Source organism: Pongo pygmaeus, chromosome X (assembly GCF_028885625.2).
Source record: "Pongo pygmaeus isolate AG05252 chromosome X, NHGRI_mPonPyg2-v2.0_pri, whole genome shotgun sequence".
In the NCBI taxonomy this organism is placed as follows: Eukaryota; Metazoa; Chordata; class Mammalia; order Primates; family Hominidae; genus Pongo; species Pongo pygmaeus.
In genome coordinates, this window is record NC_072396.2 from 24,237,556 (window position 1) to 24,309,491 (window position 71,936).

The 71,936-nt window shown below is 44.7% G+C and overlaps 1 protein-coding gene and 1 long non-coding RNA gene across 4 annotated transcripts in view; both read right to left on the minus strand.

The window, feature by feature from the left end:
- Positions 1 to 15,520: 15,520 nt before the first annotated feature.
- On the minus strand, positions 15,521 to 54,882 carry ACOT9 (acyl-CoA thioesterase 9). 3 transcript variants are annotated; one of them, XM_054472060.2, is made up of 16 exons: positions 54,683 to 54,882; positions 47,907 to 48,004; positions 46,329 to 46,355; positions 45,163 to 45,208; positions 42,792 to 42,962; positions 42,503 to 42,540; positions 34,642 to 34,725; positions 33,849 to 33,952; positions 25,069 to 25,142; positions 19,716 to 19,783; positions 18,463 to 18,574; positions 17,616 to 17,706; positions 17,357 to 17,442; positions 16,841 to 16,928; positions 16,542 to 16,692; positions 15,521 to 15,826 (listed from the first exon to the last, which is right to left on the minus strand). In XM_054472060.2, exons 1-16 carry the CDS (start codon positions 54,700 to 54,702, stop codon positions 15,738 to 15,740), a joined length of 1,347 nt encoding a protein of 448 aa, XP_054328035.1. In that variant the 5' UTR covers positions 54,703 to 54,882; the 3' UTR covers positions 15,521 to 15,737. The 3 variants fall into 3 exon arrangements, with proteins under 3 accessions (XP_054328035.1, XP_063516251.1, XP_054328037.1); XM_063660181.1 differs by having other exon boundaries at positions 15,521 to 16,467; positions 54,683 to 54,852; XM_054472062.2 differs by lacking the exon at positions 46,329 to 46,355 and having other exon boundaries at positions 54,683 to 54,866.
- A 7,276-nt stretch (positions 54,883 to 62,158) lies between these two features.
- The window catches only part of LOC134739002 (uncharacterized), a 20,865-nt gene continuing 11,087 nt past the window's right edge, over positions 62,159 to 71,936 (minus strand). The window contains exons 2-4 of the long non-coding RNA XR_010125361.1: positions 69,824 to 70,015; positions 65,323 to 67,416; positions 62,159 to 62,304 (exon numbers count right to left, since the gene is read on the minus strand). This is a non-coding gene — a long non-coding RNA (uncharacterized LOC134739002). The remainder of the gene's footprint in view (positions 62,305 to 65,322; positions 67,417 to 69,823; positions 70,016 to 71,936) is intronic.

Below are 71,936 nucleotides of genomic sequence, written 5' to 3' on the forward strand. Positions count from 1 at the left end.
TGCACACCTTTTGTCAGTGCCTTTTATAAACTATCCCTTCAAAGAGCTGACTTCTGAAAGTCCGTAAGTCCAAGCTTACATCTTAAAGATGGTCTCATGTGGCCATTTACAAGACTGGAAAAAGAGTTGAGAAAGGATAGTCCCCTGCCCTACTGGAGAGGATGGACCCTGGGCCTAACCAGGATGCAGCTACTAGAGACCTATTCCCAGAAGATGCTGACCTACCATAATCTGGAGCAGTGCTTCTCAATGGGGAGGGATGGAGATTTTGCCCCCAGGGGACATGGCAATATCTGGGATGTTTTTATTGTCAAAACTGAAAATACAGCCGGGCGCGGTGGCTCACGACTGTAATCCCAGCACTTTGGGAGGCCGAGGCGGGTGGATCACGAGGTCAGGAGATCGAGACCATCCTAGCTAACACTGTGAAACCCCGTCTCTACTAAAAAAAATACAAAAAAAATTAGCCAGGCGTGGTGGCAGGCGCCTGTAGTCCCAGCTACTCGGGAGTCTGAGGCAGGAGAAAGGCGTGAACCCAGGAGGCGGAGCTTGCTCCGCCTCAAAAAAAAAAAAAAAACAAAAACCTGAAACTACTACTGGCATCTGGTGGGTAGAGGCCAAGGGTGCTGCTAAACATCCTACAATGCACAGGACCGTCCCACAACAAAGAATTATCTGCTTCAAGATGTTAACTGTGGCAATGTTGAGAAAACCCACTCTAGAGACTAAGGAAAGGAGGACACCAGTATCATTTAGTAGCTGCCTGTACAGCAGGAGGTCAGAACAATGCCACAACAGTAGGAGCTTACCCAAAATAATAGATCAAGAGATGACCTGCCCACAAACATTTTAAAAATAGTAAATAAGGCCGGACATGGTAGCTCACGCCTGTAATCCCAGCACTTTGGGAGGCTGAGGCGGGCAGATCACCTGAGGTCAGGAGTTTGTGACCAGCCTGGCCAACATGGGGAAACCCCGTCTCTACTAAAAACACAAAAATTAGCCAGGCATGGTGGTGGATGCCTGTAATCCCAGCTACCGAGGAGGCTGAGGCAAGAGAATCGCTTGAACCTGGGAGGCGGAGGTTGCAGTGAGCCGAGATCACGCCACTGCACTCCAGCCTTGGCGACAGAGCGAGACTCTGTCTCAAAAAAAAATTAGTAAATAAATAGGAGGCCAGGAGCAGTGGCTCACGCCTATAATCCCAGCACTTTGGGAGGCCAAAGTGGGCAGATCACCTGAGGTCGGGAGTTCGAGACCAGCCTGACCAACATGGAGAAATCCTGTCTCTACTAAAAATACAAAAATTAGCCGGGTGTGGTGGCAGACACCTGTAATCCCAGCTACTCAGGAGGCTGAGGCAGGAGAATCCATTGAACCTGGGACGCGGAGGTTGCGGTGAGCCAAGATCATGCCATTGCACTCCAGCCTGGGTAAAAAGAGCAAAACTCCATCTCAAAAAAAAAAATAAATAAATAAATAGGTGACCAACTGGCCACAGTGGTGCACACCTGTAATCCCAGCACTATGGGAGGCCTAGACGGGTGGATCACCTCAGATCAGGAGTTCAAGACCAGCCTGACTAACATGGTGAAACCCCGTCTCTAGTAAGTACAAAAAATTAGCTTGGCTTGGTGGCAGGCACCTGTAATCCCAGCTACTTGGGAGGCTGAGGCAGGAGAATCGCTTGAACCTGGGAGGCGGAGGTTGCAGTGAGCCGATATCGCGCCATTGCACTCCAGCCTGGGCGACAGAATGAGACTCCATCTCAAAAAAACAGAAGTGACCTGAAGTTTCTATGAAACACACCAGGCAATATCTTTCCAGTGCACTAATATATGAATGACATCTATTATTCCCTGCTTCTCCCTATAATTTCTAGTCTTCTGTTGAATATTTCACAGTTAAGCCTGGCCAGTGTTCTGAGGTTTCCAGTGATCATGGTGGACAGCTCTTTCAGGGATTTCTTAGTCCCTAGAATCTCACACAAGAGATCATTCCTCACGCCCTACCCCCCACATCCCCATTGTCTCTTCTCTGTCCAAGAGCTCATCTAACCCTACATCCTAAACTTCCCATCTGTCACTAGGTTTCCAGGTTGTATATTTTGTTCTCAAACACATTAACTACTATTTTATTATTTAATGATATTTTGGTATCCTAACCCCCCTATGAACTATGTGACAACACTATGTCACTGAGAAATCTTTGAATACAAGGTTATTAATATATAAGATGTAACAACATGTGTGTTTCAGATAAATAATTTCATAGACTGGGTGTAGTGGTTCATACCTGTAATCCTAGCACTTTGGGATGCCGAGGCGGGCGAATCACTTGAGGTCAGGAGCTCGAGACCAGCCTGGCCAACATGGTGAAACCCCGTCTCTACTAAAAATATAAAAATTAGCCGGACGTGCTCGCTTAAACCCAGGAGGCGGAGGTTGCAGTGAGCCAAGATCATGTCACTGCACTCCAACCTTGGTGACAGAACAAGACTCTCTCTCAAAAAAAAAAAAGTTTCATAAAGATGTCTGCAGCGGAGGAGAATATATATACTCATATCTATGTATTTGTGTGTCTATATATATTCATACATATATGTAGGGTCAAAAAACTTTTACAGCTGGGTGCAGTGGCTCATGCCTATAATCCCAGCACTTTGGGAGGCCGAGGCAGGAAGGTCACTTGAGCCCAGGAATTTGAGACCTGCCTGGACGATATGGTGAGACCTCATCTCTACAAAAAGTACAAAAATTAGCCAGGCGTGGTGTCTTGTACTTGTAGTCCCAGCTGTTCCTGAGCCTAAGGCAGGAGGATCATTTAAGCCCAAAAGGTCAAGCCCGCAGTGAGCTGTGATCACACCACTGCACTCCAGCCTGGGCGAGAGAGCAAGACCCTGTCTCAAAAAAAACAAAGAAAAAAAGAAAAGAAAAAACTTTTTCCTCTGTTCTCACATGACAACAATCAATACAGAAGACTTCTGTGACCAAATGTGTAGGGATTTTCCCCAGCAACAGGCAAGCAATCAATTCTGCAGTGGACACCAGCCAGGAATCTTCTGATCCAATTCAATTCTGATGCTGTCCACCTGGATATAGCATCAGATACCACAGGTTGAGGGCTCAGACCCACAAGACTGCCCCCAGTTCAGACACGAGCTCCCAAGTACAGGCCTCTGGAACTTCTGACCGACTGACTTCAAGTTGGGGTTTCCATGACTCCCTCTTTAGGCTCAATTCATTTGTTAGAGCAGCTTGCAAAACTCCGGGAAATGCCCACTTACACTCACTAGTTTCTTATGAAGGATATTTTGAAGGATACGAATAAACACCCAGATGAAGAGGCACGTATGGCGAGGTCTGGAAGGGTCCTGAGCACGGGAGCTTCTGTTCCCGTGGAGTTGGGGGTGCACCATCATCCCAACACATGGGTGAATTCTTGTTCACCTTCCTGCAAGCCTTCACCAGCTCAGCTGTCCAGAAGCTCTGCATACCTGGTCCTCTTGGGCCTTTTATGGAGACTTCATTGGATAGGCATGACTGAAGCATGGACAACCGTGTCAAAATGTGATTGGATCGCTTCTCAGCCTTTTGGCTAAGATCAAGTGCAAAACGTGATTGGACAAAAAGGGCATGATCTAATGCTAATAGACGGAGTGGGGAATCCTAGCAAGGCCTGTCTGTTCAGATTCCTGTTGGCCTCTCTGCACGGCACTCCTTCCTCCTGGGTAGGGGGCAGAACCCTTTCTAAAATGAGGATCTTATGACCTACAATCAGACAAGGTAGGTCAGAGAATTTCTTTATGACCGGCTCCAAATACAAAGGTGGGGGCAGATTATATTTTCAGTTTCTATGACCTGCCTTGGAGAGACAAAGGAGCAGGTGAAAAAGGAGGGTATGTGAAGGTCAGAGGGAGAGGCTGTTTTCTGAGCCCTGCTTCTGAGGCCTACGGCACCCGCACATTAAAACCAAAGACGGTCTTTTCCTTTGATCGCTCTGAAGCACTTCCAAAGCTGCTTCAGGAACCAAGGACTAAAGGACGAATACTTTAACAAAAGATATGCTTATTATTTAATCACTTAGGAAATAATAAGGGCTATGGGAGTTATGAGCCAGGAACCATGGACAAAAAGCTATATATATATAATGATACCACATATATATATAATGATATCACATATATATACATATATACATATATAAATATACACATATATACATATATATACATATATACATATATACATATATATACACATATACATATATACATATATATACACACACAGATGCTTCTATAAACTCATCGTATTTTTTACCTAGCTTTTAAAAAGAAAAGAAAATGTTTATCATAGTTACTATGTATTTAGTTTCATATAGCAAAGTAATTTTTACCAATCCTATTACTAAATAACAATTTTAGCATAATATTGTACATTTATGTAAAATGCTAAAAATATATTTTATTTATTTATTTTGAGACGGGCTGGAGTGCAGCAGCACAATCTCGGCTCACTGCAGCCTCTGCTTCCCAGGTTCAAGCAATTCTGCCTCAGCCTCCCAAGTAGCTGGGATTACAGGCAAGCACTACCACGTCTGGCTAATTTTTGTATTTTTAGTAGAGACAGGGTTTCACCATGTTGGCCAGGCTGACCTCAAGTGAATGGCCTGCCTCAGCCTCCCAAAGTGCTGGGATTACAGGCATGAGCCACCGTGCCCAGCCCAAAAATATATTTTAAAAGAGCCTCCTTCCTGAGTCCTAAGCTTACAATTTTTTTAAATTAACAAATTCAAAAGCCAACTCGAACACCCAAATTCACCTAAATCGTATATTTGTTCACACAAAAAACATTTATTACCTAAATATGTACAAGGGACTTTGCTAGACAATAGGAATAAAAAGATCTGATACAATTCCTTCCCTCAAGAAGCCCACAGTCTCATAAGTGAAATAAGCATGTAAGAAAAGGAATTATGGCCAGGCACAGAGGCTCACGCCTGTAATCCCAATACTTTGGGAGGCCAAAGCGAGTGGATCACTTGAGCCCAGGAGTTCAAGATCAGCCTGGGCAACATAGTGAAACTCTGTCTCCACAAAAAACTTAAAAATTAGCCAGATGTGGTGTGCATGTCTGTAGTCCCAGATACTCGGGAGGCTGAGGCAGGAGGATCACTGGAGCCCTGGGGTAGTTGAGGCTGCAGTGAGCCATGATCACACCACTGCACTCCAGCCTGGGTGACAGAGTAAGACTCTGTCTCAAATAAATAAATAAATAAATAAATAAATAAATAAATAAAAATTTAAAAAAGGAATTGCAATACAGTGGGAATAAATGCTAAAAACGCCAGCTCCTGTGGAGGTTCCATGGTGAGCACAAACAACCACAAGAAAAATCAGGGATGGAATGAGGGAAGGTTTCACAGGGAAGAAGAGTTGTACACCCATTTCCCATTTCTCCACTGAAGGCCATATCACCTGCAAGTAGCCCTTACAGAAGAAGACAGTACTTATCACCCAATGTCAAAAGAACCAAGCACTGACTGGTTTTCCTCTTTGATGATTATCTACTGGGAAATGGCACATACTTTAGAGTTGATTGGCTAGGGTTAGGGGTCAAATGTGGGGCCAAGGCCAGATGGAAATTTTAAGAATTGAATCAAGGCTGGGGGCAGTGGGTCATGTCTGTAATCCCAGCACTTTGGGAGGCCGAGGCAGAAGGATCACTGGAGCCCAGGAGTTTGAGACCGGCCTGGGCAACAGAGTGAGACCCCAACTCTATAAAAAAAATTGTTAAAAATAGCCAGGCCTGGTGGTGTGCGCCTGTGGTCCCAGCTATTTGGGAGGCTGAGGTGGGAGGATCACTTGAGCCCAGGAGGTCCAGGCTGCAGTGAGCCGTGATCGAGCCACTGCACTCCAGCCTGGGTGACAGAGCAAGACGCTGTCTCAAATAAAAAAAAAAAAAGAATGGAATCTGTAGTCTTGATTTCATTAACTTCAAGCTCTGGCTATTTGTACAGTTCACTCTGGACATCAGAAACAGGATTTCCAAGTTGTGTTAAAGGGAATACACTGCACTGTAACACAAAGGCCACAAGATGGCACCCAGCCCACAGAAATCAAACAGCCACTTGCGAAGCCAGGGCGGGTGGGGGGGGGTGGGGGCGGGGGGCGCGGCGGGGGTGTGGGGTAACGCGGGGGAGTGTTACCCTAAACTAAAAGAGCAACAATTAACTGTCAAACTAATGTTTTTACAAATTGATTAAAAAACAGGAAAATAACTTAGAAATTCAGAACAATTTAAAACTAAGCACAACTTAAATAGGTATGTGAACTTTACTAAGTATACTCCTTCCATCCATGATGGAAGGTCAAACTTTTTAACCATAATCCATGTAGAAGTAGATTTTACATTGTGACCTAGTACTCACGTAGATGTGTGTACCATGCACATACATAACGTGTCACACAACACTTAACATTACTATGCATGATGCATTCTGATGTTTTTTTCTTTTTTTAAATATTCAAGCCCACTCATTTTTATGTCCCACTAATTTCAAGCCCATAGTTAGAAAAATATATTTTTATATATATTTATATATTTTATATATATTTATATATATTTTTATATTTTATATATTTTTTATATATATAGACTGTCTAAAAATATATTATATATTTATATATATTTTATATATATACACTGTCTAAAAATATATATTATATTTAATATAATATACTATATATTATATTTAATATAATATACTGTATATTATATTTAATATAATATACTGTATATTATATTTAATATAATATACTGTATATATTTAATATAATATACTGTATATTATATTTAATATAATATACTGTATATTATATTTAATATAATATACTGTATATTATATTTAATATAATATACTGTATATTATATTTATATATAATATGCTGTATATTATATTTAATATAATATGCTGTATATTATATTTAATATAATATATTGTATATTATATTTAATATAATATATTGTATATTATATTTAATATAATATATTATATTTTATATATTATATTTAATATAATATATAGTATATTTAATATACTATATATTATATTTAATATAATATATATTATATTATATTAAATATTATATATTTATATATATTATATATATATATATTTTAAGACAAAGTCTCGCTCATGTTGCCCAGGCTGGAGTGCAGTGGCACAATCTCGGCTCACTGCAACCTCCACCTCCCAGGTTCAGGCAATTCTCCTGCCTCAGCCTCCTGAGTAGCTGGGACTACAGGCGCCCGCCACCACGCCTGGCTAATTTTTGTGTTTTTAGTAGAGACAGGGTTTCACCATGTTGGTCAGGCTAGTCTCGAACTCCTAACCTCGTGATTCACCCGCCTCGGCCTCCCAAAGTGCTGGGATTACAGGCGTGAGCCACCGTGCCCTGCCGATATATATATATATATATAATTTTTTTTGAGACAGAGTCTCGCTCCGTCGCCCAGGCTGGAGTGCAGTGGCGCGACCTGGGCTCACTGCAGCCTTTGCCTCCCGGGTTCAAGTGATTATCCTGCCTCAGCCTCCCAAGTAGCTGGGAATACATGTGCGTGCCACCATGCCTGGCTAGTTTTTTCATTTTTTTGTGGAGATGGTGCTTTGCCATGTTGGCCAGGAGGTCTTGAACTCCTGGGCTCCAGAGAGCCGCTCGCCTCAGCCTCCCAAAGTGTTAGGATTACAGGCATGAGCCACCACGTCTGGCCCTAATCCCTTCTTTTAACTCCTCTTTTCTGTTTCCTATTTTACAGTAAATTTATTACTTGGTGCCAACAGAAGGGAAAGAAAACACAAGTCAGCTGGGCGCAGTAGCTCACACCTGTAATCTCAGCACTTTGGGAGGTGAGGCAGAGGAGGTCGGATTACCTGAGGTCAGGAGTTTGAGACCAGCCTAGCCAACGTGGTGAAACCCCAGTCTCTACTAAAAATACAAAAATGAGTTGGGCGTGGTGGCAGGTGCCTGTACTCCCAGCTACCTGGGAGGCTGAGGTAGAAGAATTGTTTGAACCCAGGAGACAGAGGTTGCAGTGAGCTGAGATCATGCCACTGCACTCCAGCCTGGGCGACAGAGTAAGACTCCATCTCAAAAGAAAAAAAATAATAATAACACAAGTCAATTTAGAGAGTCAATCACAATTGTAGCAAAAGTTTTATTCTAAGAGGAAATAAACCAAATGCCTAGAATATTTCAGCCATAATTCATTCTTATGGTTGAGACTTGACTGCATTCTCATCCATATATAGATGGCATTAGTTAACCCTTTACTATAACAGCTGAGAAAATATGTCAGAAATGTGGCAAAGGACAAAAATTCTAGACCTAGTCTCGCCTCTCCCACTTATATAGTTACAAGTTAGGCTTTAGGAAGTTACCTTCCCTCTCTAAGTCTGTTTCCTCATCTGTGAAATGTGGGTAATAATAGTATTGATCTCAAAGAATTACTGTAAGGATTAAATGGGAGTATACATTTTAATGTCACTAGTACAGTGCCTGACACATATGTGTTAGCCACATATAAAAATTATATGATTACTTTTTTTTTTTTTTTTTTTTTTGAGACAGGGTCTCCCTCTGTTGCCCAGGCTGGAGTTCAGTGGCACGATCTTGGCTCACTACAGCCTCTGCCTCTGGGCCCAAACAATTCTCCCACCTCAGCCTCCCAAGTAGCTGAGACTACAGGCACACACCGACAGGCCCAGCTAATTTTTCTATTTTTTGTAGAGACAGGGTTTCACCATGTTGCCCAGGCTGGTTTCAAACTCCTGGACTCAAGCAATCCACCAATCTCGGCCTCTCCAAGTACTGAGACTATAGGTGTTTCACCATGCTGGCCAGGCTGGTCTCGAACTCCTGACCTAAAGTTATCCACCTGCCTTGGCCTCCCACAGTGCTGGAATTACAGGCGTGAGCCACTGCGCCCAGCACTTATTATTTTTTTAGAGACAGGGTCTCACTCTGTTGTCTCACTCTGGAGTGCAGTGGCACTATCACAGCTCATTGCAGCCTCGAACTCCTGGGCTCAAACAATCATCCCGCCTCAGCCTTCCAAGCAGCTGGGACTACAGGCACGTGCCACCACGACCGGCTAATTTTTTTATTTTCTGTAGAGATAGGGTCTCACTATGTTGCCAGGCTGGTTTTGAACTCCTGGCCTCAAGCAATCCTCCTGCCTCAGCCTCCCTAAATGCTGGGATTTCAGGTATGAGCTACTGTGCCTGGCTGAAACTTTCTTTCTAATAGGGACCTCTTAATCATCCAATCAGTGGCCTTTTCCCAGTATTCATCCTTACCACCTTCAGTGACACCACTGATCCCTCCAAGAAAATGGCTTTGAGAGGAAGGAGGGTGCTGTGGTTAAGACCTGGGAATCTGGCTGCTCTTAGAGCCCTCAAGCCACCATTTAAGAAATCCAAGGCAGGGTGGGCACGGTGGCTCATGCCTGTAATCCCAGCACTTTGGGAGGCCGAGGCAGGCAGATCATGAGGTCAGGAGTTCTAGACCAGCCTGGCCAACATGGTGAAACCCTGTTTCTACTAAAAATACAAAAATTAGCTGGGCATGGTGGCACACGCCTGTAATCCCAGCTACTCAGGAGACCGAGGCAGGAGAATCGCTTTAACCTGGGAGGCGGAGGTTTCAGCGAGCTGAGATCTTGCCATTGCACTCCAACCTGGGTGACAGAGCGAGATTCTACCTCAAAAAAAAAAAAAAATCCAAGGCCAGGCACAGTGGCTCACGCCTGTAATCCCAGCACTTTGGGAGGCCGAGACAGGCAGATCACTTGAGGTCAGGAGTTCGAGACCAGCCTGGCCAACATGGTGAAACCCCATCTCTACTAAAAAAATTAAAATTAGCTGGGCGCGGTGGTGGGTGCCTGTAATCCCAGCTACTCAGGAGGCTGAGGCAGGAGAATCGCTTGAACCCGGGAGCCGGAGGTTGCAGTGAGCCAAGATAGTGCCAATGCACTCCTGCCTGGGTGACAAAGCAAGACTCTGTCTCAAAAAAAAAAAAGAAATCCAACCAGGCTGGCAGCCAGCCACCTCAGCCACCCCAGCTGAGGCACCAGATGTCCCAGCTCCAGATGAACTCCCAGATGAACAGAGCTGACTGAGTGACCTTAGCCAATGCCACATGGAACAGAAGAACCTCCCAGGTGAGCCCAGCCATCCCACAGAATCAAGTATGTCTTTAGAAAGATAAACTGCACAAACTAATTGAAAAGAAAAAGAAAAATGTTGAAACCCCAGGGGAGTTGGGTGCAACTTCAGTTCTCCAGGAGTCAAGTGCTTGGCTCTATTCAAAAAGGTGCAAGCAAGCAGATTGGATCAGAGCAAACACAGGTATCAGATGGAACATGTTAACAGAAGATTTGGGTTACCACAGAATCACATGGACATGCCCAACACAGTGCAAAGCATACTAGAATGAAGTAAACTCTCCTAAAAAAACCAGTGAAAAAGACACCATCCTCAAAGACTACACATTGAAGAAGTATGGAGGCAAAAACTAAGAACTTGGTAATAAATGCCTGAAGTAAAACTGGGATCTCAGCACAGACTATTTAATATAAAACAATGTCCAACTTACATGAGGAAGATGTATGCTAGAACTTAGCAGTGCTGGTGCTGGGTAAAAATTCTCCTTTAACTTTTTTTTCAGACGCAGTCTCGCTCTGTCGCCCAGGCTGGAGTGCAATGGCGCCATGTCGGCTCACTGCAATCTCTGCCTCCCAGGTTCAAGTGATTTTCCTGCCTCAGCCACCCGAGTAGCTGGGATTACAGGCACCTGCCATCATGCCCAGCTAATTTTTGTATTTTTAGTAAAGACGGGGTTTCACCATGTTGGTCAGGCTGGTCTTGAACTCCTGACCTCAGGTGATCTGTCCGCCTCGGCCTCCCAAAGTGCTGGGATTACAGGCGTAAGCCACCGCGCCAGGTCAAAAATTCTCCTTTATTCTTTGAGAGGGACATAACACTAATAATCCAGAACCTAGTGTATATCCTTTAGTTTGCTTCACCTCATCTTCTTAAAAGTCCTGTATTAAAAACAAAAACCTCTAGCTTTTATATCTGTATTGGTAGAGGACAGATTTGGGGTGAAGATTCTGGTATCCAAAATTAGGTGAACAATTTAACAAAAAGACAACAAAGACAATAAGCAATTTAATTTCAATCTCAGTAGAATTCAAAGAAAGGCAATTAACAAATGTCAGTTTTCTTTTTTTTGGGGGGGTAGGGGGGGCAGGGTTTCACTTGTTGCCCAGGCTGGAGTGCAGTGGCGTGATCTTGGCTTACTACAGCCTCAAACTCCTGGACTCAAGCGATGCTCCCAGTTCAGCCTCCTGAGTAGCTGGGACTACAGGTGTGCACCATCACGCTGAGAGGAGTTAGCTAGCTTTCCTTAGGTAGACAGCAAGGGAAGGGTCCCCAAAGAGCCCCCAACCCACGGGTCAGTGCCTCATCCCCACATAACAGAAAAAGCAGCCTGGGGATAAAAATCAAGCTGCAGGCACCGATAAGGGAACTAGCCAGGATGGTGGTGTGCCTGGAGACAAGCCCGCGGCTGCACAGATCGGAGAACCTCCAGCCCACTTAGATAAAAACTTGCACAAACCTCCGGCTCACTCAGATAAGGGAACAAGACCTGACATAGAAATGTCTTTGTCTTTTGTATAGTCAGCAGGTTCCCAGGAAAAAGTTTCTTCTCCTTTCGTGGGCATGAACAGTGTGGGCTCCGACGACTCCGGTGGGCACTTTCCTTTCCTCTTTCGACTGTGAGCTCGGCCTCTAAGAATTACTTCAGCACAATTGGTCCCCGGGACAAGCTTTCACTTCAGCTCCTGATAGGTCCCGGGCCAAGCTGAGTAGCCCCAATGAATCATCAATTCAGCTCCTGATTGGTCCCGGGCCAAGCTGAATCTCGCTTTCTCCAAGACAGCTCACAGACTAAGCAAATTCCTTCCCCTTGCCCAGACCGCAAAGACCCCCGACCCCAACCTCATAGTGGGCAACCCATTCAGGACCCCACTCTCCGCTGCGGAGAGCTTTTTTTTTTTTTTGAGACGGAGTTTTGCTCTTGCTGCCCAGGCTGGAGTGCAACGGCGCGATCCTCAGCTCACCGCAACGTCTGCCTCCCGGCTTCAAGGGATTCTCCTGCCTCAGCCTCCCGAGTAGCTGGGACTACAGGCATGTGCCACCACGCCCAGTTAATTTTGTATTTTTAGTAAAGACAGGGTTTCTCCATGTTGGTCAGGCTGGTCTTGAACTCCGGACCTCAGGTGATCCACCAGCCTCGGCCTCCCAAAGTGCTGGGATTACAGGTATGAGCCACCGAACCCAGCCAAGAGCTTTCTTCTTTTGCTTATTAAACTTTTGCTCCAACCTCACCGTTGTGTTCGTGCTCTGTGAGACGAAGAACTCCGGATACTATCTCAGACAACCAAAGACTGCTACATTTTGGCGCACTGGCGAGACTACAACACCTTGCTAATTTTTGTATTTTTGTAGAAACAGGTTTTCACCCTGTTGCCCAGGCTGGTCTTGAACTCCTGACCTCAAGCAATCTGCCTTGGCCTCCCAAAGTGCTGGGATTACAGGTGTGAGCCACCACATCCAGCAAAAGGTCATTTTTCACCTATCAAAATGGCAAAGATATTTTAAAAAGAAAAGATAAAAATTGGCAAAGTTCAGGGAAATTGCTGATGTGTGATTGTGTGAAACTGTTCTGAAGGGTTACATGAAATACATATTCAAAGCCTTCAACGTGTGCCTACTATTTGACCTAAATATCTCATTTAATATTTTTCCAAAGAAAATAATTTAAGGGTCAAATGTTTTAGAGTATTTAGGATATTTACTGCAACATTGTTTATAATAGCAAAAAAGAAATACTAGAAAAAGCTTCAGTGTACAGCAACAAATGGTTAAATATATAATGTATAATCTATACAATAGCATGCAGTAGGTCTCTTAACTCCACTTAACACATTCACAAAACTCCCCAGGGTGCATCCCTCCCCATTAGCCACCTCCCATCATGTCATAGGTAGATATGCAAAATGCTATATTGAAGGGCCAGGTAAATCTCAGTCAGGATGGCATTACAGCATGGAGAGACAAGTTATTATAGTACAGCACATGCTTGATTCCATGAGTCAAACTGCATGCTTCCAAGAGATAGTTGTGTTTGCTCCTGTGACTATTTCATGCCAGAGGTGCTTGTTGACACTGTGATTTCAATAAACATTACATAAACTAATACAAAAAAATTGCTTGAGACAGGGTCTTGCTGTCACCCAGACTGGAGTGCAGTGGCATGATCATAGCTCACTGCAGATTCAAACTCCTGAACTCAAGCAATCCATTCACCTCAGCCTCCTAACTGGGACTACAGGTGCACACCACCATGCTCGGATAATTTTTTAACTTTTTGTAGAGAAAGGGTCTCGCTATGTTTCCCAGGCTTGTCTCAAGCGATCCTCCCATCTGTCTCCCAAAGTGCTGGGATTACAGGCGTGAGCCACCACTGTGACTGGCCTAAAAATTTTTTGTTAAAAATGCTTTCCACCGGCCGGGTGCAGTGGCTCATGCCTATAACCCCAGCACTTTGGGAGGCCAAGGTAGGTGGATCACCTGAGGTCAGGAATTTGAGACCAGCTGGCCAACATGGTGAAACCTCCTTTCTACTAAAAATACAAAAACTAGCCGGGCATGGGGGCTGACACCTGTAATCCTAGCTACTCAGGAGGCTGAGGCAGGAGAATTGCTTGAACCCGGGAGGTAGAGGTTGCAGTGAGCCGAGATTGTGCCACTGCACTCCAGCTGGAGCGACAGAGTAAAACTCTGTCTCCAAAAAAAAAAAAAAAAAAAAAAAGCTTTCCACCGAATTCTGAGGCAGAGCCAAGTTTGTGAACACTAATGTAGAACCCACAATAAATATTGCTTCCTTCTTGGGAGGACTTTTTTCAGAGATTATTTTTTCTTCTAAGTTACCTTCCTGTCAAAAAAGGAACAGTCTTGGCTACAGATTTTTTTTTTTTTTTTTTTTTTTTGAGATGGAGTCTCATTCTGTCACCCAGGCTGGAGTGCAGGGGCATGATCACAGCTCACTGCAACCTCTGCCTCCCGGTTTCAAGCAATTCTCTGCCTCAGCCTCCCAAGTAGCTGGGATTACAGGCGCCCGCCACCACACCCGGCTAATTTTTGTATTTTTAGTAGAAACGGGGTTTCACCATCTTGGCCAGGCTGGTCTTGAACTCCTGACCTCATGATCCATCCGCCTCAGCCTCCCAAAGTGCTGGGATTACAGGCGTGAGCCACCGCGCCCGGCCTTGGCTGCAGATTAACGGGAATACCTCCCTTGGGCTTCCTAGGTGACACTATGATATTCGGTATGACCTCCCTTGCTCTATTCCTTGAAAGCAGTACAGGTACTGGTCAAGAGTGCCCTGGACCCACATTGCCTGGTTTTGAATCCCAGCACCTCCACATGTTACGCGTCGGACCTCCAGGAAGTTACTTAAACTCTCTGTGCTTCAGTTTCCTGAGTGGCCTAACCCTAAGGGGGGTTACAGAACCTGCCTCATAGTGTTGATTGGAAGAAATAAAGGAACTCAGACCTGCCAAGGGCTGAGGATGGTGCCTATCTAGCACATGGCAATGCTCCATAAGCATAAGCAGCTATTATTATTGTGGTTCCTATTTTTTAAATCAGATATATCCTGCGTAGCCACTAGCAGAATGTGCTAAATAGCTGTCTGGTGAATGAAAGAATGCCCAAATGGTCCTGTGTTTCCTTATCTAGATCATCTCTAAACACCTCCTCATGGTATGGTTTCAGACCTAAATCTTCCCACAAATCTTTAAGGATGCGGTAACTTTTGTTAAATCCCTTCGCCCCAACTTTTCATCTACCCTCTGACAACAAAAGCTGGGAAATAGAGGGAAGCAAAGGAATCATGTACAGCTGATGGGATTTAGACAGCACAGAGGAACTGGTTAGGTTTAAAGAACGTCATCCAAATACCCTGGCAGGAAACCTTGTATACTGACAGTTGCAATATGTGTAAGAAAAGAATGCATCCAATGGTATCCTCAATTAATTAATTAATTAATTTTTGAGACAGAGTCTTGCTCTGTTGCCCAGGCTGGAGTGCAATGGTGCGATCTCAGCTCACTGCAACCTCCACCTCCTGGGTTCAAGCAATTCTGCCTCAGCCTCCCAAGTAGCTGGGACTACAGGCACATGCCACCACAGCTAATTTTTTGTATTTTTTAGTAGAGACGGGGTTTCACCATGTTGGCCAGGATGGTCTTGATCTCCCGACCTCGTGATCCGCCCGCCTCAGCCTCCTGAAGTGCTGGGATTATAGGCATGAGCCACCACACCCGGCCTCTCAATTTTTTTGTTTTTTCAGAAGATGGGAGACAACATGGTAGGTTCAAATTAAAATTGTTTTGAAAGTATTTATTGTTTAATAATTCTTTCTCCCCTCAGCCCCATCTGGCCACTCTCTCGTTCTGCTTTTCTGATCATCCTAAAGATTGAATACATCCTCCTCCTGTATGGAGGACACGAAGCAACACTAAAATCAATACACTCGATCAGGTCTTCATCAGATACCACGTCACTGTGGGTGGAGTGCTAGTTTTCAACAAATGTGGTGTTCCTAGGGCTCTACAAGGTAGTCCTTTCTCAAGGTCGCTGGGCCACTCATGGAGTTGAAATGCCGCTGCCCATCTAAGTACAACATGGACTCTGAAACACAAGAAAGAGAACCCTGGAGAAACTTGTAACACCTTAGAAAACCATCATATCATCATATAAACACAAGACTACTTGGGAACACTGGGACAGAACAAGATACACTGTTGGGCCGGGGTGTGCCACATTCCCAAAGGAGCAGGCCATGACTCCTGCCTCTTCCTTTGGCTGGATCAGTTTTTATTTCATTTTTTTTTGAGATGGAGTCTCGCTCTGTTGCCTAGGCTGGAGTGCAGTGGCGCAATCTCAGCTCACTGCAAGCTCCGCCTCCCAGGTTCACGCCATTCTACTGCCTCAGCCTCCCGAGTAGCTGGGACTACAGGTGCCCGCCATCGCGCCCGGCTAATTTTTTTTTTTTTTTTTTTTTTTGTATTTCTAGTAGAGACGGGGTTTCACCGTGTTAGCCAGGATGGTCTCGATCTCCTGAACTCGTGATCTGCCCGTCTCGGCCTCCCAAAGTGCTGGGATTACAGGCATGAGCCACTGCGCCCGGCCTGGCTGGATCAGTTTTTGACTACCAGTGGCTGCTTGCCTGCCTGGGGGCCACAGGCATCTTTGGCCTTCAGGGCTGCCAAATCTCAAAAGCAGAATCTCCTAAAGACATGCTCTTGTGCTGACAGGCATCAATACACTTCCTACAATTCAAAAGGAGAAAAATGTCCTTAGAAGTTCTTCCCTTTGTTAGGGACAAGCAATAATCACTACTTACCTCCATATGTTTTCGGGAAAACCAATGGCACTTCTTTTTCCGACATGAACGTGAAATGAAAGACATTGGTGGTTGTATGCTCCTTCTCCTGCAGGGAAGCCACTTCACTGTGTACTCTGACTTGAATGTAATTATTCTGAGTAAAGCATACCTAACAGATTATAGACACTATAATCAGTCAACTGCATTAGGAAGGGGAAAAAGGCCGTCATAAGAGAAAACAGTGGCTTTTGGATATAGAAACTTCTAGGCTCAAATGAAAAAAAAAAGTTGTATGTCATCTCTCATCACACACCTACCTGCGAAGAAAGAAAGAGCAATGAGCCAACCTCAACAGGTTTCTGAAACATGATGTCATCCACTGCTACCACAAACGGTCGAGAACCACTATTGGGGGAAAGGACAGAATTTGGGGTATATTGCAAAATTCAGATGATCTCAATTTTTTCCCCTAACAACTAGCTGAAGCAAAATAAAAATGAACGAAGAATAAAGTTAGAGAAGGGGGAAAAGATCCTACCAGTGAGGAATGGTAAGAGATGCCATCGTGAGCAGATTAGGGCAAAAATAACTATATCTTTTCCTTTCTACATATCCTCACTGTATTTTCTCAGTAGTTTTTTTAATGTACGAACTTACAAAGTCAGAGAAACAACCTTCTAAAATGAAGATCAAACTCAGCTGGTATCAGTGTGGTATTCATTTAAAAACATAACATATTCCCACACACACCCAGACTGGTCCAAAATGTTTCATTTCAGTGGGGTGATATAAATTGCTTCTCAGAAGTTAAGACTGCCTTACATGTAACTCACCCGAAGCTACAAGCAGTAGCCCACGCAAGTTCATATGCTTTCCTCATAAGGAAACCACCAAAGATCCGATTGAAAATGTTCCGCTCCTACAGGACATAAATAAATATAAATGAATACAAAACTTATGGCCACCTTTGTATACAGAACAGAGGAATTAACAATGCCACAGGACAAAGGCCAGTTTAAAGGTGTGTTAAATCTTGGACAAATATCATGAATGGAAGCTATCCTATTCAGATTTCTCAGTAAATTATAATACCTGAGGGTGGCAAATTTCCAAACTCTTCAGTTTTGAATTCTCCATCCACACTGCATTAGGGGGCAAAACTCGACTCCGAAAACTTATAGTCCTGTACAAATGAATATTTATTAAACCCTGTTAATGCCATGGTCTCTTGTTGAAAAGTAAAAACATTTGCAAGTCACTCCCAATACACTCACAACTGTGGCTCTGGAGAAGGCCAAGGTTTAGGCCAGGCGCGGTGGCTCACGCCTGTAATCCCAACACTTTGGGAGGCCGAGGCAGGAGGATCACATGAGGTCAGAAGCTTGAGACCAGCCTGGCCAACATGGTGAAACCCCGTCTCTACTAAAAATACAAAATAATTAGCAGGCGTGGTGGCAGGAGTCTGTAATCCCAGCTATTTGGGAGGCTGAGACGGGAGGATGGCCAGGAGGCAGAGGTTGTAGTGAGCCAAGATCACGCCACTGCATTCCAGCCCGGGCAACAGGGTAAGACTCCATCTCAAAAAAAAAAAAAAAAGGTTGGGTGTGGTGGCTCACGCCTGTAATCCCAGCACTTTGAGAGGTGGAGGCAGGCAGATCACCTGAGGTCAGGAGTTCAAGACCAGCCTGACCAACATGGAGAAACCCCGTCTCTACTAAAAACACAAAATTAACCAGGCGTGGAGGTCCATGCCTGTAATCCCAGCTACTCGGAGGCTGAGGCAGGAGAATCGCTTGAACCTGGGAGGCAGAGGTAGCGGTGAGCCGAGATCGTGCCATTGCACTCCAGCCTCGGTAACAAGAGTGAAACTGTGTCTCAAAAAAAAAAAAAAAAGCCAAGGTTCAAATGTTTTCCCAACGTGGAATCTCACCATCCTTACTTTGGATCCAGTGTGCTGAGAAACATCTCATGTATGGTGGTCCTCTCCTCAGCGCTGGGGGCCATTTTCAGTAACGATGTGGAGCTGAAGGCAATTCTTCTCCCCTTGTTCACTGGAACAAGAGAGAATAAGGAGCAATGATCAGGAGGGTTGCACTACAGCACAGGGTATTCTGACCTGGGATACCTTTCAAAATCTCACTAAAAATTATACACATATCCAAGAGAAAACTGCAGAGGTCACATAAAACTCTCAGTGAGTCTTTGGTTCCACATGGAAATTATATTGGTTCAGTGTGAGATCACTTGATATCATCCTGATCCAGAGCCCTGACCTGCAGTTATCCCATCAAGATGCATTTCTCACTTCATTAAAACGGAGAAAACAGGCCAGGTGCTGTGGCTCATGCCTGTAATCCCAACACTTTGGGAGGCTGAGGCAGGAGGATTGCTTGAGTCCAGGAGTTCAACACCAGCCTGGGCAACATAGTGAGACCCCTGTCTCTACAAAAAAAATTTTAATTAGCCAGGCATGGTGGCACGTGCCTATAGTCCTAGCTACTCGGGAGGCTGAGGTGGGTGGATAGCTTGGGCCCAGGAGATCGAGGCTACAGTATTGTTCATTGTAGCCTCAAACTCCAGGACTCAAGCCCAACACCAGCCCGGGCAACAGAGCAAGAACTGTCTAAAAAAAAAAAAAAAAACTGAGATAACAAATTACTTCACTTAATAAATACTGTCTGATCAATAAAATCATTCAAAGTATGGACTCCAAAGAAAAAAGAATAGCATATTTTTAATTTCAATAAATTATTGGTATGAATAAGACATTTGGGCCAGGCACAGTGGCTCACGCCTGTAATCCCAGCACTTTGGGAGGCCAAGGCAGGCGGATCACGAGGTCAGGAGATCAAGACCATCCTGGCCAAAATGGTGAAACCCCGTCTCTACTAAAAGTACAAAAATTAGCTGGGTGTGGTGGCGCGCACCTGTAGTCCCAGCTACTCGGGAGGCTGGGGCAGGAGAATCGCTTGAACCCAGGAGGCAGAGGTTGCAGTGAGCCGAGATGGCACTACTGCGCTCCAGCCTGGCAAGAGAGAGAGAGACTCCATTTCAAAACAAACAAACAAAAAAAACAAAAAACAAAAAAAAGACATTTGACTGGTATGAAGAGCCCATATAAAATCTTAATCTCTTCTGCAGTGTAATTAATGTGCTTTTCAAATTTATTTTATTATAAACAAATTAATGTACATTCCCCTTGTCTAAAGAGCTCCTCTTCCTCTGGGCTTTCAGGGATGAGTGGATTTACAAATGCCGGCCTAAAAAGAAGAAAAAAAAGAATATAATTTAAGATATGCCATTATCTAATAAAACTTGAAGATGAACAATCACCTACTACTTTTAAAGAATCGGCTTTTCATTTTGGGTAGTGCTTACTGCTTGCCTTACACGTGAACGCTGGAACAATTAGGGAAGCCTTACAGTTGCAGCCTTAATTGCACACTAGAAACTTAACATTATAAAAAGGATACTGGCATTTGCTAAATGTTTAACCTGATTCTAATCACGAGGAAACAGTCAAATATAGGTTGTAGAACACTCTACAAGAAAACTGGCTTTAGGCCGGGCATGGTGGCTCACGCCTGTAATCCCAGCACTTTGAAAGGCCAAGCTGGGCGGGGATCACCTGAGGTTGGGAGTTCGAGACCAGCCTGACCAACAAGGAGAAACCTCGTTTCTACTAAAAATACAAAATTAGCCGGGCGTGGTGGCACATGCCTGTAATCCCAGCTACTCGGGAGGCTGAGGCAGGAGAATTGCTTGAACCCAGGAGGCGGAGGTTGCGGTGAGCCGAGATTGTGCCAGTGCACTCCAGCCTGGGCAGCAAGAGCGAAACTCTGTCTCCAAAAAAGAAAAAGAAAACTGGCTTGAACTCTTTAAAAATATCAATTTTTGAAGGACAGCAAATGGCAGAGAGACTATTCTAAAGAAACAGGATAACAAAATGCAATATACAATCCTTGATGGATTGGGTCCTGAATCAGGAAGATAGCTATAAAGGACATTTTAGGGACAACTGGTGAAATCTGAATACGGATCACATATTAAATAACTGTATCACTGTTGAATTTCTCAGATATAATAAAGGCATTGAGGTTATGTAGAAATACCTGGTTCTTAGGAAATACATGCTGAACTCCTGAATGGGTGAAGCAGTCTCAAACTTACTTTCCAATGATTCATGGGAAAAAATATGTAAATGTGTGTATTTATAGAGAGAGCGTAAGAGAATTACGCAAATGTAATACAATTCACGTGAAAGGCATATGTTTGTTGCATTATTCTTTCTACTTTTCTGTAAGCATCAAATTTTTTGAAATAAAAAATAAGGGAAAAGGGATAATATTTCACTGTGGTAGAATCAAAAGATTTGATGAAACAACAATGGAAACAAAAGAATTGAAACAGGCCGGGGCAGTGGTTCACGCTCGTAATCCCAGCACTTCGAGAGGCCAAGGCAGGTGGATCACCTAAGGTCAGGAGTTCGAGACCAGCCTGGTCAACGTGGTGAAACCCCGTCTCTACTAAAAATACAAAAATTAGCCGGGCGTGGTGGTAGGTGCCTGTAATCCCAGCTACTCGGGAGGCTGAGGCAGGAGAATCACTTGAACCCAGGAGACAGAGGTTGCAGTGAGCCGAGATCGCACCACTGCACTCCAGCCTGGGTGACAAGAGCCAACCTCTGTCTTGAAAACAAAAAACAAAAGAATTGAAACAACAGCTTGGAAAAGTGACATGCATCAGCTGGGAGTGAAACTTGCAGCAATGGCCTCAGTGCTTGAATAGAAGCCCCAGGCCAGTCACTGGCCACAGCAGGTCAGCTGGGGCTGGCAGGAAGGGCCAGAGTAGATGGGTGTTATTCTTCCCTCAGATCACTAAGGGACCAACATATTTTTCTATCTTAATTTGGCTTTCCAAGTCAGCTTTCCACGCAGCAGCAAAGATTTTTCACTGCAGACTTCTAAATCAAGTTTCTAATACAAATGAGATTTTCCACAGGCCACTGGACTCTGCTCTGTGCAAAGAGCAATCCCTCCCACCCCAGCTCTACCCCCACAATTAGTTTTTCTCAGTTTGGGTGTAACTGTTGTTAGAAACCAAGAATTCAATTTCAGAGAAAAAAGATGACGTAAAGTAAGTTGAAGTCTATATGGTTAAATCTGACTTGAAAATGACCACATAAACTCATGAGGCTCTTTTTTTGAGGTAGGGTCTTGCTCTGTCACCCAGGCTGGCATGCAGTGGTGTGACCTGGGCTCACTGCAACCTCCGCTTCCCGGGTTAAAGCAATCCTCCCACCTCAGCCTCCCACATCGTCTGGGACTACAGACACATGCTACCATACCTGGCTAATTTTTTTGTACTTTTAGTAGAGATGGGGATTCGCCATGTTGGCCAGGCTGGTCTCAAACTCCTGGGCTCAAGTGATCCGCCCACCTCGGCCTCCCAAAGTGCTGGGATTACAGGCGTGAGCCACCACACCCAGCTCTCATGAGGTTTTTTGTTTGTTTAAAATATATCCTAGCTCTGTCCACTGAAAAGGCCTGGTAACAATAACAAACTAGTAACAATGTACAGTTCTAGTGCCCAGATTTTGATGTCTAAATACCAGTTCCCGCTAAAAGGAACCCCAGGACTACTTGGAGAAATGGCTGACTCCAGGCCTGGGGCAGGAAATACGTAAGATGAGCCCAAGATATCTTGTGTCAGAGAGCAAGAAGGTATCAAACTGACAGGTGGAAAGGAGCCAGCTTAGAGGAACTACCACTGCCCAAAGAAGGCACACTCGGAGCATCAAGAGAAAACAATGGCTGCAATTTATTGAAATACATGTAATATATTGCAACCATGAATTCATAATGATGCTTCTCTGGAAGGACAGTGGCTCACACCTGTAATCCTAGCACTTTGTGAGCCGAGGTGAGAGGATCACTTGAGCCCAGGATTTTGAGATCAGTTTGGCCAACATGGCAAAACCCCATCTCTACAAAAAATTTAAAAATTAGCTGGGCAGCTACTCAGGAGGCTGAGGCCGGAGAATCACTTGAACCAGGAGGTGGAGGTTGCAGTGAGCTGAGATGGTGCCACTGCACTCCAGCCGGGGCAGCAAGAGTGAAACTCCATCTCAAAAAGAAAGAAAGAAAAAATATTAGCTGGGCATGGTGGTATGTGCCTGTGGTCCCAGCTACTCAGGAGGCTGAGGTGGAAGGATTGCTTGAGCACAGGAGGCCCAGGCTGCAGTGAGCCATGCTCATGACACATTACACTGCACTCCAGCCTGGACAGAAGAGCAAAACTTCATCTAAAAAAAAAAACCAGAAAACAAAAAACAAAAAACGGGCTGGGCGAAATGGCTCACGCCTGTTATCTCAGCATTTTGGAATGCCTAGGTGGGCAGATCACTTGAGGTCAGGAGTTCGAGGCCAGCCTGGCCAACATGGTGAAACCCCGTCTCTACTATAAATACAAAACAAATTAGCCAAGCATAATGGGGCATGCCTGTAGTCCCAGCTACTTGGGAGGCAGAGGCAGGAGAGTCTCTTCAACCCAGGAGACAGAGGCTGCAGTGAGCCGACATTGCGCCACCGCACTCCAGTGTGGGTGACCGAGTGAGACTCCATCTCAAAAACACACACACACAGAAAAAACAAAAAAAGAAATGTAAAAACATGATACTTTTCTAAAAAGCCAAAAAACTGGGAAAAGCATGTCATCACTAGCTAGTGAACCAACTCCTTATTCTGAAAACATGTAAATAAAAGACAAGAATGAAGCATTGATCCTAACTCCATTTCAAACCCAATTGCCCTAGTTGTTAAGGGAAAGCTCTTCTTTACAGAATTCCAGCTAATAAATGTAGAAGGAATGACAAAATTTGAGAATTACTCTAAACTGCCTAATGATACTAATTAAAGCAATGATCAGCAGTGGACATTGAAAGCACTGGAAAAAGACTGATTGGAAACTCAGCTATTTGCAGGATGACAAAGTACACCCCTGTAGATTGTTGCTGATCAGAAGAGGAAAAACTGAACTTCACAAAGGAGAGATTAGGCTGTAACTGCTTGAACCCACACAGTAATCTTGGCATCACTGTGAGTGGGACAACCTGTACCTCCTGATATGATGCAATATGAAATACGAGATATACAACATCACCTATGTAGTACTCTCACCAAATATGCTCAACCTAAATCTAATACAAGGCTTTAGATCTAACTTCAGTTTAGAGAAATTACTAGGGATAGAGAAACAAGATCAAAAAACAAACAAACAAACCACCGTGAGAAAGCAATAGAACAAATCCAGAAAGTGGGACACTATTTAGAACGAATGATCCAGCCTCTCAACGAGTGAATAAGAAACAATAGGGGGAAGACACAACTGTCCTGGATTAAAACAGATTTAAGAGCTTGCACAACTCAGCTGGGCATGGTGGCTCACGCCTGTAATCTCAACACTTTGGGAGGCTGAGGTGGGTGGATCACTTGAGGTCAGGAGTTCGAGACCAGCCTGGGCAACATAGTGAACCCCCCCCCTTCTCTACTAAAAATACAAAAATTAGCCAGGCATGGTGGCACATGCCTGTAATCCCAGTTACTCAGGAGGCTGAGGCAGGAGAATCGCTCAAACCCAGGAGGCGGAGGTTGCAGTGAACCAAGATCCCGCCATTGCACTCCAGCCTGGGCAACAAGAGCAAAAGTCCATCTTAAAAAAAAAAAAAAAAAAAAAAAGGATAATATTCTCTTAAGTAACTACATTACTATTGTCATGCCTAACAAAAAGAACTCCTTCATATATTCTAATATTAGTTCATATCCAGTTTTCTCCAAATATATTTTGAATGATTTGTTCAAATCAGGATCCAAATCTGGTCCATATATTACATTTGATTTTTATGTCTGTAAGTCTGTTTTTTTTTTTTTTGATAACAGCTTTATTAAGGTATAATTCGCATACCACACAATTCACCCATTGAAAGTGTACAATTTAATGGCTTTTAGTGTATTCACAGAATTGTGCAACATCTCTTTTTGTTGTTGTTTTGAGATGGAGTCTCGCTCTGTCGCCCAGGCTGGAGTGCAATGGCGCAATCTCGGCACATTGCAACTTCCACCTCCCAGATTCAAGTGATTCTGGTGCCTCAGCCTCCCCAGTAGCTGGGACCGTAGGCGCGTGCCACCACGCCCAGCTAATTTTTGTGTTTTTAGTAGAGATGGGGTTTCACCATGTTGGCCAGGCTGGTCTCAAACTCCTGACCTTAAGTGATTCGCCAGCCTTGGCCTCCCAAAGTGCTGGGATTACAGGCGTGACCCACCTCTCCCGGCCTGAGAATATTCTCATTTTTTAAAAGATGCCTGAAGTATTTAAGAGTGAAATGTCATGTCTGGGATTTGCCTTAAAATAAAAATGGCCAAAATATTGCAATTAAAACTGTTAAGCCCAAGTGATAGGTATATGGACATTCACTATAGTTTTCTCTCCAGTCTTATGTATCTTTGAAATTCTTCAAAATAAAGAATTATGAAAAAATAGGAATTACCCTTTATTTTCAGAATCACGAGCCACCATTACAAATGTTGCATCCAAAACAGGACAAAATTCATCACCATGTAACTGAAGAACAAAGGAAAGAAAATGTACATATGAGAAATGGATTTATTGGGAAGACCTACCACGATTCTAACAGACAGTATGTATGCTGGCCAGGCGCAGTCGCTCACGCCTATAATCCCAGCACTTTGAGAGAAGCCAAGGTGGGTGGATCACTTGAGGCCAGGAGTTTGAGACCAGCCTGGCCAATATGGCAAAACCCCGTCTCTACTAAATAATACAAAAATTAGCAGGGTGTGGTGGTGCATGCCTCTAATCTCAGCTACTCAGGAGACTGAGGCATGAGAATTGCTTGAACCCAGGAGGCCAAGGTTGCAGTGAGCCGAGATTGCAGGCCTCTGTCTCAAAAAAAAAAAAAAAAAAGAAAGAAAAGAAAAAAGAGAGAGAGAGAGAAAGCCTGAAACTGGAAAAAGAAGAGAAGCACGCTCATTAACCACTGTCTGCTAAGGGCCTACCCTGAGCCAGGCACAGCACTAGGCTCTGGGAATGGCAGGATGACAAAGGAGCCTGTGGCCTAGCAGAGGAGAAAAATACCTCAAAGTCCAATCGGGGGCTGGGCATGGTACCTCACGCCTATGATCCCAGCATTTTGAGAGGCCTAGATGGGAGGATCGCCTAAGACCAGGAGAGCGAGATCAGCCTAGGCAACATAGCGAGACCTGGTCTCTAACTACAAATAAAAATTTAAAAATTAGCCAGGCATGGTGGTGCATGCCTGTAGTACCAGCTATTTGGGAAGCTGAGGCAGGAGGATCCCTTGAGCCCAGGAGTTCAAGGATGCACTGAGCTATGATCACACCCCTGCACTGTAGCCTGGGTGACAGAAAACATCCCATCTCCAAAACAAAACAAACAAAACGCAAATAGTATATTGCATGAGATGGGCTGCTGGCATGGAGTTTGAAACTGTGCAAGACTGGGACCCAAAGGCAAGGGTCACAGAGGGGATCATCAGTGTTTAATTTGCCTGCTTTCCTCAGAACCTGAGCTTCTTGCAAGGCGTGCCTGTCCTCCTGATGGCATACCTACCCAGGTGGACCTCCCATCATGCTCACAAACACTAGTATGTTTCAGGGAACTGTAGTGTGCCAACCACTAGTACACGTTTATGCCTTTGTAGCTGGGCACAGGAGCTCCCAAGAAGAGGTAAAATCAAAGATGACTATGTGGGTTAAGTTAAATGCAGGTTGAGCATCTCTAATCCAAAAATAAAAAATACTCCAAAATCCAAAACTTTTCAAGCACTGACATGACACTCAAAGGAAATGCTCATTGGAGCATTTCAAGATTTTGAACTCTGGGATTAGGAATGCTCGACCAGTAAATATAAATATTCTGAAATCAGAAACACTTCTGGTCCCAGGCATTTCAGGTAAGGAATACTCAACCTGTATTTACAATGCACAGGCCTCTGAGGTTTTAAGATGTTTCTTCCCCCACCCCCCAGGAAGAGGGTCTCACTCTGTCACCCAGGTTGGAGTACAGTGGCACGATCATGTCTCACTGCAATCTCGACCTCATGGGCTCAAGCAATCCTCCCACCTCAGCCTCCCGAGTAGCTGACACCAGAGGCATGTACCACCACACCCAGCTAATTTTTGTAGAGATGGGGTTTTCCATGTTACCCAGGCTGGTCTTGACCTCCTGAGCTCAAGGAATCTGCCAGCCTCAGCCTCCCAAAATGCTGGGATTACAGGCATGAGCCACCATGCCTGGGCCTTAAGATGTTTCTTTATCCCCTAGAAGTCTGTACTTCCAGGAAAGTCATACCATAAAGTAATGACAGAAGCTATTTATAACCTGAGAGTATACTGGGTTCCCTCCTCAACAAATGATACAAGCCTCATCACTACTGCCCTCCCCCTCAATTACAGGAACAGTCTCACCAATCTCATTATGCCTCTGCCCTATTCAAACCTTTTAATAGTTCCTCCTTTCTTCCACCAGCACCTGGGCTAATCCTGTTAGCGTGGCATACAAAGCCTTCCACAACAGAGCCCACGATTCCTCTCCAGTTGTTCACCAAATACTGTGCTCATACCTGCACCTTTTTCTCTAGCCATAGCTAACTAACAACTGAGAGGTCCTGGGATAGAACAGGCTGTTGACTGCCTCCTGTCTATATCTTTACCTGATGCCTTCCTCAGCAGCCTCATTCTTCACAACACTCCTCCCCTCCCCCATCCCTATTCCCCAGACCAAGTTTATCTTTCCCTCCTTCATTCAGCCCCCTTAATAGAAACAGTCCTCTCTTGACAGTGGTTCTCAATGTAAGAGAAGTAGACGTCACTCTAATAGGTGGGCATTTGAAAAATACAGAGTGGTTTTTGTTGTCACATAACTTGGGGGGCATTACTATGGAGGGGGGTAACCAGGGAGCTAAATCCCTCACAATGCAAGCAGAACAATGAATGCTCCCACCAGAAATGCCAACGGTGTCCCTGTTGAAAAATACTGCATAACAATATACTATATCATAATCATTTGTTTATGTGACTGTCTCCCTACTACACCGTGAGCTCCTGGAGGACAAAGACCATTTTCCCCCAGTTATATCCCTAGTATTTAGCACAAAGACTGGCAGATAGCAGATACCTGATCAGCATTTGCCAATGAATGAGGGAGGCAGGTTCTAGGCACTATTAGAATGTCAACTCCAAGAGAATGGAACTTTATCTGTTTTGCTCACTGCTGTATGCCTAGCACAGGACAGGCACTCAATAAATGATTGCTAAATGAATGTTAAGTGAATGGATGTCAGGAAGTGAGCTAGGTGACTCAAACCCAGGTCCTGTCGTTGAGGAGTAGAGTCCACAGTGGAAGAGAAAAGACATATTCGTGCACAGCTCTGTAGGAGACTAGCAGGTGCCAGGAGAGCAAGTCAGAGGGATGGTATTGAGGGAGGAGGCCTGGGGAAGGAACAGGTGTTACATGCTGGGAGAATAAGGAAAGGATTGAGCATGAAGTTATCCTGGAGCACAGGGAGAATGTGGATACAGAGCCAGAGCACGAGAATTTCAGGCAAAGGAAAAAGCATCAGCAATTATACTCATTCACTCATTCCCAGTTGAATAACAGTTATCCAAAATGCTTGGGACCAGAAGTGTTCTGTATTCCAGACTATTTTGGATTTTGGATTTGTGGATTTGGAATGTTTGCATTCAATACTTACAGGTCGAACATTCCAAACCCAATGAGCATTTCCTTTGGGCATCATGTCAGTGCTCAAAGTCAGATTTTGGAGCATTTCAGATTTCAGAGTTGCAATGCTCAACCTATATGTAAATTATGGTTTACCATCATGAATACCCACTAGTGCCAAGCACTAGAACGCAAACATGAATAACTCCCTATCCTTACGATGCTTGAAGGCCAGTGGTGAGCATTAAGAAGGTATATAAATGATAAGTCAAAGGGAATATAGTTGGAAAGGTAGGCTGGGGCTAGTTTATGAAGCCCCTTGGGCCCTAATTAATCAAAGGAGTTTTGTTTTTTGTTTGAGATGGGGTCTCACTCTGTCACCCAGGTTGGAGTACAGTGGCGCAATCTCGGCTCACTGCAACCTCCACCCCCCCTGCCTCAAGCGATCCTCCCACCTCAGCCTCCCGAGTGGCTGGGATCACAGGTACACGCCACCACACCGGCTAATTTTTTGTACTTTTTTTTTTTTTTTTTTTGAGACCGAGTTTCACTCTGCCGCCGAGGCTGGGGTGCAGTGGCACGATCTCGGCTCACTGAAAACTCCGCCTCCCAGGTTCAAGCGATTCTTCTGCCTCAGCCTCCCCAGTAGCTGGGACTACGGGCATGTGCCACTACCCCCAGCTAATTTTTGTATTTTTAGTAGAGATGGGATATTTCACCATATTGGGCAGGCTGATCTCAAACTCCTGAACTCATGATTCGCCTGCCTCGGCCTCCCAAAGTGTTGGGATTACAGACATGGCCACCACGCCCAGCCAGTTTTTTGTACTTTTTGTAGAGACAGGGTTTCACCATGTTGCTCAGGCTGGTCTTGAACTCCTGAGCTCAGGAGATCCACCTGCCTCGGCCTCCCAAAGTCCTGGGATTGGAGCCGTGAGCCACTGCACCTGGGCTAGTCAAAGGAGTTTAGACTTTAATCCACAGATAATGAATGGTCACTGAAGGTTTCTGAGAAGGGAAGTGACCTGATTCAAGATCAGCTTTGGAAGACTTATGTGGTAAAAATGCATAAAATTAAAAGAGAGAGGTCAGGCTAGAGAAAGTCAGGTTAATTAAAAGACGGTTAAGGCACTCACACAAGAGGCAGTGAGGACTTGAATAAAACACAGGGCCAAAAGGATATGGGGAGAAAGAATTCTGGTGAGTTGCTGTGGGTGATGAATTTGCAAGACCTGGCAAAAGGCTGCATGGGAAAGGGAAAAATTAAAGCTGTCACAAAGGTTTGGAGCTGGAGGACGCAGGAGGCTGGCAAAGGGGAGACTGGAGGAGTATGAGAATTGGAGCCAATCAGTTTGGAACATACTGTTTATTGGAACTTGAGCTAGCAACAGCACGTCTAGGTGGAGAAATATAAGGAGCACTCAGGAAAGTGGGTATGAAGGTCAAGCCCAAAAAAGAAATTTGAGACCACCTCAACAGTATTTACAATAAATTAATATTATTGCCAGGCTGGGGGCGATGGCCCACACCTATAATCCCAGCACTTTGGGAGGCCGAGGCAGGCGGACCACTTGAGGTCAGGAGTTCGAGACCAGCCTGGCCAAGATGGTGAAACCCCGTCTGTATAAAAAATACAAAAACTAGCCACGCACGGTGGTGTGCACTTGTAATCTCAGCTACTAGGGAGGCTGAGACAGGAGAATTGCTTGAACCTGGGAGGCAGAGGCTGCAGTGAGCCAAGATCATGCCACTGCACTCCAGCCTGGGTGACAGAACAAGACCCTGTCTCAAAAAAAAAAAAAAAAAAATTTCCAACAGTGGTTACTGTGTGATAGGCACTGTACCAAAGTACTTCACATGAATGGGTTTTTTTCAAATTTCCCTTACCACAACCATATAACATGGTACTCTGTTACTATTTTCATGTTACATTTGAGAACACAGAGGCTCAGACAAGTGGTTTATCCATAGCCACATGACTAGGAAGCAGCAGCGCTGGGATTAGAACCTAAATCTATGCAAACCAGAGGCAGAGTGCTTATCCCCACACCACTTCTCTGGAATAAAAAGGATCACTTGAGTCATGAGTTATTAGTCAAATAGCCAGTGAAGAATGCAAATTTAAAACAAAAGTGTTTACTTGTCTGACACTGAGTTCCACTGGTTCTCTCTCAATAATTCCTGTATCTCTTTTTCAACCTATTTGTCCAAGAGGCAAATTGTCAAGATTCCCTAAAACGCAGGTCCTGTGCCAGGAATCTGTTGTGCATGGCACTGAGCAGACTAGGAATTAACCAAGAATATTTTTTAAAAGACTGTAGGCAGAACAGGCCGGGCGCGGTGGCTCACGCCTGTAATCCCAGCACTTTGGGAGGCCGAGGCAGGCGGATCATGAGGTCAGGAGATCGAGACCATCCTGGCTAACACAGTGAAACCCCGTCTGTACTAAAAATACAAAAAAATCAGCCAGGCATGGTGGTAGGCACCTGTAGTCCCAGCTACTTGGGAGGCTGAGGCAGGAGAATGGCACGAACCCAGGAGGCAGAGCTTGCAGTGAGCCGAGATCGCACCACTGCACTCCAGCCTGGGGGACCGAGCAAGACACCGTCTCAAAAAAAAAAAAGACTGTAGGCAGATCATAGCAGCAACCCAGCAATGTTTTGTTTTTAAAACAGTATTACTGGCTGGGCACGGTGGCTCACGCCTGTAATCCCAGCACTTTGGGAGGCAAGGGCAGGTGGATGGCTTGAGTCCAAGAGTTCAAGACCAGCCTGGGCAACATGGTAAAACCCCGTCTCTACTAAAAATACAAAAATTAGCCAGGCATGGTGACACACATCTGTAGTCCCAGCTACTTGGGAGGCTGAGGCATGAGAATCACTTGAATCCGAGGGGCAGAGGTTGCAGAAAGCTGAGATCACGCCACTACACTCCATCCAGCCTGGGAGATAGAGTGACACTGTCTCAAACAAACAAAATAAAACAGTATTACTGTCAGTTACATCAAACATGGGAATTGAAAGATTCAATCACTTGCATATAGTACTGAATAAAAAAAAATCTATTTTGACAAATAACTACTACAGAGCTAGCTTCAGGCTTTTTCTGAAAGTGTGAAAGTTTATTTCACCAAAAGGTGAAATGCTTCATCATTCCATAGCAGGAAAAAATGCATCTGAATAATAGGTCTACTACAGTGGCCCCCGACCTTTTTTGCACCAGAGACCAGTTTTGTGGAATACAATTTTTCCACGGAATGGGGTGGGGTGGGGGGGATGGTTTTGGGATGAAACTGCTCCGCCTCAGATCATCGGGCACTAGATTCTCCTAAGGAGTGTGCAACCTAGATCCCTCACATGCACAGCTCACGATAGGGTTCGTGCTCCTATGAGAATCTAATGCCGCTGCTGATCTGACAGGAGGCGGAGCTCAGGTGGTAATTCTCACTTGCCTACAGCTCACCTCCTGCTATGTAGCCCATGGCCCAGAGGTTGGGGACCCCTGGTCTACTGAATACCCTGGCATAACTGAATAAGTCTTTTTTTTTTTTTTTTGAGACGGAGTCTCGCTCTGTCGCCCAGGCTGGAGAGCAGTGGTGTGATCTCGGCTCACTGCAAGGTCCACCTCCCGGGTTTACACCTGGCTCAGCCTCCTGAGTAGCTGGGACTGCAGGCGCCCGCCACCACGCCCGGCCAATTTTTTGTATTTTTAGTAGAGACGGGGTTTCACCGTGTTAGCCAGGATGGTCTCGGTCTCCTGACCTCATGATCCGCCCGCCTTGGCCTCCCAAAGTGCTGGGATTATAGGTGTGAGCCACCGCGCCCGGCCAGTCATTCTTAAATAAGTTTTCCACAATGAAATCTTAGACATACACTGAATCATTTTATTTCTGTGTTGTTATCCTCTTTTAGGTACTTTTTCTTGTCAAATTTCTTCAATTGTTTGTAATAGCTGTTCTGAGTTTTACTCATCAGATGAGCTGTTCCTAACTACTGTAATAGTTCAAATGACTGTTAAGGGTCCAACTGTGTCCCCCAAAAAGATATGTGGAAATCCTAACCCCCATAACTGTGAACATGACTGTATTTGGAAATAGGGTCGTTGCAGACATAATTAGTTAAGATGAGGTCATGCTGGAGTAGCGTGGGCCCTTAATCCAGTATGATTAGCAGCATCCTGACAAGAGACACCAGAGAGACAGAGACACATGAGAGAACACCACGTGATGGCGGAGGCAGAGACTGAATGAAGTGCTACAGCTGGAAGCCAAGGAACGCTAGGGATTGCCAGCAAACCACCAGAAGCAAGAAACAGACAAGGAAGGCTTCTCTCTAACAGGTTGTAGAGGGAACATGCCTCTGCTGACACCTTGATTTTGGATTCGTAGCCTCCAAACTGTGAGTCAATAAATTTTCTGTTTTTATGCCACCAGTTTATGGTACTTTGTGGTACCGCTGCCCCTTGGAATCCACGCAGGATTGGTTCCAGAACTCCCTACCACCACCCGCCAATACCAAAATCCACAGATGCTCAACTCCCCTATATAAAATGGTGTCATATTTACATAAAACCTATGTACCTCCTCCTGTGTACTTTAAATCATCTCTGGATTACTTATAATACCTAATACAATATAAATGCCATATAAATAGTTGTTTTAAGGCCAGCCATGCCTGTAATCCCAGCATTTGGGGAGGCTAAGGTGGGAGGACCACATGAGGCCAGAAGTTCAAGACCAGCCTGGGCAACATGGCGAAACTCCATATCCATTTCTCTATTTTTATTTATTTACTTATTTTTTGAGACGAGTCTCACTCTGTCGCCCAGGCTGGAGTGCAGTGGCGCAATCTCGGCTCACTGCAACCTCCACCTCCTAGGTTCAAGCGGTTCCCACCCCTCAGCCTCCTAAGTAGCTGGGATTACAGGCGTGCAGCACCAAGCCTGGCTAATATTTGTATTTTTTTTAAATAGAGACAGGGTTTCACCATGTTGGCCAGGCTGGTATCAAACTCCTGGCCTCAAGTGATCTGCCCACTTCAGCCTCCCAACGTGGTGGGATTACAGGCATGAGCCACTGCACCCAGCCCCATCTCTATTTTTTTAAAAAAATGGTTGTTATACTGTATTGTGTATTATTTATATCATTTTTCACTGTTTTTTTCCAAACATTTTCAATCCATGGTTGGTTGAATCTGTGGATGTGAAATCTACAGACACAGAGGGCCAAATGTACAGCAGTCCTGGGAAATGAATACAGTAATCAATTCCATTCACTCCTACCATAACACAGACTTCTGTGAAATTCTCCTAGGCAGAACCAAACACCTTAACATGGACTTGTATATGATTAGAAATAAATATTAAATATAAACACCAAATAGTACGTCAGGCTTTGTCCACAAGGAGGATATTAATAACCCACCATCCATATGACATGAGCTTTCAACTATTTTTCTAGAAGCAGTGAACAACATACCTGTCTACAGACACATAGGTAAATAAGCTTTTCTTGCATGAAGACTAGCTGGTTTTATTTAAACAGTGGACAATCTTCAGGTGCATATTTACCTGGAACATTTGCATCTTCACTTCCATGGATGTCTTCCCGACCCAGCTAACATGGCCACTGAACTTAATGTCCTGTTCTGGGCTCAAGCTCTTCTTACACATATCTGCAAAACAGAAGTCAATCAGGGTCCAAATCATACCAAAAATTTTCTGTTCTGTAAATATGAACAATTAGAAATTATGGCAAATTCCACTACATTTCTTTTTTGTCTTCAAAACTAAAATAACTTTTTTGACACGCAGAAGAAATCTACATGTGTTTTTGAAAAATGTAGAAAAAGCAAAGAATATAAAAAATAAAATTGGAATCATGCAAAACCCACCTAATTATAATAAATATCTTGATATATAGCATTCTAGACATTTTCATATGCATATGTACATTACAATTCCCCATAAAGGGCCGGGCACGGTGGCTCATGCCTGTAATCCCAGCACTTTGGGAGGCCGAGGCAGGTGGATCACCTGAGGTCAGGAGTTTGAGACTAGCCTGGCCGACATGGTGTAATCCCGTCTCTACTAAAAATACAAAACTTAGCTGGGGGTGGTGGCACATGCCTGTAATCCCAGCTACTCAGGAGGCTGAGGCAGGAGAATTGCTTGAACCTGGGAGGCGAAGGTTGCAGTGAGCCGAGATCGTGCCATTGCACTCCAGCCTGGGTGACAAGAGCAAAACTCTGCCTCAAAAAAAAAAAAAAAAAATTCCCATAAAAGGAGAGTACTTCCTGTAATCTCAATAATATCTTGAAATTACTAAGAATTCTAAGTATGCATAGAAAATGATATCACTTACCAATCTTATCCACCAGGGCTGTAACTATCGATAAAGGAGACATCTTGGCTGAGTGGATTTTGTTGTGCATGTAACAAATAAGAACTGCAGGAAAACAGGAGTGTACCAAATTTTAAAAAGGCAGAATTATTCCCCAACATTTAAAATTTACTCCCTGAAATCCATGCAAAGCCTTGTCTCGTTTTGAAGACCCAGCCCCCAATATTCCATTGATCATCTCATCCTAGGATCAAACACTTTTATAAACTGAAGGATTTGGGAGATCCTCCAATCTGACTGCCCCCTCAATTTTAAGATTTGGTGAGGAAATCAAAGCCCGAAGCAAGCCCAGACCCATCAGACAGCTTGTTACCACTCCAGAGAGACTCAGTGCCCAAATCAGAGTAAGAACTCAGCACATGAGTCTGACAGTATCAAACATCTTCAGGAAAGAGAAACAAATCACAAGGACTTGGCTACCTGTTTTCCTCCTGGCTCTGTCCTAATTAATCATGAAACAATTATTTCACTCAGTTATCCCTCCTTCCCCATAACACCCTTGACTCCTATACCACCCTGTGGTTATCTGTATACTTTCCATATTTTAACAAGCATTTATATGTGCCAAGCATGGTTCATGCACCTTATAGATATCAGCTCATTTAAAGTTGTATAATTATACGTTGGGCCGGACGCGGCGGCTCAGCCTGTAACCCCAGCACTTTGGGAGGCCGAGGCAGGCAGATCACGAGGTCAAGAGATCGAGACCATCCTGGCCAACATGGTGAAACCCCGTCTCTACTAAAAATACAAAAATTAGCTGGGCGTGGTGGTGTCCCAGTTACTCAGGAGGCTGAGGCAGGAGAATCAATTGAACCCAGGAGGCAGAGGTTGCAGTGAGCTGAGATCACACCACTGCACTCCAGCCAGGCAACAGAGCAAGACTGTCTCAAAAAAAAAAAAAAAAAAAAAAAAAGTTGTATGATTATATGTTGATTGGCTCTCTGCTTCTCCCATGATCCATTCAAATTTGTATCACAAACTCTCAGGACAAGATATGTGGCTCAATAAATATTTGTTGAGTAACTGTAAATCCTTCCATCTATGCACCTGCTAAAGGACGCACTGGGGGAATGATAGGCTAAAGGCAATAAACTCCATTTAAAAGTCTTTGTCCAGCAAAGAAATCAGATGGCTCCAACCTATGGCAACAGGAGTAGAAATGAAAAGACTATGAGTTAATAAGAAGGTAAACCTGACAAGACTTGAATAAATTCAGTTTTCTAGCTTGCATAGGTAAGCATGGTGTACTAGTCACTGAAAAAGAGAACACAGACAGGGCACAGTGGCTCACGCCTGTAATCCCAACACTTTCAGAGGCCAAGGCAGGAGGATCACTTGAGCCTAGGAGTTCAAGACCAGCCCAGGCAACACAGCAGAGACGTCATCTCTACCAAAAACACAAAAGTTAGCCAGCTGTGGTGGCACATGCCTGCAGTCCCAGCTACTCAGGACACAGGTAGGAGGATTGCTTGAGCCCAGGAGGTCAAGGCTTTAGTTAGCCATGATCATGCTGCTACACTCCAGCCTGAACAACAGAGTAAGACTCTGTCTCAAAATAAAAAGAGGACATAGGAAGAAAAGAATGGGCCATTTTCAATGTGTTGAATTTGAAGAGCCTATGGCACATCCAAATGAAGGTATTGGGCAGGGCACAGTTGTTCACACCTGTAATCCTAGGGCTTTGGAAGGCCATAGCAGGAGGATCACGTGAGCCCAGAGCTTGAGACCAGCCTGGGCAACAGAGTGAGACCCCTGTCTCTACAAAAAACTTTAAAAATTAGGCCAGGCATGGTGGATCAAGCCTGTAATCCCAGCACTTTGGAAGACAGAGGCAGATGGATCACTTGAGCCCAGGAGTTCCAGACCAGCCAAGGCAACATGGTGAGATCCCGTCTCTACAGTAAAATACAAAAATTAGCCAGGCATGGTGGCGTGTGCCTGTGGTCCCAGCTACTTGAGAGGCTGAGATGGGAGGATGTTTGAGCCCAAGATGTCGAGGATACAGTGAGCGGTGATCGCACCACTGGACTCCAGCCTGGGTGACAGAGCAAGACCCTATTCCAAAAACACGAAACAAATTAACCAGGCATGGTGCAGTGTGCCTATAGTCCCAGCTACTCAGGAGGCTGAGGCAGAAGGAACACTTGAGCCCGCAAGTTCAAGGTTGCAGTAGGCTATGATTTTACCATTGCACTACAGCCCGGGCCACAGAGTGAGCCTGTCTCTAAAAAAGAAAAATAAATCTACTAGCTAAGAGGAAAAATTGATTGAAACTCAGAAAAGCAGGCCAGAAAATGTAGCTTCATAAGTATTCAGCATACTGATAGCAACTGAAACACTGGGAGCAGATGAGTTTATAGAGAATCTGCAATGTCAACCCAAAAAAGGGCAGAAGGGAAGGGTAGAGAAGAGACGGAGGAAAACGTAATATAAATTTAGTTTTTACCACTGATCGGTACACTTAAAAATGATAAAGATGGGCCAGGTGCGGTGGCTCACACCTGTAATCCCAGCACTTTGGGAGGCCGAGGTGGGGGGATCACCTGAGGTCACGAGTTTGAGACCAGCCTGACCAACACGGCAAAACCCCATCTCTACTAAAAATACAAAAATTAGCCGAGTGTTGTCGTAGATGCCTGTAATCCCAGCTACTTCAAAAACTGAGGCAGGAGAATTGCTTGAACTCGAGAGGCAGAGGTTACAGTGAGCCGAGATGGTGCCACTGCACTCCAGTCTAGGTGACAGAGTGAGACTCTGTCTCAAAAAAAAAGATAAAGATGGTAAATTTTATATTTTAACCTCAACTAAAAAAATAGGGCTGGGCGCTGTGGCTCACGCCTGTAATCCCAACACTTTGGGAGGCCGAGGTGGGGGGATCCCTTGAGTCCAGGAGTTTGGGACCAGCCTGGGCAACATGGCAGACCTTGTCTCTACTAAAAATCAAAAAAAATTAGCCGGGTATGGTGGTGTGCACCTGTAGTCTCAGCTACTCAGGAGGCTAAGGCAGGAGGACTGCTTGAGCCAGGAGGTCGAGGCTACAGTGAGCTGTGATCACGCCACTGCACTCCAGCCTGGGTGACAGAGTGAGACCCTGTCTCAAAAACTAAATAAATAATTTTAAAAGATTTAACAATTTTCATTGTTAAATTTTAAAATGCCTTAAAATTTAATTAATATGAACAAATTATAAAATTCAAAAGGCCGGGTGCAGTGGCTCACGTCTGTAATCCCAGCACTTTGGGAGACCAAGGCGAGTGGATCACCTGAGGTCAGAAGTTCGAGACCAGCCCGACCAACATGGTGAAACCCCGTCTCTACTAAAGATACAAAAAATTAGCCGGGCGTGGTGGTGTATGCCTGTTATCCCAGCTACATGGGAGGTTGAGGCAGGAGAATCACTTGAACCTGGGAGATGGAGGATGCAGTGAGCCGAGATCACGCCATTGTACTCCAGTCTGGGCAAAAAGAGCGAAACTCCAGCTCAAAAAAAATAAATAAGCAAAATAAAATAAAATAAATTCAAAAAATAATCATTTTTTGAAAGGGCAGAAGACAAAACCCTGGGGATAACCTACATTTAAGGGATCAACAGAAAAAGAGGAACCTACAAAGGGGACTACAAAAGAGCAGCCAGAGAAGCAGAAGGAAATGTCACCAAAGCCCAAGGATGGGCTGGACGATATAAGAAGCCACAGAGGGGTCAGGTCAGCCCTGAAAAGTATCCATTCAACTGTGTAAAGGGGCCAATGGCGAGCTTGGCAAGAGCAGATTCAATGGCGTGGAGGAGCAGAAGCCGGAACACAGCCGACCGGGAAATATTTAATTAACAGGAAGTTAGCATAAAGAGGCAATGAGAGCAGGTGATTTTCCCGGTTCTTTTCAGAAAGTGAACCATGAAGTAAGGAAGAAAGTGTGAGGTGTTATAAGGAAAGAGGATTTTTTACTTATCTTTTTTTTTTTTTTGAGACAGTCTCACTCTGTCACCCAGGCTTGAGTGCAGTGGTGTGATCTCAGCTCACTGCAGCCTCTACCTCCCGGGTTCAAGGCATTCTCCTGCCTCAACCTCCTGAGTAGTTGGGACTACAGGCACACGCCACTACACCCGGCTAATTTTTGTGTTTTTGAGACAGAGTCTCGCTCTGTTGTCCAGGCTGGAGTACAGTGGCACAATCTCAGCTCACTGCAACCTCTGCCTCCCAGGTTCAAGCGATTCTCATGCCTCAGCCTCCCAAGTAGCTGGGATTACAGGCACGCACCACCACGCCCGGCTACTTTTTGTAGTTTTAGTAGAGACGGGGTTTCACCATGTTGCCCAGGCTGGTCTCGAACTCCTGGCCTCAAGTGATCCACCCGCCTCGGCCTCCCAAAGTGCTAGGATTACAGGCGTAAGCCACTCTGCCTGGCCTATTTTTCATTTTAAGATGGAAGAACCTTGAATATGTTTATAACTTGAGGGAAAAGTGAAGTTGAGAAAAGGCTCAGGAAATGAGGGAGAAAGCCAAGTGATAAGGCAGTTCCTTGAAGAAATAGAAGGAATAGAATCAAGTGAACAGGTTAAAGGGACTGGCCATCAACAGAAGTTAATGAGCAAGAAAGAGGGTAGTGGCAGGGGAGTTTGTGTATATAAGGACACCTAAGCAAACCAAGGTCAACCAGGCTGTAGTGCAGTGGTGTCACCACAGCTCACTGCAGCCTCAACTTCCTGGGCTGAAGCAATCCTCCCACCTCAGTCTCCTGAGTAGCTGGAATTACTAGCGCGTGCCACCATGCCCAGCTAATTTTTTGGGTTTTGTAGAGATGGGGACTCACTATGTTTCCCAGGCTGGTCTCAAAGTCTTGGCCTCAAGCGATCCTCCTGCCTCGATCTCCCAAAGTGCAAGGATTACAGGTGTGAGCCACTGTGCCCAGCCAAGAATTTTTAACTGGGTTTATTTAATCTAGAGAAAAGTAGTTTTTAGGTGTAAGCTTAACAACAAGCTTGTATCTATATTTTAAAAGTTAGGGCCTGGCGTGGTGGCTCACACCTGTAATCCCAGCACTTTGAGAGGCCGAGGCGGGCAGATCACCTGAGGTCAGGAGTTCGAGACCAAACCGGCCAACATGGTGAAACCCCGTCTCTACTAAAAATAAAAAATTAGCCAGACGTGATGGCGGGCACCTGTAATCCCAGCTGTTCAGGAGGCTGAGGCAGGAGAATCGCTTGAACCCAGGAGGCGGAAGATGCAGTGAGCCAAGATCAGACCACTGCACTCCAGGCTGGGCAACAAGAGTGAGACTCTGTCTCAAAAAAAAAAAAAGGCCAGGCACGGCAGCTCACACCTGTAATCAGAACTTTAGGAGGCTGAGGCAGGAGGATCCTTTGAGCCCGGGAGTTCACGAAAAACCTGGGCAACACAGGGAGACCCCGTCTCTATAAAAAAATAGTTTTTTAAAAAATATATTAGAACCTTTTTTCAGACCCTTTCCCAACCATTCAGCCCAAATATCATTAGGTGGGAGCAAGTAAGGTAGCCTAGAGTAGGGTGCTGGCGTCCAAGCAGGGTGAGGAGGACATCCTTGCAGAGAGGCTGCAAGAGTGATGGCAGAACGTGTCACAGCTTGAGCACAATGAAGAGGGTGAGCCTGCAGAGGGGGACCTGGTATGGGGTACCAGAGCCCAGGTGAGGTGAGGGGAGCATCCGTGATGCATGAGGGGTGGCAGCCATAGAAAATTGGTCACATACAGGGGAACTGATTAAATAAGTCAATATATTAAGGAGAATGGAGCCAGTTGGAGAAGGGAATGACAAATATAGAAAGGAAGGAAATGAGAATGAAAATGAACCCTGTGGTGGCTGAACTGGAAATAGAGCTATCAGTGCGATCCCATGGTTTTCATACATACATCTGTACAAAGATTTAAAAATAACATATATGTATGTATATGCACATATATTTCCCAGCTCCTCCGCTAAGAGGGTATGGGAGCAGTGATACCCAGGAGCAATGACCACTCCCAATGCACATATCTCCATTTCAAAATATCATCCTCCACTTCAAAATATCATTCTCCATTTCAAAAAAGGGCTCCTTGGAGATGTGGGTGATTCTAGGACTGGGGCAGGGAAAAGTATAAGATGAGCCTAGAATATCTTATTGTGCCAGAAAGTGAGAAAGTGCTCAAAGAATAATGGGGATACATCAAAGAAAACCACACAGAAGCTAGCCTGAAGGGACTGGGACACTCCTGGGACCATGTGAACATCAAATAGATGATAGTATCATATTATAGTCCATTCAGTAACATAGGAATTCCTGAGTCCATACTGATTTAAAAATAATGAGTTGAAAGCCTGATGAAGGTCTCAAAGTTACCTGCCACCCCCCCCCACATAAGGTACTTATTAATTACAAGGGGAAAAGAGTAACTTTACAGTGAAGAACAGTGGCAGACATCATTGTCATCCAGTAAGCAAAGCTGATATCATCAGTAATGAGACAAATCAAAACCATGCACCACTTGATAGGATACAATAAGAACAGAGCATCCCTTCTGTGACATTCCTGCCAGAGATGCATAACCTAAAGCTAATCATGAGGAAGCATCACACAGACCCAAATTGAGGGACAATACACAAAAGAACCATGTCAAAGTCACGAAAGTCAAACAAAGATTAAGGAACTAGTCCTGACATGACAATTAAATCAATATATGATTCAGAACTGGATCCTTCTGCTACGAAGGACCACTGGCAAAAGTTGAATGGGACCTCAGGATTAGACAGTATGATACATCAGTGTTAATTTCCTGATTTTTTATGGTTCTTTTGTAGTTACGTAGAACATCCTTGTTTGTAGGAAAGACATATTCAAATATTTGGGGGTGATGTGGCATCATGTCAGCCGCTTATTCTCACATAATTCAGGGACAAAAAAAAATTTTTTTTCTTTTTTTTTTTTGAGACAGAATCTCACTCTGTCGCCCAGGCTGGAGTGCAGCGGCGCGATCTCGGCTCACTGCAACCTCCGCCTCCCAGGTTCAAGTGATTCTCCTGCCTCAGCCTCCTGAGTAGCTGGGACTACAGGCACATGCCACCACGCCCGGCTAATTTTTTGTATTTTTAGTAGAGACGGGGCTTCACCATGTTAGCCAGGATGGTCTCGATCTCCTGACCTTGTGATCTGCCTGCCTCAGCCTCCCAAAGTGCTGGGATTACAGGCATGAGCCACCGCGCCTGGTGACAGAAAAATTCTTTATACCGTATTTGCAACTTTTCTGTAAGTTTAAGACTTTCTTTTTTTAAAGTTACTAGTAAGAAAGATTATTCAGACTATACCTCCATTAAATAGGAATCTACATTTATAAGAAAAAAATTATGACAATTCAGAAGTAGTAGATGCCCTTTTTTTTTTTTTTTTTTTTTGGAGATGGAGTTTCACTCTTGTTACCCAGGCTGGAGTGCAATGGCACGATCTTGGCTCACCGCAACCTCTGCCTCCCAGGTTCAAGTGATTCTCTTGCCTCAGCCTCCCAAGTAGCTGGGATTACGGCGCCCACCACCACAACTGGCTAATTTTGTATTTTTAGTAGAGACGGGGTTTCTCCATGTTGGTCAGGCTGGTCTCAAACTCCCAACCGCAAATGATCCACCTGCCTCAGCCTCCCAAAGTGCTGGGATTACAGGCGTGAGCCACCACGCCCAGCCGATGTCCTTCTTTTTTTGTGCACTTTAGAATATCACCATCTGTGCAGGTTAAAGAATAAAAGAGCCCTTTCCAGTCACAGAATTCAGTGTATATCTGTAGGTATCTATTAGAAAGACTAAAATAATACCAGTACCTCCCAAGCTGTCAAGATCCTCAAGAATCCTGCCAAATCTGTGAAATAAAGCGAACAGTGAATTAAATGCAAATCATGTTGGTCTCCCTTTAAAAATAAATAACACACTTTAGGGTGATGAAAATGTTCTAAAATTGATTGTGGTGATGGATGCACAACTCTCTAAATATATCAAAACCATGGAATTGTACACTTTAAACAGGCGAATTGTATGGTGTGTGAATTATATTTCAAAATTGTTATAAAACAAGGAAATAAAAATGAATACATAAAAATAGCACTGTTTTACCTTACAGTGTTTTGAACAGTCAAATATTTCTCTCGTAATTCAGGCTCACTGCCCAAAGGCAAGAGAACTTCAATATAACTGTCCTTCATTCTCCTAGGAGGCAGTCCATCCTGTGATTTAGCCAAGAAACTATGAAGTAATTTCCTTTCTTCCATTGCCTTCACATGGTCTCTGAGAAGAAAGGATGCAGGATTCATAAAACAAGAGCAGTTCTAGCCTACAATTCCAGTGGTACATAGGCCAGTAAGATACCATCAAAGGAGGAAAAAGAAGGTCTGGGCCTACTTTCACCTTCTCTTCCTTCCCTCCCTTCCCACCCGCCACTTGGTGAAATTGATCATTTCCGGTATCATTTCTCAAGCTTAAAAACATTCTTAAGGCCAGGTGCAGTGTCTCACGCCTGTAATCCCAGCACTTTGGGAGGCCAAGGTGGGTGGATCACATGAGGTCAGGGGTTCGAGACCAGCCTGGCCAACATGGCAAAACTCTGTCTCTAGTAAAAATACAAAAAATTAGCCAGGCGTGGTGGTGGGCACCTGTAATCCCAGCTACTTGGTAGGCTGAGGCAGGAGAATTGCTTGAACGCGGGAGGTGGAGGTTGCAATGAGCCAAGATCACACCACTGCGCTCCAGCCTGGGCAACAGAGCAAGACTGTCTCAAGGAAAAAAAAAAAAGAAAACTTAAAAGTGATATAGATACACCCAAATGAGCCATATATTTACCCTTATCAAAAAGTTTACTCAAAGACCAGAATATTTGAAAATAAATTAAAAATTCAGAGAGATGGACAAAATAGTATATATATATATATATATATATATATATATATATATATATATATAAATATATGCTAAAGAATGGCTTGGCCACTCTACTTTATATTCCCATTTCTCACCTGACAGTTCTCGGATTCTTTGAGCCCCAGTTCTCTCTCTCTCTCTGCCTTCAATTTCAGGAAAGAGAGACAGAGGAGGGAAAATGGACTATATCCAAAGGAAGAATGGAAGGCAAAACAAAAGGTAAAGAAGAACAGAACATGAAAAGGAGACAGAAAGGGAAGAAAAAGAAGAGAAGATTAAGGTGGAAGAGAAAAGAAAGACAAGGGGATATGGAACGACAACGTTGATAAGAACATTAGCTAAGATGTCTTTCTAAGCTTAACTTATAAAGTATTATTTCCAGACATGTTTACCCTACAAAAACTACAGGAGATAGAGGAATGAGTTAAATGACATCAGTAAATCCAGAATGTGGAACATTCTCAAGACAAATGGCTTGGCTTCCTTAAAGTCAAGCTCGTGTGGAAAGAATAGGGGAAGGATGATTATCCATTACTCTAGATTAGGGGAGACTAAAGAGTCATAACCACCAGATGCAACATGCAATCCTTTATTGGATCTTGATGTTTTTTAAACAGCTATAAAAACATTTTTGTTAAAAGGAGTAATCTATTAAAAAAAATGGTAACAGTTGAGGAAATGTGACTATGGATGAGTAATATACTAGCAAGGAATTGCTGTCAATTTGATTACATGAGAGAATGTCTTATTTGTTGGAGATAAGCGAAAGCTGGTTTTATAAAATATTTACTGGAGATGCACGCTGAAGTGTCGTGGTGTCTATAATTTACTTAGAAATGGTTCAGGCAATATGTGTATATTGGAAAATTTGGCAAAATATTAATAAGTGTTGAATCCAGGTGGTGGGTACACAGGTATTCATTCTTTCTACCTTTTAGTAAATTGAAATTTTTGTATAAAGAATTTAAAAATAAGTCATTAGATGATTTCTATACCAACAATAGATTATTATATATCTAGTGATCGCTCGTGTTTTTTCTATCTCATTTTAGCCTCAAAATTCTGTACACCAAGAGGGACATGATCCTACTTTACAACAAGGAAATATTGCGAGATTCAATATGGGAGTCCTGACTAATTTTGAATTGAAAAGAAGCAATAAAGGAGTCAAGCTGCATGAAACAGAGAAACTTAGAGACTTGGGTTCAAGTCCCAAACCCTGACATTTAATCATTCAATCTCTGAGTTTCAGTTTCATGTGTAAAAAAAGGAACAGGAACATATGTCGTAAGCACGTCACAAGTTTTGTTATGAGAATCAGTGAAGTAATATACATCTAAATGCACTTTGAAAATGCAGAATATACGTAAATCACCTTCTTTCATGACAATGAGGTGTCATCTGATGAGTATGTTGAAATGCTGACCTTCTCCCCCAAGCAAAATACTTCTCAACCTATCTCTGAACACAGGGCTCCCCATCCCCACTGTGAGACCATCAACTGAGCCTAAATACAGCCTAGTGTAACACCTTGGGGATGAAAAGAATGAATGAAAACAAAGATGCATACCTCCAGTTTGTGGATGCTCCTACTATCTCCCGCAACTTATCTCGAACTGAAACAAAAATAAAGAGGTCATTCCATGAAACAAAGAAATATGAGAAACGGATTATGGCAGTGAGCTCAAGAACTACAAAAAGCAATTCATGCACTCAAAAGATTTAAAGATCCATAGATTTCCATTTAATGCCACAACAAACAGCTCAGGGACAGGATCAAGCCTCTGCTCCCTAAAAACCTGAAAGAACTATACTGTCTCTTTAGTGCACAAATGAATACCTTTGTGCCAATCACTAGGGTTTATATAAACAAACAAAAAAGGATAACTTCAATTATTCACTTAACGGGGCTGTATCAGTGTTAGCCAATAAGAGCCATTATGATGGAGATATGAACAGGACTCCCACCTATCTTCTTTTTTGTTGTTTTTTTTTTTGAGACAGAGTCTCACTCTGTCACCCAGGCTAGAGTTCGGTGGCACAATCTCGGCTCACTGCATCCTCCACCTCCCGGGTTCAGGCGATTCTCCTGCCTCAGTCTCCCAAGTAGCTGGGATTACAGGCGCTGTGCCACCACACCTGGCTAATTTTTGTAGTTTTGTTTTGTTTTGTTTGAGACAGAGTTTCGCTCTTGTTGCCCAGCCTGGAGTGCAATAGCACGATCTCAGCTCACTGCAACCCCCACCTCCCGGGTTCAAGTGATTCTCCTGCCTCAGCCTCCCGAGTAGCTGGGATTGCAGGCAGGCATCACCATGCCCGGCTAATTTTGTATTTTTAGTAGAGATGGGGTTTCACTATGTTGGTCAGGCTGGTCTTGAACTCCTGACCTCAGGTGATCCACCTGCCTCAGCCTCCCAAAGTGCTGGGATTACAGGTGTGAGCCACCGTGCCTGGCCCCCACCTATCTTCTTATACGCAGTATCAGATCAAATTACTTAGTTCAGAGACTAATACTAATATCCAAATCTGAGTCTCATTATAATTAATTTCTCATATATTTATAGTCTCCTAGTTGTTAGAAAAGTTTAAGCCAGAAAAATGAAGCAAAGACTTACATCAAGCTAAGGCAAAGAATGCAATTTTAGTTAATGCCACTGCCCAAAAGTGCAAGCATATATTAGTGCTTACAAAATTTAAGCTCTTAAAAGAAAAGCTGATACTAATTACCACACACACCATGATTCACATGTATAGGTGAACATGCTATATGAATAAAGGGAAAATCAATTAGAGAACCAGCAATAATTTGAAACTAAAAGATAAATCTGTAGTATTTCAAATACTGTGTTGAGTTTATGTGTTTTTCCTAGCACTTCAAAATATACATTCCAGTTATAGGAAATTAACTATAGCAATCCTCGGTCCTTCAATAACTAACTGATCAAAACCAAATATGATTTATATGAACATGCATTTTAACTTTCATGAAAAATGGTTGATTTTTCTATCAAACAATTATGGACACACCATAAATTTGGTGTATAATTACAATTAAATGTTAGAGAACTGCAAACAACAACCATTAGTAACTTAGTCTTATTTTTTATTTTTTCCTCCTACGTTCCTTGAATAAAAGAATGGACGGGGCCGAGGTGGGTGAATCATGAGGTCAGGAGTTCAAGACCAGCCTGGCCAAGATGGTGAAACCCCATCTCTACTAAAAATACAAAGATTAGCCTGGCATGGTGGGCGCCTGTAATCCCAGCTACTCGGGAGGCTGAGGCAGAGAATCGCTTGAACCTGGGAGGCAGAGGTTGCAGTAAGCCAAGATCCCACCACTGCATTCCAGCCTATGCGACAGAGTGAGACTTCATCTCAAAAAAAAGAATGAACAGGCCAGGCACGGTGGCTCACACCTGTAATCCCAGCACTTTGGGAGGCCAAGACAGGCAGATTACTTGAGGCCAGGAGTTCGAGACCAGCCTGGCCAACATGGCAAAACTCCGTCTCTCCTAAAAATACAAAAATTAGTTGGGCATGGTGGAGCATGCCTGTAATCCTAGCTACTAGGGAGGCAGAGGTTGCAGTGAGCTGAGATCCTGCCACTGCACTCCAGCCTGGGGCGACAGAGCAAGACTCCATCTCAAAAAAAAAAAAAAAAAAAAAGAATGGACAGAAAGTACCTCAAATAGTACATGGACTATTGATGCTCACTGACATAAAATAATTACTACTAGCTTAATCAGTGTAAGAAGAGAGGCAAGTACTGACGGCCAAGAAGGAAAAAATTTTAAATTTTACCTACATATATATTTATATACACACATAATATAAATTTATTTGGACCCTTTAAAAAAGCCACAATTTTAATTATAATGAATACTCCTAGTTTAATAAAGACAATCCATAGTTTACATATCATATTGGTAATTGAAATTAACTTTAATTAAGCATGGACTAACAGGATCCCTCGAACATAACTATGGACTAGGAGTGTTTACTTGGTACAACTAATGGGCCCATCTCTTTTTTTCCATGCCTTCAGAACCTACACACAGGAAGTGGAAATCGCCTAACTAAAAGAGTTCAGTCCTCAAGGCTCCCAGGAACAATAGTTCAAAATCTGAATGTGACTTCTACCTGAAGCTATTAATATTATGCAGCTATCCTGGTCATTTTGTCAATGAAATGTTTATGAAAGATCTACCTTTAATATGCCTCATTTGCTCTAAACTATCACTCTATATACCTTTCAAATAAAAGTAAAACAAGGTTTTTTACCACATAGGCATAAAACAGAGACACCATGCTTGCCTTCATGAATGTGGAAGATTCCCTGTTTCTTGCGGTTCTGGGGTCCTTGGGTCAGTCCTCTTCCAGGAGTAACCTGCCCCTTGCCCAAGGCAGAAAGCCTATAAAACAAGATAAAACACAGAGTAGATTCCACAGCTTCTTCCCTGGCAACCCTTAAGACCTGCCCTCCTCCCAGAGTATCTGGCCATATCACCCTTAGTATATATTGTCTTGTAGGAGTCTGTAGTTGTTTCACAAGTGTATGTACGTTTTCATGAGGCCACTCCATAAATCATCTCTCCCACTAGAGTAAACATTTCTTGAGAGCAGAGACCAATTAGGTAATTATCTACAAAATAAATAAAAGATGGCAACTAGGTTTAATGGATTTATTATTGGTCTTTCTATTTTATTAGTTTCAGAAGTCCATAATCGATTTGGTAAACAATTGAGCAAACTCATTACGAACAATTTATTCTGTTCTTTATTATCACACCATATTTCCTCAATAAATAAGATAAACCCAATTATAAAGTAAACTTTGAAAACTGAATTAGCCCTTTCCAGATGCAAAGAAAGTATTTATTTAACTTACGCAGAAATTTTCTAGAGTCCCAACACAATAAAATAAAAGCTATCTACTGGCCACGGTGGCACAGGCCTGTAATCCCAGCACTTTGGGAGGCTGAGGCAGGTAGATAGGTTGAGCCCAGGAGTTCAAGACCAGCCTGGGCAACATGGCAAAACCCCACCTCTACAAAAAATACAAAAATTAGCCAGGCGTGGAGGCATGCACCTGTGATCCCAGCTACTCAAGAGGCTCAGGTGGGAGGATCACTTGAACCCAGGAGGTCGAGGCTGCAGTGAGCCAAGATTGCACCACTGCACTCCAGCCTAGGCAACAGAGTGAGACCCTGCTTCAACAAAATAAAAAATAAAAGCTGTCTACCTAAATGTGCCTAACCTACTCTCCCAAAATAAGTTGATTTTGATTCATTATCGCTTAAGTGTTGACTCCTAATCACACAATATTATGTCAGGGGTAGCACACAGGCAATATTACAGATTAATAAACTGATCTGCGAGAGCACAGTTGAAGAAGGCAAGGCACTGAATAGGTCAAGAACCCCGCAGGCCAGGCGTGGTGGCTCATGCCTGTAATCCCAGCACTTTGGGAAGCCAAGGCAAATGGATCACTTGAGGTCAGGAGTTCGAGACCAGCCTGGCCAACATGGTGAAATCCTGTCTGTACTAAAAATCCAAAAATTAGCTGGGTATGGTGGCAGGCACCTGTAATCCCAGCTACTTGTGAGGCTGAGGCAGGAAAATCGCTTGAACCCAAGAGACGGAGGTTGCAGTGAGCCGAGAACACGCGACTACACTCCAGCCTGGGCGACAGAGCGAGACTCTGTCTCAAAACAAAAACAAAAACAAAACAAACAAACAAAAACCAGAACCCCAGATACTGTCACTCATTCTAGTTCAATTTACTAGTAAATTCTCACTACCTAATGTGGGAATAAGCAATGACTAAGAACAAAAAAAAGAGATATTTTTAGTTTTCTTTAGAGACCAAGCTACTATAGGTTTCTCTTCTGAATGACAGCATTCAGAGAAAGCCTCTCAGTATTTACAGTATTCTGTAAAATCTACATGCAGTTTTGACACTGTGCTGTTAGAACAAATCCTTATCCTTTCACCAAGTCAAATCATCTAATTGCACAGAACACAGAAATATGAGCACATGCTCATTGGCTAATTGAACTTCTTAGTCACCAGGCATCTTATTTGGTTGCAACACAATCCCTGCTGGTCCACTAAGACCAAAATTCTTGCTGGAGGGTTTGGGATTTTGGATCTCTGTTTATTCTTCAATCACACAGCTAACAAGCCTCTCTCTTATATATTTTAACTTCACTTTTTCACGATAAATATTCAATTCCTGTACTTTTGTATGCAGATTAATATTTGTCTTTTTTTTTTTTTTTTTTTAGACGGAGTCTCGCTCTATCGCCCAGGCTGGAGTGCAGTGGTGCGATCTCGGTTCACTGCAAGCTCTGCCTCCCAGGTTCATGCCATTCTCCTGCCTCAGCCTCCCGAGCAGCTGGGACTACAGGCGCCGCCACCACACCTGGCTAATTTTTTGTATTTTTAGTAGAGACGGGGTTTCACCGTGTTAGCCAGGATGGTCTCAAACTCCTGACCTTGTGATCTGCCCACCTGGGCCTCCCAAAGTGCTGGGATTACAGGCGTGAGCCACCGCACCTGGCCGTCTTTTTGTTTTTGACCATCTAATCTGGATTTTCTCAGAACATGATTTGAATTTTCCATTTTTTTTCATTATTTTGTTTTATGTATCTTCTATAGGTTCATATGCCTTACTGAAGGAAACAGAGTAAGTATTCCTTCATTCTTCCATCTCAGAAACAAGCAGCCAGGCATGGTGGCTCACGCCTGTAATCCTAACACTTTGGGAGGCCGAGGTGGGTGGATCACCTGAGGTCAGGAGTCCGAGACCAGCCTGGCCAACATGGTGGAACCCCATCTCTACTAAAAACATAAAAATTAACCAGGCATGGTGGCGCACACCTGTAGTCCCAGCTACCCTGGAGGCTGAGGCAGAATCACTTGAACCCAGGAGGCGGAGGTTGCAGTGAGCTGAAATGGCCCCATTGCATTCCAGCCTGAGCAACAGAGCAAGACTCCATCTCAAAAAAAGAAACTAGCATTCTACAACTGAATATATCTGGTTTTAAAGAACACACTGGAAAAAGCTAATCCTTTCTATTGCTACCATTAGCTGAAAGAGCAAAAAAATCATGACCCCCAACACATTAATAGCAACTATAATAGATACGTTAAATGTATCCAACATAAGAAATGGGATCTGATTCCGAATGGCTAAATACACTGAATACGCATCACTAACAGGAGCTATATACCAGTCTCACATACCTGAATACATACACATACACAGAAATTGTTTTGTTACACTAAGAAGCAGCATTTTCTGAAGAGGGATGAAAATCATTCCATCCTGCTTGTGTGAGAGGCAATACAGTATAGTGGTTAAGAGCCCAAAGGCTGGGTGCAGTGGCTCATGCCTGTAATGCCAACACTTTGGGAGGCCAAGGCAGGCGTATCACTTGAGGTTAGGAGCTTGAGACCAGCCTGGCCAACATGGTGAAACCCTGTCTCTACTAAAAATATGAAAATTAGCTGGGCATGGTGGTGGGCACCTGCAGTCCCAGCTACTTGGGAGTCTGAGGCAGGAGAATTGCTTCAACCCAGGAGGCGGAAGCTGCGGTGAGCCGAGATCGTGCCACTGCACAGTGAGACTCTGTCTCAAAAAAAAAAGAGCCCGATCATACTGCTTGTAGCTGAGTGACCTTAGACAAGTTACCTAACCTCCCTGATCCTCAGTTTCCTCATCTGTAAAATGGGAATAATAATACTACCTATCCCATAGGATTGTCAAAAGGATAAAGGAATTAACACATATTAAACCCTGAACGGCACATCTAGAAGAGCATGTCTAATATACTGACAAGTCCTCAAAAAACTCTAGCTACCATTATTCCAGAAAGTCATGCTTCTCCAAAGTCTCCGCTAAAGATCAAAAAGAACCAGGCTGGGCACAATGGCTCACGCCTGTAATCCCAGCACTTTGAGAGGCCAACGCGGGAGGATCACTTGAGACCAGTGTGGGCAACATAGGGAGATCCCGTTTCTACAAAAAAATTTTAAAATATTAGTCAGGCGTAGTGGTGCACATTTGTGGTCACAGCTACTCAGGAGGCTGAGGTGGGAGGATCACTTGAGCCCCGGGGAGGTCGAGGCTGCAGTGAGCCATGATCGCACCACTGCACTCCAGCCTGGGTAAAAGAGCAAGACTCTGTCTCCAAAAAAAAAGGAAAGATAGCTTAAGCCGGGCACTATCATGGACCACTGCCAAACATAGAATCAAATAAGGAGAGAAAAGAAGGGAGTTAATGAATACAGAGAAACACTTGGGGCAATTTATTTGGAAAATTGTGGTCCTAGAGCCCCATTGCTTTGCATGCCGCCTTAAGAAATTTGGAAATACATTCCTGTGGCACAACAAAGGCATAATTGGAACACTTTTTTTAAAATGTTGCTTATACCAATAGCATATTGGTAATAATAAATCTATATCATACTGTCAACATAGTATTCAAGAGTATTCGGGTAATGGTAACTTTTTTTTTTTTTTGAGACAGTCTCACTGTCACCCAGGCTGGAGTGCAGTGGCGACATCTTGGCTCACTGCAACCTCCACCTCCCGAGTTCAAGCAATTCTCCTGCCTCAGCCTCCCGAGCAGCTGGGATTACAGCTGTGCACCACCATGCCCAGCTAGTTTTTGTATTTTTAGTACAGACAGGGCTTCACCATGTTGACCAGGCTGGTTTTGAACTCCTGACCTCAAGTGATCTGCCTGCCTCGGTCTCCCGAAGTGCTGGGATTACAGGCGTGAGCCAACGCACCTGGCATGTAATGGTAACTTTTCACTACATTTGGTATCCTATTTACTGATAATCTGATGGAAACTGTGGACCTCGAGCTGGCGTGGGAAGGGTTGGAATACATTTTTGCTCACACACACAATGGTATATACTATTTCAGGAGGCGCACAGACCCTTTTTGATACCCCCAGATCCCCCTATATTTGAAGATTCTGATTCAAACCAACCTCCTTAAGAAACTGAGGCCCCAATTTCAGATGACTTTCCCCCAGTGCCAGTCAATAGGCACACCAGCAGAGTCCAGATAGAGCCCAGTTCTTCCGATCTCCCCCAAGACATGCACATACACAAACACATACACACACACACACACACACACACACACACACACACACCCCCCGCACTGAGGTGGAGGAGGTGGGAGAATGGTTTTAATCAATACTCAACACTTCAGTACCTCAAGGTTACTGGCTTATCTCCTGATAAGCCCTCAGGAGTCTTACTTATAGCAAAACCTCTAGGCCTTTACTGTGGAGAGGCCTTTGCAACACTCAAATCCCAGGACCTTGTGACTGAACCTTTCCAATCAAAGGAGATCAAGAAACTCAAGGCCTCCATGGCCCACCTAGGGAGTCACAAAAGTCACCCTGGCTCAGCCCTGGGTCCCAAGCTTACAGCAGTTGGCAAGGAAGAGTGTGCAGTGCAATAACAGGCAATACTACTCATATGCCCTCCACTCTGAGGAAATAACCTCTATTTAGAGACTAAACAAAGTCAGGTGCCTCTTGCAAGTCTAAAAAAGAAAAGAAGCTACAAAGGTTGCCCACCAGTCAAAGAACCTAATCATCTCAGTCTATATTCATTTGTGAACCCCTCCTCTCACTAGACACTAAAAGATTATCCGCTTAAGGTTCAATAGTTTTTTGTTTGAGACAGAATCTCACTGTGTCGCCAAGGCTGGAGTGCAGGGGCACGATCTCAGCTCACTGCAACCTCTGCCTTCCGGTTCAGGCGATTCTCCTGCCTCAGCCTCCAAAGTAGCTGGGACTACAGACGTGCACCACCATACCCGGCTAATTTTTGTATTTTTAATAGAGATGGGGTTTCGCCATGTTGGCCAGGCTGGTCTCGAACTCCTGGCCTCAAGTGATCCATCCACCTCAGCATCCCAAAATGCTGGGACTACAGTCGTGCACCACCACGCCCGGCCTCAATAGAATTTTCAAGAAGGGAACACAGGGTTATGAGAAAAAGCACTTGAACAAGACCATGGAGCTTTTGTAGAAGACCTTTCACATTGCAAGCTAAAGTCAACTGTGGCCCCTCTCATAATAACTTTTAGTCTGTCTTCAAATAGTTTAACAAAGGTTTTTTGTTTGTTTTTAAGTACTATAAACAAGACAGAACCCTTACAACTGAAAACAAAGTCCCCAGGAACAGTGAGATCCAGGACCCCCAAGAGAACTGATGGGGTTAATGTGAGTCAAAAGCACTATGAGTCACATCAGGGGGACAGGCCCACTGGCAGCGAGATAACTTCAGAAACTGGAGCAGGTGTGAGCCCCCTGGGATGCAGCCAGGCAGAAAACTTGGAAAGGCTGGCACGCTCGGGTGAAAGGGATTAGGGAGAGCCAGACACGCTCTGGAGTCTAAGGCCCTCAGGCCTTAACTGTGCCAGCCGGGAAGATTACATATACAAAAAGGCATCCTCCCTTACCCACGTGGCCCAATCAAAGCACCCAGCCTCTTATAAGGGCTTTGCGGCTCATTAAAGATAAAGTTCAAATCGGCACCAGGGCCCTAGACGCACAGTCCTAGGGTCCTGGGAGCCAAAAGGTACCCTGCAATCTCTGCCAATGTTACAACAAACTTAAGTCAGAGCCCAAGCAGGTCAAGCATTTAATCCTAAAAATGTTCTCCAAAGGAGGATGAAGGACTAGAGGTAACATAGAACTCCAAATACTATCTTTCTGACAAGGGGCTACCCCAACGCGGCTACCAACCACACCCCGGATGAGCAAGGCGAAAGGAATTTTAGGGAACACCCAACTTCCTCCCTTAAAAGTGCTGCTTTGCTTTTTAATATCAAACTCAGTGCTAGAAGTCACCAAAGCGGGGGCGAGGTTCTCCCAACCAAAGGCCGGCGGGCTCATGTCCGGCCGGAGTCACAGTGGGCGAGCGCTCCTTATCATCGAGCCCAAATGCCCATGCGTGGCCCACTTCTTCCGCCGGGGCCAGCCCGAAGCTCTAGGGGAAGACGGTGGCACCCCAGGCTACCGCCCTGCCAGCCCCTTCCACGCCCCGCCACCTACCGCAGTGCTGCCCGCCTCATTGCGCTAGGCTGCCGTGCGCGCGATGGAGAACCAGGCCCCGCGCGCTAGTCGGCGGAGGGAAACTGAGGTGATAAAAGACGCACGAGCACCAGACCGCGCCCTTGCTGAGGACAGCCCGGGAGCCGGACAGCGGTGTCCGGGGGCGGGACGGCGGCGTCCGGGGGGCGGGGCCGCGCTGTGCCGGGGCGGGGCCGCGCTGTACCGGGGCGGGGCCGCGCTGTGCCGGGCGGACCCTACCCGTTCATTGGCTGGAGGCTGGAGTCCGCCTCTGCGGAGCTTCCCACTCAATCAGCTGTGCGGGTCGTGTTGCTAGAGCGAGGACCGGTCTATTCTCGGTTGAGTAAACGAACCACGCAGCAACGCCAGGGCGTGACGTCGAGAAGAGGCCCGGCTCTGCCTAGTGGAGCTTGTCTCCTTTATCCTTGATCCCCGCGCCTTGGCTCCGTCTGTTCTTGCCCTTGGCTGCACATTGGAATCTCCTGGGCAGCTTAACAAAATACTGATACTTGGCCGGGCGCGGTGGCTCACGCCTGTAATCCCAGCACTTTGGAAGGCCTAGGCGGGCAGATCACCTGAGGTCAGGAGTTCAAGACCAGCCTGGCCAACGTGGCAAAACCCTGTCTCTACTAAAAATACAAAAATTAGCCAGGCGTGGTGGCAGACGCCTGTAATCCCAGCTACTCGGGGGACAGGCACGAGTATCGCTTGAACCTGGGAGGCGGAGGTTGCGGTGAGCCGAGATCGCACCACTACACTTCAGCTTGGGCGACAGAAGGAGACTCTGTCTCAAAAAAAAAAAAAAAAAAAAAAAAACTGATGCTTGAGACCCACTGGCTGGAGATTCTAGTTTAGTCCTGGGTGCGGTCTGGGCTTCGGGATGATGTCTAAAGGTGCCCCCAGGTGACGGCTAATGTAACCAAAGGCTAAGAACCACTGACCTAACAGGAAAAAATTGTTCCTCTTCTCTTCTCGGCCTGACCCCTAATGTTTGACATCTTGGCCGAGCTAGAGAGATTCAAGGCCAGAGAGTTTAAGATTATTTCACCCTATGATCTAATTCTCCATTTCTTTCAATGAATTATTATTGAGCTGTTTGCATTGTGCGAGGCACTATCGCAGAGGTTGGGGTTGCAAAAAGAAAAAAGGACAAAAATCCCTGCCCTTAAGGGGCTTGCCTGTTGGTAAGGAAGGAAAACAAATCAACAAACAAGTTAGCAAATAACATGATCTCAAATATGGTAAAGCGGTTTAAAGGGGAAATAAGGTAATGAGTGGGGATATTTTGAGAATATAAGCAAGTCTTGCTTTGCCTCTAAATATGGCAATTTCCTAAAAGGCAAGGGCCATATGCTTTTTCGTAATACCCCATACTTAGTAAAAATGTATTGATTTGAATTAAGCTAGCTTTCTGTTTTGAATCACTTCATGAGTTACACATGGAGCATGGTCTTTGGCTTTCTCTTTCTACTGAATTTTCCCTGCTTTTATCAATCTCACATCTGGAAGACTCCCCTTTTAGCCTACAAGGATCTCTCCTTCATTTTTGTTCACATTGTCTGTACCTTTTCAGTGATTGTCTTGTTGGTTTTGGGTCAGCCATATTTCTTTATACTCTACCACACCTAACACAGAGGGCAATAAATATTGTATTGAATTATACTATTTTTGTTCTTCTTTTTACTTGAACTTTTCTTTGAAGCAATAGGAGGCTCAGGGAGAAAAAATAAGTACAAGAGAGAATTTTTTGTAAATGGTATAATAGGTAGGTACAGTTTATAGTTTTTCCTGCAATCAAGTCACCTTCCATCAATTTCCAAATTATAAAGACACATTCTCATCAACATAATAAGCACCATCGATTTTGGCTGGAACAGCTGAAACCAGGGACTTAATGCCATGCAGATGCCTTCTCTCTATTGCTTATCTTTGCTTTCCTTTGCATACTGGCTTCATTCTTTTTTCTCTCTATGTAATGACATTCTCCATATGGCAATAGAAGCTCCTGAACTTTACATCTTACAACCACAGCCACACACATACAGACTGACTGAAATTTCTATGGCCCAAGTACAAAAAAGTTCTGAGAAGAGATTCATTGGTCCAATTTGGATCAGGTACACACTCCTGGACTAGCCAACTGTGGCATCAGGGTAAGGAACCCTTGCCCTGACTTACCAGGAACCCCCTTACCCAGACTCATGGCCAAGTACTGGGTCACAATCTAATAACACGGCTATTTCTGTAACTGTACAGATGGGGATACGGAGCACCTTCTTAGAAAAGGAGTACCAAGGCTGGGCGTGGTGGCTCACGTCCGTAATCCCAGAACTTCGGGAGGCTGAGGCAAGTGGATCAACTGATGTCAGAAGTTCAATACTGGGCTGGCCAACATGGTGAGACTCCTGCCTCTACTAAAGATACAAAAATTAGCTGGCTATGGTGGTGGGTGCCTGTAATCCCAGCTACTCAGGAGGCTGAGGCAGGAGAATCGCTTGAACCTGGGAGGCGGAGGTTGCACTGAGCTGAGATTGTGCCACTGCACTCCAGCCACGGCAAAAAGAGCAAAACTCCATTTCAAAATAAATAAATAAATAAATAAAATAGAATAAAATTAAAAAAAAGATTAAAAAACCACTCTAAAGATAAAGAGGCACAAACATGATAAAAGGAAAAATTCACCATGAAAATATTAATATAAAAACTTTGAACTTGCTTGCACCCAATAACGTAGTCTCAGTTAAAAATGCATTGATAAATTTGACTTTTTTTTTTTTGAGACAGAGTCTCACTCTATTGCCCAGGTTAGAGTGCAATCGCACTATCACAGTTCACTGCATCCTCAATTTACTGGACTCAAGGAATCCTCCCACTTCAGCCTGCTGAGTAGCTGGGACCACATGTGTGCACCACCATGCTCAACTAATTTTTTTAATTTTTAGTAGAGACAGGGTCTGCCATGTTGCCCAGGCTGGTCTCAAACTCCTGGACTCAAGGGATCCTCCCACCTCGGCCTCCCAAGTGCTGCGATTACAGGCATGAGCCACTGCACCTGGCCAAACTTGACTACTTTAAATTGAAAGACTTCCATATGACCAAAGACACTATTGACAAAAAAGTATCCTAGCCACAGATTCAGTACATGTCTGTAACAAAAATAACAAAAGGGGAGGGATTAGAATAATGAATTATATAAAAGGGCTACTACAAATGCATAAGAAAAAGAAAAACAAAACAATCAAAAATGGACAAAAGTCAGCCCAGCGCGGTGGCTCACATCTGTATTCCCGGAACTTTGGGAGGCCAAAGCAGGCAGATCACCTGAGCTCAGGAGTTCAAGACGAGCCTGGTCAATATGGTGAAACCCCAACTCTACTAAAAATACAAAAAAATTAGCCGAGTGTGGTGGCGGGTGCCTGTAATCCCAGCTACTCAGGAGGCTGAGGCAGGAGCATCACTTGAACCCGGGAGGCAGAGGTTGCAGGGAGCTGAGATCACGCCACTACACTCTAGGCTGGGCAACAGAGCAAGACTCTGTCTCAAAGAAAAAAAGGACAAAAGTCATCAGTTAGCATTTTACAGAAGAAGAAAAATATATGGCCAATAAACATATGAAAAGATCACTATCACATTAATCAAATTTAAACCATGATAAGATGCCATTTCATGCCCATCAGATAAGCAAAACCAAAAGGTCTGAAAATATCAACTGTTGGTAATAACAGAGAGCACCAAGAATTCCCATTCACTGCTAGTACAGGTTGTAAATTGGTATGCTCACTTTGGAGAGCAAGTTAGCACCATTTCACAAAGTTGAACACGTGTATACCCTGTGACCCAGCATTCCAGTCTTAGGTAAATACCCTACAAATTCTTGCTCCCATACACAAGGACATACACAAGAATATTGTTTCAAACAACACTGTTTGAAATGGCCAAAGAAAAGAAAAACAAGGCCAGGCGGGGTGGCTCACGCCTGTAATCCCAGCCCTTTGGGAGGCCGAGGCGAGCAGATTGCCTGAGCTCAGGAGTTCGAAACCAGCCTGGGCAACATGGTGAAACCCCATCTCTACTAAAAATACAAAAATTTAGTGGGGCCTGGTGGCAGGCACCTATTATCCCAGCTACTTGGGAGGTTGAGGCAGGAGAATCACTTGAACCTGGGAGGTGGAGGTTGCAGTGAGCTGAGATCATGCCACTGCGTTCTAGCCTGGGCAACAGAGCGAGACAGACAGGAAGGAAGGAAGGAAGGAAGGAAGGGAGGGAGGGAGGGAGGGAGGGAGGGAGGGAGGGAGGGAGGGAGGGAGGGAGGAAGGAAGGAAGGAGAAAGAAAGAGAAAGAGAGAAAGAGAGAAAGAGAGAAGGAAGGAAGGAAGGAAAGAAAGAAAGAAAGGAAAGAAAGAAAAGAAAGAAAGGAAAGAAAGGAAAGAAAGAAAAGAAAGAAAGAGAGAGAGAAAGAAAGAAAGAGAAAGAAAGAAGGCAAGAAGGCAAGAAAGGAAGAAAGAAAGGAAGAAAGAAAGGAAAGGAAGGAAAGGAAGGAAGGAAGGGAAGGAAGGAAGGAAGGGAAGGAAGGAAAGAAAAAGAAAGAAGGAAGGAAGGAAAGAAAGAGAAAAGAAAGAAAGAAAGAGAAAGAAAGAAAGGCAAGAAAGCAAGAAGGCAAGAAAGGAAGAAAGAAAGGAAAGGAAGGAAAGGAAGGAAGGAAGGGAAGGAAGGAAGGGAAGGAAGGAAGGAAAGAAAGAAAGAAAGAGAAAGGAAGGAAGGAAGAGAGAGAGAAAGAGGGAGGGAGGGAGGAGAAAGAAAGAGAAAACAAATCTAAATGTCCGTCAACAGGAATTTTTTTTAACTTTGAATGCTCCAAGGAATGATTTTTAATCCAATTAATTCATAATGCATTGCCAAATCAGTTTCAAGGTCAGTACTCCTTCCTTGGATAGATTTCAAATGCTTGTAATTTAATATTTCCATCTTGTATCCCTTTCACATATATGAATACGTGTAAACACTCTAAATAAGGGAAAGTCTACCCTGCGTGGTTGGTGTCATTAACTGGAAAAAGCTATGTGGCTCTTTGTCTCCCACAGTTGCTCACAGGATTGAAATGCCTTGTTGAGTTTACCATGGTTCAGATACTGGCCCTCCGATATGCAAGTCCGAAACTTGATTTGTCACTTCACTAAAGGTAAATCTGTGTGTCTAGGAGGACTCATATTAGCCAAGAGACTGATACATGAAATTAGAATATCAATTTTTTTTTTCTTTTGAGACAGGGTCTCTCACTCGGTCACCCAGGCTCAAGTGCAGTGGTGAAGTCATGGCTCACTGCAACCTCAACCTCCCAAGCTCAAGCAATCCTCCCACTTTAGCCTCCCAAGTAGCTGGGACCACAGGTGCACACCACCATGCCCAGCTAATTTTTTAATTTTTTTTTGTAGAGGCGAGGTCTCCCTATGTGGTCCAGGCTGGTCTCAAACTCCTGTGCTCAAGTGATCCTCACACCTCAGCCTCCTGGGATTATGAGCCTGAGCCACCACATCTGGCCTCAATTTTTTTTTTTTTTTGAGACGAAGTCTCTGTCACCCAGGCTGGAGTGCAATGGCGCAATCTCAGCTCACTGCAACCTCCACCTCCTGGGTTCATGCAATTCTCCTGCCTCAGCTTCCTGAATAGCTGGGATTATAGGCACGCACCACCATGCCTGGCTAATTTTTATATTTTTTAGTAGAGACGGGGTTTCACCATGTTGGTCAGGCTGGTCTCAAACTCCTAACCTTGTGATCCACCCGCCTCAGCCTCCCTAAGTGCTGGGATTACAGGCGTGAGCCACCACACCCAGCCTTTTTTTTTTTTTTTTTTTTTTTTGAGACAGGGTCTCACTCTCTCGCCCAGACTGGAGCGCAGTGGTGCAATCTCGGCTCACCAAAACCTCCACTTCCTAGGCTCAAGCGATTCTCCTGCCTCAGCCTCCCAAGTAGCTGGGATTACAGGCACATATCACCACTACCCGGCTAATTTTTGTATTTTTAGTAGAGACGGGGTTTCACCATGTTGACCAGGGTGGTCTCGAACTCCTGACCTCAAATGATCCACCCACCTCGGCCTCCCAAAGTGCTGGGATTACAGACATGAGCCACCACACCCGGCCTGGCCTCAATTTTTTAATTTATAATGAGATGTGGGTCTGCTTGAGGGTCGTGAGAAGCCCAATTATAACTAGAAGATTTATTGATGAGCAAGAAATCAGTTGCATTCAGCTAAGATACATTCACAAGAATGTAAGCACCATGATGGTAAAGATTTGTCTGATTTTTCTACTGTTATAATTCCAGAGATGATAATAGTACCTGACACAGTAAAAAAATCTGTTAAACAAATGAATGAATAAAGACAGACTGATGTATCTATCTCCACAATATACAGATACCTGACCGGGCGCAATGGCTCACACCTGTAATCCCAGCACTTTGAGAGGCCGAGGTGGGCAGATCATGAGGGCAGGAGAGTGAGACCATCCTGGCCAACATGGTGAAACCCCGTCTCTAATCCAGCTACTTGGGAGGCTGAGGCAGGAGAATTGCTTGAACCAGGGAGTCAGAGGTTGCAATGAGCCAAGATCGCGCCACTGCACTCCAGCCTGGTGAAAGAGTGAGACTCTGTCTCAAAATAAATATATATATATACATATATATATATATGTATATATATATATATATATATATATATATATATATATACAGATCCCTGTCTCAAGATTCAGCCACTAAAGTTCTTGCATCAGGGTATTCTTGTGTCCACTGCAGTACCAGACTGAGTGGTGCCAATTTGCCAATTTTGGCCTTTGAGGTTTTCCTTTTTCTGTGTGTCCAGGACTGAACCTAGTAAACACCTTTAGTCGCCTACCCTAAGCCATTCCCTTCTTTTTTTTTGAGACTGAGTTTCACTCTGTTGTCCAGGCTGGAGTACAATGGCGTGATCTCGGCTCACTGCAACCTCCGCTTCCCGGGTTCAAGTGATTCTCTTGCCTCAGCCTCTCGAGTAGCTAGGATTACAGGCGTACACCACCATGCCTGGCTAAAATTTTTGTATTTTTAGTAGAGACGGGTTTCACCATGTTGGCCAGGCTGGTCTCAAACTCCTGACCTCAGGTGATCCACCTGCCTCAGCCTCCCAAAGTCCTGGGATTACAAGCATGAGCCACCACGCATGGCTCTCCCACTAATTTTTTGTATTTTTAGTCTAGACGAGGTTTCACCATGTTGGCCAGGCTAATTTTGAACTCCTGACCTCAAGTGATCTGCTCGCCTCAGCCTCCCAAAGTACTAGGATTACAGGTGTAAACCACTGTGCCCAGCCACTTCTACAAAAGTTATAAAGCCCATAATACATGTCCATTACTTTCACCCTCGATAGTTAAATATCTTTTATAGATGTTAAAAACAAGAAAAATATATTTTCTATTTACCCACACATTTGCCATTTCTGGTGCTCCTCATTCCTTTGGGTAAATTCCAGTGTCCATCTGGTATAGTTTTCCGTCAGTCTGAACAACTTCCTTTAGCATTTCTTGTAGTACAGTTTTAGTGATGAATTCTTTCGCCTTTAGCTTTCCTGAAATATGAATCCATTTTTGGGTTATGCCTTCATTTTTGGAGAACATTTTCACTGGATATAAAATTCTAGGCTGGCAGTGTTTTTCTTTCAGCTCATTAAAGATGTCATTCCACCATCTCTGGTTTGCATTGTTTTTGATGAGAAACCAGCCATCAGTCTCATCTTTAAAATTTTCTCTCAATCAGGCCAGGTGTGTTGGCTCATGCCCGTAATCCCAACACTTTGGGAGGCTAGGGTGAGTGGATCACTTGAGGTCGGTAGTTCAAGACCAGCCTGGCCAACATGGTGAAACCCTGTCTCTACTAAAAATACAAAAATTAGCCAGTGATGGTGGCACATGCCTGTAATCCCAGCTCCTCAGGAGGCTGAGGCAGGAGAATCACTTGAGCCTGGGAGGCAGAGGTTGCAGTGAGCCAAGATCGCACCACTGCACTCCAGCCTGGGTGACAGAGCAAGACTCCATCTCAAAAAAAAAAGAAAAAAAAGAAAAAGAAAAATTCTCTAATCACTGGTTTTCAGAAATTTGATTCTGAAATGCCTTGTGGTTTCCTTTGTGTTTATGCAGCTTGGGATTCACTGGAATTCTTAGATGTGTTAATTTATAGTCTTCAATAAATTTGGCACATTCCAAATGTAGAATAAGAATTACAAAATTGAGAATTGTGTTGCACTAATATATATTACAGAAGGTAAAGAGTGCTTAACTACTATTCACAGGTCCTTAAATTTGTTTTTTGTTGTTGTTGTTGTTGTTTTTTGAGACGGAGTCTCGCTCTGTTGCCCAGGCTGGAGCGCAGTGGCATGAGCTTGGCTCACTGCAAGCTCCACCTCCGGGGTTCATGCCATTCTCCTGCCTCAGCCTCCCGAGTAGCTAGGACTACAGGTGCCCGCCACCACACCGGCCTAATTTTTTTTGTATTTTTTAGTAGAGACGGGGTTTCAACGTGTTAGCCAGGATGGTCTCGATCTCCTGACCTCATGATCCGACCGCCTCAGCCTCCCAAAGTGCTGGGATTACAGGCATGAGCCACCGCACCCAGCCCTATTTTTGTTTTTAACCATGGCTTCAGAGACTAGGTACTGAAAGAAAGTTTGGGAAAATTTAGCAAGAAATAGGTTTCTGACATTTTTTTTAAAAAAGGAAAAAATATAGAAAGTCTGGGAAATGGTAATGTCTGCTGTCCTGTCCAGATTCTAAGCATTATAACTGCATAATTTCCTCCTATCTGGTATCTGTAAAATATCTATAAAAAGAACAAAGGGCCAGGTACAGTGGCTCACGCCTGTAATCTCAGCACTTTGGGAGGCCAAGGCAGGCAGATCACTTGAGGTCAGGAGTTCGAGACCAGCCTGGCCACCATGGTGAAACCCTGTCTCTACTAAAAATACAAAAATTAGGCAGGCGTGGTGGTGCACACCTGTAATCCCAGCTACTCGGGAGGCTGAGGCAGGAGAATTGCTTGAACCCGGGAGGTGGAGTTTACAGTGACACAAGATCGTGCCACTGTGCTCCAGCCTGGGTGACAGAGCAAGACTCCGTCTCAAAAAATAAAAATAAAAAGAACAAGGAAGAAAAGTTGTGTGAATTGATATATTCTGAATCATTTTCTCCTACTTTCTTTTGAACATTTTCTCCTACTTTCATCTTTTCTGTAAGCTTGCTTCTTTAAAAAAAAATCTCCAAGTGTAGATTATAGTTGAATGCTATTTAGGTCATGAATAAGGTCCACTTCTAAAGTGAGACAGACTTGTAAATAATTTACCCAGATGATGTGTTCTGGATTGAACCCTGTTCACAAGGTGTCTGGCCAGGCAGATAAAATGCTCCAAGCAAAGTGCAGTGGGGTTTACAATACTGATTATCCATACTCTAATGATTCCTGATTCTATGACTATTGAGCCATACCTCATTGGTTGGCAAACAAGAATCATTACACATTTATTATTCATGAGGAAGATCAATGCTTCATGCCAAAGGTCAATGAATAAGAGAACGGTCCTGTGTAAGGGCAGGATAAAACAACTTTAGGGCCCCATTAGGCCATTCGCAGCTGTTCTTCCTAACCCAAAAATAGTTGGAATCCTTATATCGCCAGGTAGCCAGAAAGGAACAAACATTTAGAGGGTGTCCTGTTATATTCTAGGCATTCTACAAAGGGCTTTACAACATCATTTAGTATTTACAACCCTAGGAGGAGGAAGCTATTATTATTCACTTCATTTTACACACAATCACACTCAAATTCAAGTACCTTGTCTAAAATCACACAGCTGGTAACTGGCAGCACGGAGATTTGCATCTAAATGTGCCTGGCCAAAAAAAAAAAAAAAAAAAAAAAAACCCTGCTTTTTCCACCACACAAGTACACTTAGCTCCACTTTCCTAAAAGGACTTACTGAGTCAACTACCCTTTGGCATCATGCCAAAAGGCTGGCATTCTCTAAGTCACTTGTATGGATTGGAAAATCCATAATCCCTGTCTGAGGATAAGTGTGTATTCTATCTATGAGGGAAGAACATAAATGAAGAGATGTGGACCATTTTTTTTAAAGTGAAGGCAAGTTTAGTTTGTTTTTGTTTTCGTTTGATTTTGTTTTTTAGACAGAGTCTCACTCTGTCACCCAGGCTGGGGTGCAGTAGCACAATCTCGGTTCACTGCAACCTTCACCTCCCAGGTTCAAGCCATTCTCCTGCCTCAGCCTCCTGAGTAGCTGGGATTACAGGCATATGCCACCACACCCGGCGAATTTTTGTATTTTTAGTAGAGATGGCATTTCACCATGTTGACCAGGCTGGTCTTGAACTCCTGACCTCAAGTGATCTGCCCACCTCCACCTCCCAAAGTGTTGGGATTACAGGCACGAGTCACCACACCCAGCCTTGAAAGCAAGTTTATTAGGAAAGTAAAGGAATAAAGAATGGCCACTCCACAGGTAGAGCAGCCAGTAGACCATTTTCAAAGTATTGGGATAGCGCTCATCTCAGAAAGAAATGATGGTATTGTGATGCCTCACCTTTACCAACTAGATTCACCAACCAGTGAGATCTGCCTCAATCATCGTAGAATCAGGAATCATCATCTCAGAGTCATTCTGAGATGATTCATCATAGAATTGGGAATCATCTCAGAGTCATTATCAGAGTCTCAGATCATCAGTATTATAATCCCTATTGCACTTTCCTTGAAGCATTTTATCTTCCTGACAGGACATCATCTGTTCCTGTGAGTAGAAAAATCCTACGGTCTCTGCAATTCTCCTTCTGTGAAGAGGCCTGGATGGAGGCAGCTTCCTGCAGCCTCTCAGGGTGGCAGGGATCTCCTAGCATGTTCATTGTGTCACGGGATCCTTCGGGTGTTGCTTTTCCAGCTAGAAAGCTCTGTGACCAGTGGTGCCTTTGCCTGAGTTTTGATCAGGCCCGCTAGAGTTGTTCCACTGACGTGGCCTGGCAGGCTGTGCTCAGTTCATGCTACCAGCCAGGATTCCACGTCTGCCAAGGGTGAGCCAGGCACGGAACAGCGAGTGGTGTGCAGGCGAACGAACGCAGGGTCTGGCCACTGCGCACAGCCACACACACCAGCTGCTGCAGCTGGGCAGGCAGCTCCAGGCGCTGGCAAAGGTGCCAGTTCCATGCAAGTCTGCAGCTGGATCTGATGAACCACAAGCGGCTTCTGCTGTAGGCACCTGTGTCTGGACAAGAGGAATGCAGTGGTGCCCGGAAGTTTGAAGATATCAGAAACCGCAGAGCCCCAAAGAGGGTGTCACAGCCCTGGCTCAGGGAGCCCCTAGGTCTGGGCTCCCTGAAGGGCCACAGCACTTCTCTCCTTCACATCACCTGCAACGTGGCAAGTCGCGGGGGCGTGGAGAGGGGAGGAGGGCGTGTTTCAGCCCTGTTTGTGTTACTGCTCTTTCAGTTCCGCCATTCAGTGGGTCCTGAGTTCTCGTCCCACATCCAGGAAGAATGAGGTACACGGGCAACTAGAGGGTGAGCAAGGCTGAGAGGAGCCTTACTGAGTGACAGAACAGCTCTCGGGAAACTTGAAGTGGGTAGGTAGCTCCTTTCCACAAGCAGGTTGTCCCAGTAAGTGTCCAGCTCTCAGTGGAGAAGAGACCCAGAGTGGGTAGCTCCCTTCTTCAGGCAGGTTGTCTTGATGAGTCGAGGAGACCTGAATTGGGTAGCTCCTTCCCACAGCTGGTAGTCCCAGCGTCTGTGAGTCTGGCTAGGCTCAGAAGGGAGGAAGTGCATGCTGATTGGTCCATGGGTGGCCATGGGCTGACCCGGAAAAATCACCATAAGTTCTCACTCCGGGCCACAGACTTCACCCGGGACTGACAGCCCAGCCCCTGGGCTTCAGGCCTGCCTGGCTTGATGGTGGGGCTTTACCGGGGACCCACCTCTTTCTGCCCAGGAGCCTGTCTGCCTCCTGCCACCATCAATCATGTCGTCCCCAGCGCCTGGGCTGTTCCTGCAGAGGAGTACCGGCAGCCCACACCGAGTGCCCTCAGCTCCCCCACTGCACGCCGCCAGCCTCCCTCCTGTGCTTCTCAGTGCCTAAAGTCTAGAGGGGGCCAAGGTGGCAGGGGGCTGGCATGTCAGCAGCGCCCCAGGCGCTGTCTAGCTGGGTCTAGACAGCGCTTGGGCTCAGCCACAACTTTGCTCCACCCCAGAGTGGGCTCCAGGAGCAAGGAGAAGCCAGGCAGCGGGAGCAGGCACTTCCAAGCCTGTGGGGCAGGGGGTCTTCCCAGCCCCCGAGAGCACAGGGATGTCCAGGTCTGCAGCTGTGGCTGGGTGGTTGCAGCTGTGCCGGAAAGCGTGAGGCTCCCACTCCGCCAACTCAGAAGAGCGTGGGGCTCCGGCCAGCTCCACGGAGCACGCAGACCCCACCGTGCCTCCCACACTACAGCTGGCATCTTCGCAGTAGCCGCTCCAGACAGGCCACTGCTGCCATCAATTGTTTACTTGTCTTAAACTGCAGGTGTTCATAACCCATATTGCAGAGCTCTACTTATCAGTCCTATCCTTGTGACTGGGGACAGGGATGCAAAGCAGAGGAGAAAGGCTTACGAAGAGGAAGAGGTTGAGGAGACTGGAACTGTCAAGAGCACTCCCTGTTGTAATTAAAACAAGACGTGTGCTAGTGAAACAATTTGTAAGAAGTGGACTCAAGTGTTTTGATTGTTTACAGATTTTTGCCCAAGTTCCAGCCCTAGGAGAATATTTCATATAACATCTGTTTTCTTAGAGAGAATAAATTTTTTTCTTGAGACGGAGTCTCGCTCTGTCGCCCAAGCTGGAGTGCAGTGGCGCGATCTCGGCTCACTGCAACCTCTGCCTCCTGGGTTCAAGTGATTCTCCCGCCTCAGCCTCCCGAGTAGCTGGGACTACAGGAGCACGCTAGGACACCCAGCTAATTTTTTTTGTATTTTAAGTAGAGATGGAGTTTCACCATGTTGGCCATGATGGCCTCGATCTCTTTTTTGTTTTGTTTTGTTTTGTTTTTTTGAGACGGAGTCTCGCTCTGTCGCCCAGGCTGGAGTGCAATGGCGTGATCTCAGCTCACTGCAACCTCCGCCTCCCGGGTTCAAGCCATTCTCCTGCCTCAGCCTCCCGAGTAGCTGGGATTACAGGCGCCGCCACTATGCCCGGCTAATTTTTTGTATTTTTAGTAGAGATGGGGTTTCACCATGTTGGCACTATGTTGGTCTTGAACTCCTGACCTCGTGATCCGCCCATCTCGGCCTCCCAAAGTGCTGGGATTACAGGCGTGAGCCACTGCACCCGGCCACGTCTGTTTTTTTTATTTACCATTTCTGCCAGAAAATCTATGAGGGTCATAATTTCACAGTAGTACGGTAAAAGATTTCTTGACTTCAAAGTCAGTAAACCAGCCAGGCATGGTGGCTCACGCCTGTAATCCCAGCACTTTGGCAGGCAGAGGCAGGCAGATCACTTGAGGTCAGGAGTTTGGGACCAGCCTGGCCAATATGGCAAAAACCCGTCTCTACTAAACATACAAAAAATTAGCTGGGGATGGTGGCATGTGCCTGTAATCCCAGCTACTAAGGAGGCTGAGGCAGGAGAATCGCTTGAACCTGGGAGACAAAAGTTGCAGTGAGCTGAGATCGCGCCACCACACTCCAGCCTGGTGGACAGAGCCAGACTCCATCTCAAAAAAAAAAAAGTCAGTAAATCTCAGCTGTATTTCTCACTCTCTTTCTTTTTTAATGAGGTTCTTTTTTCCTTTCTTTTCTTTCTTTTTTTTTTTTTTTTTTTTTGAGACGGAGTTCCGATCCTGTTGCCCAGGCTGGAGTGCAATGGCACGATCTCGGCTCACCGCAACCTCCACCTCCCGGGTTCAAGCGATTCTCCTACCTCAGCCTCCTGAGTAGCTGGGATTACAGGCATGTGCCACCACGTCCGGCTAATTTTTTGTATTTTTAGTAGAGACGGGGTTTTTCCATGTTGGTCAGGCTGGTCTCGAACTCCCGACCTCAGGTGATTCATCCGCCTTGGTCTCCCAAAGTGCTGGGATTACAGGCATGAGCCACTGCTCCTGGCCTTTTTAATGAGGTTTCTAGTCAACTATCTGCCACTTTCTAGCTGGGTGACCTGGGACAATACCTTCTCTGGGCTTCAGTTTTCTTAGCTTTTAGATGAGGGATGTGGACTACAGAATTACTTTCTATGCTTCTAAGATAACAGAAATCTCAACAGTAGAGGATGTAAGACTTTGAAGAAAACCCTTATACTTCCAGATCATATTCATCCAGACCAGTTTTACTTAAACAGCTGGTTTTATTACCAGTTTTCCCTGAAGCTCTAGAACGGAAATGTACAATTAATCTCTCCTTTTTGGAGTACAACAAATATTTTCTAATTTAATAGACTCCAGATAAGAAAGCAGGACATACATAAAAAATAAGTAACAATACATGGTAATTAGGATTAAATGAGGCCGGGGCCAGGCACGGTGGCTCACACCTGTAATCCCAGCACTTTGGGACGCCAAGGCGGGAGGATCACTTGGGGTTAGCAGTTTGAGACCATACTGGCCAACTTGGTGAAACCCCGTCTCTACTAAAAATACAAAAATTAGCCGGGTGTGGTGGTGCATGCCTATAATCCCAGCTACTCAGGAAGCTGAGGCAGGAGAATTGCTTGAACCCGGGAGGCGGAGGTTGCAGTGAGCGGAGATCCTGCTACTGCACTCTAGCCTGGGTGACAGAGCGAGACTCCATCTGAAAAAAAAAAAAAAAAAAAAAAAAAAAAAACTAAATGAAATCTCATTTGTAAAATGCCAAACAAGGAATACCACTCACAGTAGGCACAAAGAAATGGAAGAAATGCTGGTTGCATATTTTGTTTTTCCTCTGCTGTAGTACCCTCCTATAATTAATCTCATAAGGAGACACTAAAATGTACTACACTTCTCTCAGTTCTATGGTTCTGGGTCCCCTTTTGATCTTCTTGCACCCTTCCCCTACCTCCATCATCCTCCCAAAAGGAATGACTCACCCCAACATCCTCCACCTCCAGAATGAGTTTTCAGGTAATAACTTCTGTTGTTGCCAGCAGACTATGCCAAACATTCACTCACACCAGGGCCAGAACCTTGGTCTGTTCCTTGTTCCTCAGGCCAGAGGCTGCTTGGGTGCGGGGTACTCTCGTGTTTCCTTCTTTGAAGCATCCTCTATTTTCCTGGATTCACTGTTAACATTTAATTGCCAGTTGACAAATGGTACAAAGGTTGGTAAGCTGGATTTTGAACTTTAAAATCTACTGCATGTACCCAGAGGCCACAGAGAAAAGAGGGGGTATCTTATGCTTTGTGCACTAACAGGCAATTATTTACTATGATCTTCCTATTGAGTAACCTCTATACCTAGATTCAAAGAGCTGATACTTGTTTTTTGTTGTTGTTGTTGTTTTGAGATGGAGTCTCACTCTGTCACCCAGGCTGGAGTGCAGTGGCAAGATCTCGGTTGACTGCAACCTCCACCTCCTGAGTTCAAGCAATTCTCCTGCCTCAGCCTCCCGAGTAGCTAGCATTACAGGTGCCTGCTACCATGCTTAGCTAAATTTTGGTGGTTTGTTTTTTTTTTTTTTTTTGAGATGGAGTCTCGCTCTGTCACCCAGGCTGGAGAGCAATGGCATGATCTGGGCTCACTGCAAGCTCCTCCTCCCAGGTTGAAGTGATTATCCTGCCTCAGCCTCCCTAGTAGCTGGGATTACAGGCATGCACCACTACACCCAGCTAATTTTTGTGTTTATAGTAGATACAGGGTTTTGCCATGTTGGCCAGGCTTGTCTCAAACTGACCTCAAGTGATCCACCAACCTGGGCCTCCCAAAGTGCTGGGATTAAAGGCATGAGCCATGGCGCCCACCCAAAAGTTGATACTTTAGGAGGCCTAAGGATGGTTGACTGCACTTTTCAGATACCCTAAGTATTTATAAGGAGTTAAAGGCTTGATCTCTGAGCTGAGTGATAGGCAGTAGTCTTCCTTTTAGACACAGTCTCAGGAGGGGAGAGAGGAAGGGCTGCCCGGAGGAGGTAGGTCACACGGAATGGGTTACGAATCGTGTATCTGCCCCTCAGTTCTAATTGTACCTGTCCTTTTTCTCCAGAAGGCTGGATCCTTTCCGACTAAAACCAGTACCTTAAGGGCTTGTAATATTGAACTGTGAGTCCCCAGAGGGCAGGTACTATGCCATATTTATTTTGGCACTCTCCAAGCACAATGCTTGGCAGGAAACAGACCTTAGTAAGTTTTGGCTATGCCAGACACGGTGGCTCAGGCCTGTAATCCCAGCATTTTTGGGGGCCAAGGTGGGCGGATCACGTAAGGCCAGGAGTTTGAGAACATCCTGGCCAACACAGAGAAATCCTGTCTCGGCTGGGTGCGGTGGCTCACGCCTGTAATCCCAGCACTTTGGGAGGCCAAAGCGGGTATATCACCTGAGGTCAGGAGTGTGGGACCAGCCTGGCCAACACGGTGAAACCCCACCTCTACTAAAAATACAAAAAATTAGCCGGGCGTGGTGGCAGGTGCCTGTAATCCCAGCTACTCAGGCAGCTGAGGCAGGAGAATCGCTGGAACCTGGGAGGTGGAGGTTGCAGTGAGCCAAGATCACGCCACTGCACTCCAGCCTGGGCAACAAGGCCGAAACTCCATCTCAAAAAAAAAAAAAGAAAGAAATCCTGTCTCTACCAAAAAATACAAAAATTTTCCAGGTGTGGTAGCGCATGCCTGTAGTCCCAGCTACTCAGGAGGCTGAGGCAGGAGACTTGCTTGAACCCAGGAGGCAGAGGTTGCAGTGAGACGAGATCCACGTCACCGAACTCCAACCTGGGCAACAGAGTGAGAGGCCTGTCTCAAAAAGAAAGAGAGTATTGGTTAAAGGTTGAATTAAAAGTAGGCTTTTACTGCCCTTTAAATGTTTGGCATCAGTTCTGGGAGCCAGGAATAAATAAATAAATAAATAAATAAATAAATAAATGTATGGCTGACAGACTCCATGGTGGCCTTCGTGATCCTGCCTCCTGGCGTTCATGCCTTTGTGTGATACCTTCCCCTCGAGTGGTGACAGGACCTGTGACTTGATTCTAACCGATATGGTATAAGTGA

What these genes read in the sequence shown, in the direction of transcription:
- ACOT9 (XM_054472060.2), bottom strand. Translation starts at nt 54,702, where the DNA reads ATGAGGCGGGCAGCACTGCG. An exon ending in ACCTATACATGTGAATCATG is followed by an intron (nt 45,209 to 46,328) that starts GTGTGTGTGGTA and finishes TTTTTGTTTCAG; the next exon opens with TTCGAGATAAGTTGCGGGAG. An exon ending in GCTCTTTAGACAAGGGGAAT is followed by an intron (nt 18,575 to 19,715) that starts GTACATTAATTT and finishes CTCTTGTTCCAG; the next exon opens with TGAACAAGGGGAGAAGAATT.